General features: G+C 38.1%; 4 protein-coding genes across 8 annotated transcripts; 2 read left to right on the forward strand and 2 right to left on the reverse strand.

The window, feature by feature from the left end:
* Positions 1-5,210: 5,210 nt before the first annotated feature.
* dnpep (aspartyl aminopeptidase) lies at positions 5,211-16,293 on the forward strand. Of its 2 annotated transcripts, none has more exons than XM_065240099.2 (15): positions 5,211-5,303; positions 5,606-5,696; positions 6,375-6,463; positions 7,620-7,733; positions 7,910-8,035; positions 8,127-8,251; positions 8,410-8,494; positions 8,783-8,890; positions 9,230-9,307; positions 9,419-9,499; positions 9,589-9,749; positions 12,266-12,305; positions 12,412-12,513; positions 15,699-15,866; positions 15,998-16,293. In XM_065240099.2, exons 1-15 carry the CDS (start codon positions 5,298-5,300, stop codon positions 16,046-16,048), a joined length of 1,425 nt encoding a protein of 474 aa, XP_065096171.1. In that variant the 5' UTR covers positions 5,211-5,297; the 3' UTR covers positions 16,049-16,293. The 2 variants fall into 2 exon arrangements, with proteins under 2 accessions (XP_065096171.1, XP_065096172.1); XM_065240100.2 differs by having other exon boundaries at positions 5,230-5,366.
* Positions 16,294-16,473: 180 nt separating this feature from the next.
* Positions 16,474-40,822, forward strand: ptprnb (protein tyrosine phosphatase receptor type Nb). 2 transcript variants are annotated; one of them, XM_065240096.2, is made up of 23 exons: positions 16,474-16,732; positions 21,580-21,630; positions 22,206-22,316; positions 22,564-22,669; positions 22,753-22,879; positions 22,973-23,318; positions 23,398-23,535; positions 23,681-23,715; positions 24,856-25,145; positions 25,350-25,436; positions 30,025-30,104; positions 30,614-30,678; positions 32,515-32,724; positions 32,926-33,174; positions 33,398-33,545; positions 33,690-33,763; positions 34,207-34,284; positions 34,426-34,545; positions 34,643-34,809; positions 36,511-36,564; positions 37,600-37,664; positions 37,751-37,824; positions 38,058-40,822. In XM_065240096.2, exons 1-23 carry the CDS (start codon positions 16,657-16,659, stop codon positions 38,127-38,129), a joined length of 2,823 nt encoding a protein of 940 aa, XP_065096168.1. In that variant the 5' UTR covers positions 16,474-16,656; the 3' UTR covers positions 38,130-40,822. The 2 variants fall into 2 exon arrangements, with proteins under 2 accessions (XP_065096168.1, XP_065096169.1); XM_065240097.2 differs by lacking the exon at positions 25,350-25,436.
* Positions 40,823-42,577: 1,755 nt separating this feature from the next.
* gca (grancalcin) lies at positions 42,578-45,495 on the reverse strand. Its single transcript, XM_065240098.1, has 8 exons — positions 45,339-45,495; positions 44,510-44,686; positions 44,345-44,414; positions 44,074-44,117; positions 43,756-43,903; positions 43,428-43,541; positions 43,083-43,141; positions 42,578-42,885 (listed from the first exon to the last, which is right to left on the reverse strand). The coding sequence occupies exons 1-8, from the start codon at positions 45,360-45,362 to the stop codon at positions 42,859-42,861; spliced, it is 663 nt and encodes a 220-aa protein (XP_065096170.1). The 5' UTR covers positions 45,363-45,495; the 3' UTR covers positions 42,578-42,858.
* A 2,289-nt stretch (positions 45,496-47,784) lies between these two features.
* On the reverse strand, positions 47,785-53,969 carry etv5b (ETS variant transcription factor 5b). 3 transcript variants are annotated; one of them, XM_065240095.1, is made up of 12 exons: positions 53,838-53,969; positions 52,538-52,685; positions 52,269-52,356; positions 52,123-52,170; positions 51,854-51,904; positions 51,025-51,148; positions 50,662-50,940; positions 50,062-50,351; positions 49,764-49,826; positions 49,434-49,615; positions 49,246-49,353; positions 47,785-49,043 (listed from the first exon to the last, which is right to left on the reverse strand). In XM_065240095.1, the coding sequence occupies exons 2-12, from the start codon at positions 52,583-52,585 to the stop codon at positions 48,807-48,809; spliced, it is 1,518 nt and encodes a 505-aa protein (XP_065096167.1). In that variant the 5' UTR covers positions 52,586-52,685; positions 53,838-53,969; the 3' UTR covers positions 47,785-48,806. The 3 variants fall into 3 exon arrangements, with proteins under 3 accessions (XP_065096167.1, XP_065096166.1, XP_065096164.1); XM_065240094.1 differs by having other exon boundaries at positions 49,252-49,353; positions 49,434-49,672; XM_065240092.1 differs by having other exon boundaries at positions 49,434-49,672.
* Between the last annotated feature and the right edge of the window lie 12,171 nt (positions 53,970-66,140).

The following is a 66,140-nucleotide window of genomic DNA, read 5'->3' on the forward strand; positions in this document are numbered from 1 at the left end:
CACACACTATAGATGTTTGTGCTCGCAAGGCACACGCACCGGCAGTCACACCTGCCCCGCTCGGCTGCCCCACCGCGGGTACTTCGGTAGTGCCGTTAATTCTCCTCGTACGGTCCCTGGGTGCTTGGCTTCAGTTCGCCTCGGTTACGAAATACAATTTACCGGCACACCCCCAAATTCTCAGGCATTCGTTTCACTACAGTGAAGCGTCTGATGCACATGTACTGCGTGCAGAAGTCGATGTTCTGTTGGCGAAGGACGTATCGAGCCGGTCCCTCTTACCGAGATGAAGATAGGATTTTCCAGCCTTTATCTCATAGTACTCAAAACACGCGGCGGATTTCGACCTGTCTTGGATTTACACGCCCGGCTCTCCAAATGAGATCCTTCAGGATGATAACGCTGAAGCACGTATTTCAATGTTCAGATCGGTTTGCAGCCTTAGACCTGTAGACTTGTACTTCGTGTGTCCATCTCCCCTCGCCACAGGCCGTTTCTTCGCTTTGCGTTCGTGGGTAGGGCATATCGGTACTAAGTACCACCATTCGAGCTGTCTCTCTCACCCTGTGTCTCCACGAAAGTGTTAGAGACGGCATTAAAACCCCCGAGAGAGAGCGGTGCTCGCATTCTGCTTATATCCACGTCGGCTTATAATAGCTCGTCCTCGGCAGACACTGCGCGAACACAGAGACTTAATGCTTCGGCATCTCGCTCGTTTTAAGTCTTCAGGTCAACTGGGAAAAGAACAACTTTGCCCCGTGCAGAGGATCTCTTTTCTCGATGGGGAACTAGACTCGATCGATTTTTCGGCGTGTTTAACAGAAGCACGCACCCAGTCAATCCTGTCTTGCCTCGATTCATTTCAAGGGAAGAACGCGGTGGAATGGAACCTTTTTCGTCACCTGGTGCTCTTCGCAACGCGAGGACCCCCGAGAATGCCCCATTAATATCTTGCTCTCATAACTTCAACACCGTTTGGAGCGTAGGCTGTCACCCTCCACCATTAAAGTTGATATCGCCGCTATATCTGCTCATCATTCTCTTATTAACGGCAGATCGCTCGGCCAGCACGACTTAGTTATTAGGTTTTTATGAGGAGCTCGAAGGCTGAACCCTTCGCGCCCTCCCTCTATTCCTCCCTGGGACCTGTCCATGGTGCTGAAAGCCCTGCAGGAACCCCCGTTCGAGCCTTTGCAGTCTGTGAGTCTTACGTTTTTGTTTATGAAAACTCTGACCCTGCTAGAATTGGCCTCCGTGAAGAGAGTAGGGGACCTACATGCATTCTCCGTTGACGATTCGTGCCTTCAGTTTGGTCTTGCTGTCTCGAGCGTAACACTCAGACCCAGACCAGGCAACGTGCCCAAAGTTCCCACCACTCCCTTCAGAGATCAGGTGGTGAGCTTGCAAGCGCTGCCCCCGGAGGAGGCAGACCCAACCATGGCTTTGTTGTGCCCCGTACGCGCACTGCGACTCTATGTGGATCGCACGCAAAGCCTCAGGACCTCAGACCAGCTCTTTGTCTGTTATGGTGTTCAGCAGAAAGGGAAGGCTGTCACTAAGCAGAGGATGTCTCATTGGATAGTTGATACTATCTTCCTGGCTTATAATCTGCAGGGTATTCCTTGCCCATTTAATTTGAGAGCGCACTCCACACGGAGTGTTGCCTCATCTTGGGCTCTTGCTCGTGGTTCCTCGCTAACAGACATCTGCAGAGCTGCTGGTTGGGTGACACCTAATACGTTCATTAGAGTTTACAGTGTTTGTATCAATCCTGTATCCTCTCGTGTTCTTTCCTCATCAGGGGGAGCACGGAGGGCAGACTCGCAAGTCGGCTTGCAGCCTCCGACTGACGCTCCATAGCAGTGTCAGTATGGAAGGCCATCAGAACAAAAATGCGTAATGGTTTGAATTGTTCTTCCTCCGCTGCCTTGGCAGCCTATGTTGCGGAGCATTGGCTGTTAGCCTTTCACTAGCTGTATCCTCGCGAACCTACGTGTCTGGCTCGGGCTCCACATTTGTGTCCCCTTATTTTTTCTGTGGGGTTAATCCTACCAGCCCACGTTTCCCTTAGCAGACACTGGAAGAGGTCAGCCCTCAGTGGCGTTTTTGTAGGGATTCCCAATTTGTCGGTCACGACGTGACGTCGTAGTGACCGACTGAAAGGGAACGTCTCGGTTACGAATGTAACCCTCGTTCCCTGAAGGAAGGGAACGGAGACGTCACGTCCCGTCGCCACAGGGCTGCTCCCTGCTGTTTACGACCGGTCACACTTTCCGGCTTTCTCAGCGAAATGAAGCTAATTTCCATATTTGCACCTGCTGCCTATATACGCATCTGGCGGGGCGGCGCCAGCATTATGCAAATATCTCAATGCCAAGTTCATTGGCGTTTTAGTAGTTATCGAAGCAGATTGGTCTCTCTAAGCGAGTTCCCAATTCGTTGGTCACGACGTGACGTCTCCGTTCCCTTACTTCAGGGAACGAGGGTTACATCCATAACCGAGACGTTTCCAATCTCAGAGTAAGTTCAAGTTTTAACTCAGAGTTGGTTGAACCACCTTTCTGAAATGGCCCCAGTTGTGTTAAAAACAACACAATAGAAAGGATTTACACATCTTTGTGCATTAAGCTTTTAACACATTAGCCTATGTGTAATTTTAAAACATTACAGTATGTGTCATTTGGTGTTGATTTTGTGTTAAACTATAACACAAGTTATGTTAAAAGTAACACAAAATGTGTTGTTTCAATAATAACACAGAGATGGGTGCATTCTGGGACAACACATTAGTGTGTTGTCCCAGAATCAACACCAATGTGTTGTTTTTAACACATTTGTTCTAAGAGTGTATCTTATAGTATGGGTTCTTCTACCCAGCAAAATTGCTGTTTAAAAATTGTGCAACACATACTAAAGCCACTGACCACTGTCTCTACAGGAAATGCGTGACTGGATGCCTTTGCGAAAGCTGCTGCAGAAAGATATGCCGTGCAAGCTTATGAGCTTGCCTGCATACAAAAGTGTTGTATAGTTGCTCTGGTGCAACTTCACAGACTCAACAAGGTCGGTGTATCTACTATTTGAACAGTACCCACAACACTTGTGAAGTGGAGAGATTGGATATTCAAATTGGTAAGCTCGAAAAGCCAAGTCCAGTCTGTATGACCTGAAACCAGGTGATTTTGTGGTCATGAGGGACTTTAGAAAGAAGCACTGGAAAGCAAAAATGGAAACAACAGCACCAGGTGTTGTTTACTACCCACACTGCTGTTTAGGTCGCTGAGGCTGCCTTAACATTGATAGATGATGAAATTATACATATAAGAAAAGCTGTTATCCCAAATACATTGACATGGGAACTTTGAAGAAAGGGGGTGTGAATAAAATGTTGGGTACACTGTAAGACTGTTGACCTTTCTTGCAAGAAATATAAATGTTCAAAAAGGCCTTCTGTCTCTTACTTGGAAACACAATGAAGATGTAACCAATGGGTTTAAACTAAAATAATGTATGGTACAGGGCAGAATGGGGAAAGTTTTTTGTTAAGGGCAAGTTGTTTGAATCCAAAATATCTTGTTTATTTATTTCAAATTTACACATACTTACTATTGTAGGTATACATGGACATGCAGTCCCAGACATCTTTACTTTATTTTTTATGAGCACACTTTAATGTTTAAAAAACCCCCGCCTCAAATACACAGTTAACTGTATTTTCACACAATATACATACAGTAGCAGGACTTGACTTGACTCTTATGGTCATCAGCTAAATCAAATCAAAATCGAATTATTTTATTGTCACATCACCAGCATGCAGTGGTGATTGAACACAGTGTTGCCAAATGTGAAAAATCCAGCTAAGACCAGCATAAGCTGGTGAGCTGGTTTTAGCTGCTCTCCCAGCTTGGTTTTAGCTGGTTGTCTGTAGTAGCAAGCTGCTCTAGCTTTGTTTTGGTCACTTTATAAGCTGGTCTAGCTGTGTTTTAGTCACGTTTTAAATGGATAGTTCACCTAAAAATGAAAATAATGTCATAACCCTGCTGAAAAAACAGCATACCAGCAAGACCAGCATACGTTGTGTTTTGGTGCTGATTTTCTGGTGACCACCAGCTAAACCAGCAACAAACAAGCACCTGCACCAGCTAAACCAGCACTGAACCAGCACCAAACCAGCAGCAGCACCCCATACTGGTCATACCAGCAAGACCAGCATATGTTGTATTTTGGTGATGGTATGCTGGTGACCACCAGCTAAACCAGCAACAAACCAGCATGGCCATCAGTTTAAGATGTTTTTGATTTAGTCCAAGAGCTTTCTGATCCTCCATAGAAAATGTATGTATTGTATACTGTCCGTGTCCAGAAATGTAATAAAAACATCATCAAAGTAGTGCATGTGTCATCAGTGGGTCAGTTAAAATTTGTTGACGCATTGAAAATACATTTTGGTCAAAAATAACAAAAATTACAACTTATCTTTCTCGACATGGACAGTATACCGTACATAGCTTTTCAATAAAGGGTCAGAAAGCTCTCAGACTATATCTGAAACATCTTAAACTGTGTTCTATAGATGAACGGAGGTCTTACAGGTTTGGAACAACATGAGGGTGAGTCATTAATGATATTATTTTCATTTTTGGGTGAACTATCCTTTTAAGCTTGTCTTATGGTAATCTTAGCTGGATTTTTTTTGTAGGGACAACGGGGATAGCACCAAATGTTAGAACCATATGGGTTCTGTTTTTGATGTTGAGGCTGCATGGTTCTTTCTATTCCCCTGCCATTGTATATTTGGCAACACTGTGTATTATGTATTGTGTACAATGTGTATTGTATAATGAATGTATTGCATAATTTGTATCTGGAGCATGCACTCTTTCAGAAGATTTTCACTCACCAGGGCATACTAATAATTAAGCAGTGCCCTCACAACACCACATCTCACCAAACAGCAGGAGTGCTTTTTTCACTTTTATTCATTTTTGGTTTTGTATTTTCACCAAATCAGAGGGTCCAAAGGAAACAGTATTGACATAGCAACATATTAATATAATATTAACCTTACCTTCATATATACTTTGAATCAAGCAATCCAAAAAACATAGACTGCTAGTGCTAAATTTAATTTCCTGTTGCCCTCCATGTCCAAAGCCCCCAATATTATGTTGACTTTAACTGCACCTCCGACCACTAGAGGGTGTTAACCTTCTTCTGCTTCCGAAGTAAAGTCAATTCTACAATAACTTCCTGCTTTCATAAACTGCATGTGAAAGTCCAGTTTATTATCATTTATGCAGGTAAGAAGGATTGACGAGCCACTTTAACAGTGCTGTGTGTGCAGACATTTCCATTCACCTCCAGTGAGTTTGGCATTGGCTTGTGTTTAATAGTTTAATCCTATATTGTACAGAGTTGTATTATTCGTCTGTGTTTTCTGCATACAGTAGCGTTCTGTGATTTGTCATTTCTCAGGCGTCAGCAGTATTAAACTCAAGCATGACAATATACGCCTATGTAAATCCTAAGTAATGTGAATATAACTCTTGTTTCTTTTTTTTTTGTTATGTATAACGTTACACTGTCTCCTTGTTTATCGCAGTCTTTCATCATGAAAAGCTCCAAAGAAGCCGTGCAGGCAGCTGCCAAAGAGTTTCTTCATTTTGTTAATAAAGGAGTTTCACCATATCATGGTAAATATGACGTGTATAACAATCGTTTCATGTTTATTAAACTTTGTGCATTTCCAGTTTCCCACATTACGAAATACTCTAGCATACTTCAGCATAGTAAACTGTAGCAAATTGTTGTTATACTGAAGTATATAAATTAAATTACACTATAGTATTTTTGATAATAACTATAGTGAAGTGATAAACTGTGGTAAACACTGATTGTAGTGTTCTTTAATACAATGGTATGGTTCAGAAACACTTAAATGCAAACTGTTTTTCTAAAGAATACTACATATTTTTTTATGTGGATTGACAATAAATGGATTTGGAAATAAATAAAGGCATAATTGTAGTCTTATAGTGTGAGATCCATTATATAATTAATAAATAGTTGTTCCATTATGTTAGGTGTGCTTACTTCCTTTAAAAAAAGTATACACTTTGTCAGTAATATGAGCCAACTTTACACGTGTCAGACAAGATATAAGTGTCTTGGACAATGGACATTGTTCCTTATTTAATGACCGTCTTCCAGATACAGTGAACAGATCTTGATATAGACGCTGAAACTCCAAAGCAGCTTTCACTATTGCCCTGGCTGGATCAAAGGCTCTGTAAACATTGCTTTTTATAAGAGTAAAGATTACATGTTTATATCTCACATTTCTGCTCTTTCTGTATGCGTTTCCTCTGCAGTGGTGGAAGAATGTAAATCTCGCCTGCTGAAAGCTGGTTTTAAGGAGCTTAAAGAGGCTGAACACTGGGATATTAAACCTGCCAATAAGGTGTGTAGTTTAGGTCTGTTTGATACCACCGACATGATAAAATCATGTAGCTGGGGGTTTCTAAAGACAATAAAGTTAATTCAAGATCACTGCATAGAGCAGTTTTTTTAGAGACGAAGCACCCACATATGATGAACCCTATTCCTAAAATATATATTTTTTTATAAAGTAACATGTAAACTGTGTTAGATAAATAGAAAGTTGTAAGCAAACTTAAATAATTGGCTACCCATAGACTTTTCACAATTTTTGCGTTGTCTTTTTCTTAAAAACATTTCTAGGGAGCCCTTTAAAACTTCTGGGGCTCCCCAGACCCCATTTTAAAAACTCCTGGCATACTTTTAATTTGATAATTAAATGATTAAATTGTTTCAAAATAGTCAAAATTGTAAATAATCTTTTAGAATAATAAAAATAAACTTAAGTATCTTTGAATACACAATGTGTTGCACACAATGCATGACAGTAAGTTAATAACATGCAACACATTAGATCGTGCAGGTATCATGTTTGTGACGATCTTATTAGGGACATAATAATATAATATATAATATAACTTTTTAAGTAAAATACTTGTTTTATTCAGTACTTGAATCAGTTACCATTTTCTGCATAATATAAGGCATAGAATTGCATAATGCATACTAGGGCTACACAATATTGAAGAAAAATGTAATATGCAATAACTTGCTTAATAATATGATATGCGCTGTGATAAGCGCTTGTTAAGTCAATTAAAACTATAATAAAATATATTTAATAACTCAAATTATTTGACCAATTATTTACCTACAACCTAAGTATGCATAATTTTTGTAACTATTAAAATAATTTTATATTGCAAATCACTGTGATATTCTTATTTGCAATATATGGATACCTTTATATATCTTGCTGCCCTAATCCATACAATATTATACCAAAAAGATTTATCCCTGCGTTTTGAATTTTTATTTGTAGCATTTTTGCTCCGAGCCTTCAAATATTTGTAAACACACAAAGTTTAGCCTTGTTGTGATAAACAACACTCTAAGCAAACATATTGTTAAAACAATTCCTGTTTGTCAAAATCATACACACAAATAAGAAATAAATATTTTGGTGTGTAGAACAGGTGTGTGGACATTCATTATAATATTTTCCTTTTTTTACGCAGTATTTTGTGACCAGGAATTACTCCACTATTATTGCCTTTGCTGTAGGCGGTCTTTACAAGCCTGGAAATGGTTTTTCCATAATTGGAGCTCATACGGATAGTCCGTGTTTGAGGGTAAGAGTTGCCGGTTCCTTTACACCTTATGTAGGGCTTTGACATAAAAAGTTACTATTTCTCACAGTAAAATAGCATGCCATTCAGACTGTACTCGTTTCATACATTTAAAAGTACTGTAAATTCTGAATTACTAGTATAATTGTGTAATAATAGCTTTAAATGTGTGTGTTCAGGTGAAGCCACGCTCTAAGAAGACAAAGTTAGGCTTCCTGCAGGTAGGAGTTGAGTGTTACGGAGGTGGCATCTGGAACACGTGGTTTGATCGTGACCTGACTATTGCAGGACGTGTTATGGTTAAGGTAAACCTCTGTTATGTATTTAACTTTGTGATTCATTTCAGTGATCTGTTGTTGATGGTCTGTAGCTTTACTGATTTTTTCCTTTGTGCAGAGTGAAGGCAAGCTGGTGCAGCGTCTGGTTCACGTTCCTCGTCCCATCCTCAGGATCCCTCACCTGGCCATTCACCTGCAGAGAGATATTAATGACTCATTTGGACCCAACAAGGAAAACCACCTGTAAGCAGAAAAAGGAATAATTTATAGCAGTGGTCTTCTGGTTTGATTTCAAGCTATTTTTTTTTCAAGCAGGATGGTTAAAGGAAAGAGGAAGTAGGTAAAAGGGACACTATAATGCTAAAATTCTGACTGTGTCTATACTTGTGTGTTTGTTGTAGAACACCTTTGTTGGCCTCTGCCGTACAGGAAGAGCTGGAAACGGGCAGTCCTCCCTCAGGAGATGCCTGTAACGCAACATCCACAGTAAGATGACACACATACAGCCTTATTAAATCTAAAACACCAGGACTTCACAAGGTGTAGTATCTTAGACCTTTGAAACTAGTGGCACGAAATGATAATAATCAGATGCACTCATTAGCATATAAAGAGCTCAGATGCAAAACCCTCCAAGTGGGTTGTTCATTTTCTGACATGTTTGTCTGACCAATAGCAGCTGGGAGTATTTAGTAAAAACTGTTAGAAAAAAGTACTTTGCAATTACTTTAATTAATAACCCTTACATATCTCTTTGTGTGCATGTTTTTTTAGGCAGAGAAGCATCAGCCTGCTCTGATCCAGATGCTGTGTGGGCAGCTTGGGGTCGAGCCTGAGTCCTTGCTGGACTTTGAGCTCTGTCTGGCAGACACGCAACCAGCTGTACGTCTTTTGTGTTCATATTGAACAAATACCTTGTGTTTTGTTTTTTGATTCATGCTGACAAAAAGAGCGTTAGTATGCACTGTACGTTTGTGCACAGTGAAGAGGATTGCATTATTTTTACCCAAGTAAAAAAAGGCCACCTATGAATATAATTGTGAGACTAGGGCCTTAGCAAAATAAAACATTTTTATAGAATCTCAAAGAAACAAGGCTAAGAGCTCTTATGGCCTCATTTCCATATAATTTACACATAAAACATTTTTCAGATGTGTTTGCACCAGTTTGTGCCTAATATTTATGAGGTTGTCAGTTTTAATATGTCCTCATGTTGTGCAGGCACTGGGAGGCGTCTTTGAGGAGTTTATCTTCTCCCCTCGTCTGGACAACCTGCACAGTTGTTTTTGTGCCCTCACGGTATGATGGAACACAGAGAGCAACATCTTATTAAATATTAAACCATTCACGCAAATATCATCTGAGGAGTGATTATGAATAATAAATGAAAAATTGTGTCTTCTCCGCCAGGCCCTAATGGATTCCAGCACACCTGATTCACTAGCTAAAGACACAAACATACGTATGGTTACTCTTTATGACAATGAAGAGGTGTGAAAAAGATTATAATCAAGATAATAACCTTAAATATGTCTTTTATCAGCCTCTTCACTTAAATATTTCTACTTCTGGTTTGATAGGTGGGGTCGGAGAGCGCTCAGGGAGCCTGTTCAAACCTTACGGAATTGATTCTGCGACGCTTGGCTTCGACGCCTGACAACCTGACTGCCTTTCAGGAGGCCGTGCCACTGTCCTACATGATCAGTGCGGACATGGCCCACGCTGCACACCCTAATTACCAGTCAGTCTGTCTCTATGGCAACTTTTTGTTTCCGCGATAACCTTTTAAGCTAACCATCCCATTACCATCTTATCTATTACAATACACAGTCACTTTGGTGATGCCTGTATGCTTTGGTGCTCCTGTATAGCTCAGTGGTAGGCCATTGTGTTAGCAGCACAAAAGATTATGGGTTTGAACCAAGGGAACCCACATACTAATAAAAATGTTACCTTGTAATGCACTGGAAGTCGCTTTAGATAAAATTATTATTAATAATGACATAAATGTAATGTAATGCCGTAGTTAATATCATCATAATTTACAGCAGGGAAAATATTTGACACATCAGAATTTTCTTCTGTAAGGGAATTTTTAAGGGGGCTATTGACACAAAATTTCCACCAGATGAACATTTAAAGGGGCCATTGCATGAAAATGTTAGCATTGCCACTTTGTAGTTGTGAGCAAAAATAGGTCATTGAAATTTGGCTTTCATTATGATGTCATAAGGATATCTTATTAGAATAATACAGCCCCCTTAATCTGCACTATCCAACCACTGCGCTGCCATTTAGTGCAGAGAGAAAGAGAGAGAAAAGAAGGACTTGACAGCACAATTGAGTTTGAATTACAACAAACCACCATCATTGTGATCAGTGTTTGCACTTCATCCGCTCATTTGCATTTTAAAAAACACACCCAAAACGACACATTTTTGCTCAAACCTACAAAGTGGCAATGCTAACATTTTCATGCTATGACCCCTTTAAGTACACAACTTGAGTCATAATAAATAAAGTGAAATGACACAGGGAATAAGTACTGAACACACTTCATTTAATACTTTGTAGAAAAGCCTTTGTTGGTGATTACAGCTTCTAGACGCCTCTTGTATGGAGAGACCAGTCGTCTGCATTGCTCAAGAGTGATTCTGAGGTTCCTTGGGCCTCTTTTTTGAACTTTGATCTTCAGTTCTCTCCATAGATTTTCTATGGGATTTAGGTCAGGTGATTGACTGGGCCATTCAAGCAACTTGATTTTCTTTCTTTTTAAACCACTTCATTGTTTCCTTGGCCTTGTGTTTGGGATCATTGTCTTACTGAATTTGTCCACCCTCTTTTCATTTTTAGCTTTTCGGTAGATGGCAGTCTGCCAGTACCCCTTTCTGAAAAGCATCCCCAAACTTAACTGTTGGTATGGTGTTCTTGGGGTGGTGCCTTATCTTCTCCAAACATGATGTGTAGAATGACTGCCAAAAAGTTAAATTTTGCTTTCTACTTACTGTAGTCTCCCAATAATCCATAGGCTTCTCCAAATGCTCTTTTGCAAACTTTAACCGAGCCTCAACATGCTTTTTGTTCAGCAATGGAGTCTTGTGTGGTGAGCGAGCATGGATGCCATGGCGGTTCAGTGCATTGCTTATAGTTTTCTATGAAACAACAGTACCTGCTGATGCAAGCTCTTGGAGAACTCTCCTGATTATTCTTTGGATTTCTCGAACAGGGACTTACGTGGAGTACCTGATCGTGACCGGCTTATGGTGAAGTGATGCTTTTTTTATTTTCAGATAATGGCCCCCACAGTGCTCACTGGAACATTCAGCATTCTGGAAATGCACCTATAGCCATTCCCATCAAAATGCTTTTCAACAATAAGATTATGAAGATCTTGAGAGAATTCATTGCTTTTACCACTCATGAAGTCTTTCCTATGTGCCTCCTGGGTAATGAGAAGCCTTTATAGGCCATCAATTAGGACTAAAGCAGCTGATATCAATTGGTACTGATAGGGGCCAGGGTTTCTCTCTCAATACTGACAGATTTCAGGTGATCATCTGGCTTTCTATGCCATTTTGCACTTTGTTCTCTTCATGCGTTTAATACTTATGTCCTGTGTCATTTCACTTTATTTATTATGCCTCAACTTGTATACTTAAATGTTCTGATTTCTTTGTAAGAATTCAATATTTGGCTTGATGGCTGCATCGGGTAAAAATATTGTTTCAATAGTCCACTTAGAAATCCCCTTAATGATAAAAAATGCTTATGTGTCAAATACTTAATTTCCCTGCTGTATAGTGCATAGTGCTGCAAAATCATCTTGATTGTAGGGTTCTTCATAAATGTGACCCTGGACCACAAAACCAGTCTTAAGTTGCATGGATATATTTGTAGCAATTACCAATAATACAATGGATGGGTCAAAATTATCGATTTATGCCAAAAATCATTAGGATATTATGTTAAGATCGTGTTCCATGATGATATTTTGTAAATTTCCAACAGTAAATATATCTATTGTTTTATCTCTGCCAAATAATGTCCTATCCCAACAAACCATAAATCAAAGAAAGCTTTTTTATTATTCTTTGTGATTGTATAAATCTCAATTTCCCAAAAATGTACCCTTTTGTAGCTTGTGACTAGTTTTGTGGTCCAGGGACACAAATATCTTGGAAATAATTTTTGTTTACAGTTTCTTTACTGCCTCTTTCTGTTAGTCTGTGATGAATGATGTGGTTATTCCTTTTACAGAGAGAAACATGAGGAGAACCACAGACCTGCTTTTCATAAGGTACCAATCACAAACACACACACAAGCCTCAACTTGCATACATATTTATGGAGACCCAAGTAAAGTCCAATCGGCTGAATCTCTCACACTTTGTGTCCTGTATCAGGGTCCCGTCATAAAATTTAATAGTAACCAACGCTACGCAACCACTGCTGTGACTGCTGCTGTGTTACGAGAGATCGCTGGAAAAGTGGCTGTACCTCTACAGGTGAGTAAAAACTGTTCATCTTTATTATCTATCTTAATTGTAAAGCATTGGATTAGCAGCCTAAATGTCATGGGTTTGAGTGCCAAGGAGAAAGTATACGTAGTATTAAAGAGTACTGTTAGTCACTTTAGATGAAAGCATCTGGTAAATGTCTAAATGTTAAATGTCATTATATGCTTCCCAGAATTTTTCTGCCATATGAATCATCAGTTAAAGCTCTCCGCTTAAATTATAATATTGTTTTGTGTGTGAACGAACAGTTCTATCCACATAGGTTTGAACAATAGGTGCTTGACTCCACCTTATTTACTCGCCGTTTGGTATTACTTGTTAGGCTTTTAGTTTTTAGGTTAGTTTTATCAGACATGGGTTTTCACCGAAGTGATTTAAACTGCAATTCATCGACTGACAGCTAGAGACTGGCTCCAAAATGGAGTCAATTCCCATAGACCCCCATGTTGAAATGCCCAATTTTACAGTAGAAAATAATATGTTTACAGCCTGGTACAAAAATAATTTTTGGTCTGTATAGCTAATTTGTCCTTCATGACAACTGTGAGGGGGTGAATTATTTGTATAACTCATTCGTTTAAATTATATTAAGCCTTGAAGATTTCTGCCTAATTAAGGGTGTGGCCACTTGAGTGACGGGTGAACTGCCAATGCTGTCACTAGAGTCACTGGTTTCAGCAACCAGTCACCTCAGCTTCACCCACATCCCGCCTTTTTACCTATTTTCGGATATCTGTGAGTGATGCACAGTGACGCGTGGCCAAGATGGCGGCTGCAGGCACTGCCTACTTTAAGCTTCAAAATCGATCTTCAGAAACCAATGGGTGATGTCACGGACACTACATCCATCTTTCTTTACAGTCTATGGGAACACAGCACAGTAGCACTGTTAAAGGACCAGTGTGTAGTTTTTAGTTGCATCTAGCGGTGAGACACTGAATTGCAACCAACGACTCAGTCCACAGCTCACCCCTCCCTTTCAGAACGCATAGTGAAGCTACAGTAGCTACCACTGGACGAACACGTCATCGTCTGAGACAAAGTAGTGACAAAACGTCCTCTATAGAACAGTTTGTCCATTTAGGGCTACTGTAACATGGTGCCGTGAAATTCCATGTAAGGGGACCCACGGGATATGTAGATAAAAATGGCTCATTCTAAGGTAATAAAAACATAACATTTCATTTTGTAAGGTCTTTATACACCAATGATAATATAGTTGTGTATTTCTGACTGTCATGAGATCCTTCTAAAACTTACACAATGCACCTTTAAACTATAACATCTTGTCATTTACCATGTTTTAAAAGTAAAAAATTATGTTATATGGTTTAAAACAGTAATTCTCAAAGTGTGGTCCGCCAAACCCCCCCCAGTGGTCCGCCAAAAGATAACCTAAACTAGGCAAGTGTTTATACAATCGTCACTTATTTATGTAGATTTTTAATGCACTTGCGAAACTGTGATATCAGTTCTTGCCATTCTGTTTTAATAACGTAAAAATGGAATAAATGGCTAAACAACAGAGGAGTCAAAATAAAAGATCAAGGGTCAACTGAAAGCAGCTAAAATGCACAGATCTATTAGTTTTGAAATGTAATAGTTTTTGTTCATGTGTAAAATCCCTGTAATTTCAGTGATTTTGGACTTTAAGGGGAACATTTTTTTTTTAGTATTTTATTGTTACCATAGTTACAACCATAGACTTCATATACCCACCATCTCAGTTTTAAACTAATGGCTCTTTGGAATCCCATTAAGTGGGACCTAGGCTGTTACAGTATGTTTAATTGCATTTTTTTTCCACACGTGCAGTTTGTTCATATTAAGCTGCAACTCATTTCACATTTACTTTTTCAGATGAAATAAAATTCATATCATAATTTCTGAACGTAGCATTGCATTTGTTTTTAAAAAATTAGTTTTTGACTTGAAACAGTTGCATATTAAACTTAAACTTAGCTTATCCTTCCTATTTTGTTGTTTTTTGGGGGAGTGTTAGAGTGGGATTCTGTTAGGTGGTCCTCAGAAAAAAATTGGAAGATAAAGTGGTCCTTGGGCTGAAAAAGTTTGAGAAACACTGGTTTAAAACATCTTATAATATAATGATTGGGAAAATATTGGACATCAGGGATACAAATAGGTGGAAATTTTGCAACTCATTCTTTAACAGTGACAAATAATGATTGTTTGTAGTGCAACCCCTGCACAGAAATAAGCGCATTCATGCAGCACAGCATGCAATAAAAATCTCTGTGCTAAGCTCTTCACTGAAAAAAATGATTCATTGAATTTAATCAATTTTTTTAAGGTAAGTGGTTGCAATCAATTTATTTAAGCTACATTTAAACAAAAAAGATTAGTAAAGTAAAATAAAATATAAAACTTTTGTTTAAATGTAGCTTAAATAAATTGATTGCAACCACTTACATTATAAAAATTTATTAAATTCAATGAATCATTTTTTTCAGTGTTTTAGTTAATGTAATTTAATGTATTCAAATAATACAGGGTCAATATATTGCATGTTTGTTGGTAGACATTGAGCGTGTTTATTGATGTTTGTGTAAATTAAGAGTGTGATATCTCTACATACCATTCAAATGTGTGAACAGTGTGCATAGCAACAGGCTGCTCACAAAACCATGTGGGATTTGTAAAGAAAGATATTGATGGATCCAAAAATCCATTTTTCGATCCATTCATCAGTATGCTGATCCATCTTGGTCAACAGCATGCTGTCATTAAGATGGTGCCTGTTTTAAAGGAGCTTATATGTGACCCTATCTGAAAACAAAGTATTTTTTTTTCTGATTGACTGTTTTCTGCATAAAATAATCCTACATAATGTAAAGAACATTCTGTAAATAATATAACCTTGCTGTCTTTAATATTAAACGAGGAAGACCATGTCAACGATTGGAATTAAAGTAAAATCAATGAATAAAATCAATCTTTAGCCTGGATTTCCAGGCAGGGTCACATGTGAAGCATTTAGGTACAGATATACAATGATGTACTTTGTACCTTTGTTTTTAACATAATGACAACATACATTCTTTATGTATGCACAATTAATATATACAATTGTCAGTGACCTCTCTTCTGTCTTTGTGGAATGGTCAGTGATATTAGACACATCATAAAGTAATTGATTGATTGTGTTTTCCCAGGATGTGATGGTTAGGAATGACAGTCCGTGTGGAACAACAATTGGGCCAATTTTGGCTGCTCGGTTAGGAATGGCAGTTCTGGATCTCGGGGCACCACAGCTTGCCATGCACTCCATTCGAGAGATGTGCTGCACATCTGGAGTTCTCCAGACCACCACTCTCTTTAAGGTAAACATTACCCCAATGGTGGTTTTAAATGATTACTGAATAATTTCAACAGGATGAATTGAACATGAACATTCTAATAATAATTATTATTGTCTATTAAATGTTTCTCTGTTTTGGGTTGTGAATTACAGGGCTTCTTTGAACACTTCCCCTCTGTACGAAGCACAGTAGCCGTAGACTAGACTGTCAGTTTCACTTGCCAGAACTGCATGGATGGATTAATGGACGTCATTAATAGGGAAATCAATATCACTCTATCCTTTATCATTCATTTTCTCAGCATTATCATCTGTCCATTTATCACTGTTTGCAACATAGTGGAACAGGAGTTCGCTCTCTTGTAAACTGTAGCACTTGAACAGTATGACCATACTGTATACTGTACTTTGTTAACTTGTTAATAAAGTCAACAAATCTCTGAATTTCACCTGGGCTGTTTAATGTCTGTCTGTTTTTATCTTAATATGTTAAGTGCCTTACATTTTGTAAGCATACACTGCATCACAAAGCCCAAATCCCTTAAGTACTGACTATTATTTGTGCATTTCTCAAAATAACTGCATTACGGTATCTGATTGTCGTGCCCACTTTCCGGGTTTTCTTTCTGTCCGGTTCTCTCACTCCTCCCTCCTGTCGTGTGCTGGCGCTGCTTCTCTCACTCATCTTCTAAGCTCTCTTACCTAAGTCTGGTGTTTCTGGAGTTTGGCAAAGGCATAATATCAGACTGATCGCTGTGTCAGCTAAATATGTTGCTGTAAACGGGACTGTGGGTGCGAGAGGTCGAGGGAAGATGAAATCTGCGCGTCTGTGGATGCTTATCTGTTTGACGACTGCGTCTTGTCAGCTTGGTACCGCTGATAAATACGGTATGTCAAAGAGCCACAGGTTAACTTCACACGACTGAATCATGCGCCACTCGGATGCAAATAAACAAATGTAATGAACGCACATGTTTTTCTTCATCATCACATCTACATTATGCATAGATGAATGACTAATGTAAATGTAGCCATGGGATATTTTTACAATATGTTTAAACTGCATTGGGACTTATGTTTGGCTTTCTATCGTCTAAAATAATCTGTCCATGCTATTAGCATTAAAAAAAGTATAAACACGATTAAAGTGTTATCAATACTCTTATGTATTTGTTATTACATACGTATGTTAAATGTAAAATGCAAGAGAAGGACTTGCTTGCTTGCTGTTAATGTTGACGTTGATAACGCGCGTGTCTTGACTGAAATGAATGGCAGCGCTTGGCGACCTGGCAACATCAGATTGTGACATTATTTATAGAGACCGCAATAACACTATCTTCCTACTAGACCCGAGTTACTGTTGAACTAGGAACAGTTGTATTGTTTATGCAGCGATCTTTTACATTTACATGCATTTTTAGACTTCCTCGTATGGGAAAACTCTTTATGGCGTACTAATAAGTTGGGATATTTTATATTTTATTATTTTTTTCAACGGGATAAGATATTATATTCAGCACCATGGACAGGGAGAGTTGTAATAAGATTGGCACGGTTGTTTTTGAGGCACATGCCTCATTGTATGTTCGCTTGTGCATTGCATCTGGCTGTTTTCTGCAGGCTGACTCACCGCTGACGACCCTTCCCACGTCATTCTTATATCTGTCGTCACTGTGGGGGCACGAGTCACTCACTCAGAAGAATGCAAAGTGTGAGAATGTTCATGTGGGCATGAGCTAGTGTGAATATAGCAGAAGAAATGGGAGCTGTGCAAATAATATTTCTAAATTAGAATGGATATCTTGTATTCACGTGGAAAACAAGTAGGCTAGGCTACAATGAGTTCTTCAAAAACACATGCGCAGTGTTTTCCCAGACACGAGTGAAATTTGTTTGTGCCAATGGTGACTTCTTTAATTTAACCCTAATTTATTTTATTTATATTTACATGGAACAGCAACAAAGAAAATACAGATAAATCAAGAATCGACGAAAGTATGGGCATGTTTGAATAGTTTAACCCCCTATTGAGTGTGGGGTGAAAAGTTGATGTGCACTTTCAAATTAATATAATTCATGACATTTTTTTTGCTCTAAAAGCCTAATCTTGGTCTTTTAAAGTTTTTTACTAAAGTGTCTGGAGGTCAAAATATTAAACATAAAAGTTAAAGCATCTTAAATAAAAAATTAGGGCTGGGCATAGATTAATCTAGATTAATCTAGATTAATCTCATACAAAATAAAAGTATTTTTTGCATAACATGAGTTCGTGCTGTGTGTAATAATTATGTATAAATAAATACACACACATTCATGTATGTATTTAAGAAACATTTACATTTGTATATATATTTATTTATATTTTATATATTCTATATTATATATAAATAAAAAAAGATATCTAAATAAAACATTTCTTAAATGTGTATATATATATATATATATATATATATAATGTATGTGTGTGGTTAAATATACATAATATTTACACACAGCACAAACTCATATATTATGCAAAAAATTACTTTTATTTTGTATGAGATTAATCTATGCCCAGCCCTATTAAAAATAATAATAATTAATAAATAAATAAAGTATGTATTTTATATAAAAAAAAAACATAAAAATGAAAATGTTTTATGCCCAAAATGCTAAAAACATAGTCACAAGCCTCAACTAGTTCGGATCCAAATTTCAAGTTAAAGGTGATCTCTGATAGCCAATGTTGATATTTGAAATCATCTAAACATACACGCCCCTACCCCAATAGAATCTGGACCTTTTTTTGATAGACCCGCCCCACACATACGCAACCCAGGCAAAGATGTTGGTTAGTACACACACCCCTTACTGCTGATTGGCTACAAGTGTGTTTTGGTACTCAGCCCGACTCCCTTTTCCAAAGTGTTTATCAAAAATCATGCACCCCGCTTTTAAATTAGGTTTCAGTGTCAACTTAGTGGTTTTACCAACAAAGGCCACTAGGTGTCAACGGTTTGCTGCATACTATTGTCACAAATTAATAAATTACGGTCACTGCATTACCTACTGCTAAAATGTGAAATATGAATACTTCATTCCTAGAGTTCTCCAACGATATAGAGTTTGTCAAGATTGTTTAGAATAGGGTAGAAGTAATGCTATAAATATGTAAAAACAATGTTGGCCCACACATTGTAAAAAAAAATGATGATGAAAAATAAAAAACTAGAGCTTTCCAATGATATTTAGTTTGTCATGATTAGATAAGAATTCACATGCAAAACACTAAAGTAAAAATAGGCATCTCACTGTCGGGACAGTGACATTTAGCAGGATTATCAATATTTTAAAGCACATGCATTTCATAAATGAATCGCTTACTCTCCCCTACATAATTTCTTTTATAAAACTCTGTTGAAATATAAGAGGCTTAGACCTTTCCAACGATATATGGTTTATCATGACTGGATTAAAATAAAAAATACTGTATACGGGATCATGACAGACAGTGATAGTTAAACCGTTAAACTTTAATAACTTTTAGACAAAACTATATTTTTGAATTATTCTAATTCAGTAACAATAATTCAAGTGTCTTCTTTCAAAGAGCAATTCCAAAGCATTCATGAATTACAGCTATTTAAGTATAGTGCATTTTCATGAAAAGGGGGTGACAGTTAAGGGGTTAAAATTTTTTTGATGGATCTCATGTCCAGCTGGTGCCAAGCGACTTATTATTTTCTTCCTGTGCATGAGTATGTTGGATGTCAAACTGCATTAGTCATACTTTAATATAACCATTTTTTTTCACCTACGTCTCTCACCCTCGTTCCCTTCCCAAGAGCCCAGGAAGCCTTTGAATTTATTTTGAGAGAAGATTCTTAGAGCAGACCCAAGCAGGAACTTTTAACTTTTCAACTTATCATTTTATTAAATATGATGAGTATGTCTGCTCTGCTCTCTAGGGGTCTGGGGGACATGAAAAGGCTCCCTCCTAAATATAAATGTGCAAAACAATGCCACAGAAGAACCAATTATGGCTGTATGGTTCCATAAAACCACTACTGTTTCCCAAAAGGTTCTTTGCACTGGAAAACAGTTCTTTAGATTACAAGAAAGAAATGGTTCTCTTAAAGGTCACGTTCTTCCTGATCCCATTTTTCACAATTTAGTTAGTGTGTAATATTGCTGTTATACCTGCAAAATGGTAAAGCTCAAAGTTCGATATATTTTCTTTAACAGAATTCCCATTTCAAAGCCTACAGCGAATGGCCGGTTTGGACTGCAGCCCTCTACTTCCCGATTGAATAATTCAATAAAACAGGATACGTCGCCAGCTTTGGCTATGCTAAGCTAAGCTGCTGTCAAATCACAACACACTAAACAAACTACACAATCAAAACTTGTTACATATTTCTGAAGGAGGGATTTCACAGAACAAGAAAGACATCAGCCTGTTTTTAGGACACTGAACACAGCGCAATAGAGATAAGTAAATTCTGTGAAAAATACTTTTTTTTTTTACACGTGAAACATGAGCACATGTTATATTGCGCACTGTAAACAAAATGAAAGCTTCAAAAACACAGAAAGAATGGGACCTTTAAGAACCTTTGACTGAAAGGTTCTTCAAGAAACCAAAATGTTTTTAGGCCATTGCTGTGAAGAACCCTTTGTAGTACTTTTTTTATTTAAAAGTGTAATGGAAAAGGTTCTTTAGACCAGTGGTTCTCAAACTGGGGGCCACAAGATAGTGGCACTATTTTTATGACATTTTAAAAAATACATTTATTTATCATAAATTCTCAAAAAAAAAGCTTAAAAAACTAATGATACAGCAACAGCGTACATTGTATCATTTAACCTGTTTTGTTTAATTAAAATTCTAAGTTTGAGATAAGTTTTGTTTTGTCATAATTTTTTTTGGAGGTAGGGTCTGAAAGGATACACCCTACACAGGGGGGACCACGGCTTTAGACTATCAAAATGTAAGAAATAAAGTACTATTAGGAACGTTTGGCTTTAAAGGTTCCTTGTAGTACTAAAAATGCTGCTTCTGTGGCTTCGCAGGAAGAACCCCTTTTAAAAGTCTGCAGTATTCTCATGTTTTTAAACGAACACAACAACTGGCTTGTACCATGACCTTGTACTGCATGAATGCTCTCTTGTTTTATTTATTTTTAATTGTTGTTGTGTTAAAGATATTTTGTCTTATGAGAACGTAGAACGCAGCTGGAGCTACCGTTGCGTATTTCTCACAGCGTTCTGGCAAATGTTAATTAAAGCTGTTTATGGTGGATGGATGATTCAAAACCATTACCTGTCTGTTGCTATGGTGTTAACAGATTGACAGTGTCTGATAAGCAATTAAATGTACTGGTGCTGAAATTGCCAGAGGTCCTAAGCTAGTCTACTGTATCTAACCCTTCAATTAAATATTAAAGAACCTATAACTGTATCTCTCGGGTGCTTGTGGTGGTGTGGGCCAGTACAAGTCTTCAAGGAACATGCTCACATATACCGGCATGTATAAGTAGATTTAACCTGTGTGTGTGTAATACGCTCTTAAAAAAATCAAGGTGTTAAAGGGGGTTCTTTACATTGAAGAACCATTTTTGAATATTTTTAAAAGAACCATTTTTTACTTGCACTGTAGTGGACCTTTATCCTTTATGTAGTGTTCCCCAAATCCCCTCCCTTACCTGCTGCTGATCATTCTCACTCTTCTTTCTTCATCTTTCTCCGGTAAGGTTGTCTGTTTGATGAAGGCTTATGCTCCAGTGACCAGCTTTGCTGGGATGGTGAGTGCTGCCATAGTTTGTGTTTCTGACCTTTGTACAATGGTCATGCCTGGAACTGTTATGTAATTATACTACTTCATAACACCAGCCTCATTTGTTCTCCTTCATATCAGTCTGTATATTTAATGTATATATATCAGTCTTGGTCTTATGTTTATGCATGTGCAATTTGTTGTCATGCTTTCAAATTTTACAGATTATATGAGCAATTATGTCGGTTGTATCTCTATTTTATAGCCCTTTTGTTTAGTCACTTGAAAAATATCAAGCTGATTTGTGTGGTAGTGCTCATTTTTAAATGTTTGTAAGATAGATAAAAAAAAGAAATCATTGACTGCACAGTAATCACTCTTGCACCATCAGCTGGTGTTACCCAGTAGGTGGTGTTCAACTATTTCCATGGCAACTATGACATCACACAGTTTCAAGTCTCTGTTTATGTGAAAAGCACAGGGGTGAAAAAGTAAATCGTAAAAGAGAGGAAACACATTTGTACATCACACAAGCAGACTTGATCACTAAAGTCCATATGTCTACCAGTGACGCAGCATAAGATGTTTATGTGTGTGTTCCAGATGAGTTGTTTGGTCAGTGCCTTACACAAAGGCAGGAAAGGTTTCGATACAGGGTGACGGCAGTCCTACTAGACAGGCTGCAGTCATTATTGCAAATGCTTATGAAGCAAGGTAAGTTGTACATGCATCTTCTTGTCCTTGAGTTGCTTTAAACTGTGCAGCACTTTTTTCTACATGCAAAACTTATTGGTTGCCATAGAAACAGCACAATGTGTACAATAGGGGACGTATTAATTCACCCACCAGCATGTGACTGAATATGTTGCTAAAGTAACCAAGGTCAACTAAATATATGTGTGTACATAATATATAAGCCACATTTTTAAATGATTTAAGAAGATTTTCCACTATTTTGCAGGATTAACCTGGCAGGATGATGTTACCCAATCAGTGATTAAAAAAGAGCTGAACAAAGTTACAAAGATCTCAGTAACTCCTGAAATGAAAAATGGCCCATCATCTGAGTAAATTTGACTTTTTTGTCACATTACGTTTTTTTTATTTCCATTTTCCACTGCATTAATCTGTATTCTCATTATTAATAAAGATCTCAGGTTGGCCCTAAAAACCAGCTTAAACCCAAACTGATGAAGCCCTACGTGGACTACATGATTGTTGATCCCCCTCAAACATCTCTCCATATGCAAAGTTTGGACCCTTACACCTACCCCAGAGTGAGAGAACCCACACGATCATTGTAGATTTTAGCTGATAAGGTCTACAACTTTACTGTTAGTGTTAATTACAGCTTTATGTGTACTTCGCAGTACGGCTACCAAGATGAAGAAGAGCGCTCTTTGAACTTAGTGGACAGGGACCGGTCCCCACCTGCTTCCTCTCGCATTAGAGGCAATTCACCACTTTCTTCATCTGTGGATAAAGACGATCAACTTCTGCAGGACCTGATGACCCTACTTTTATCCTCACCCGCACAGCCAACTTCACGCCATCGAGTGGCAGCACCTCATCACGTCTCATCTTTTTTCCAGGATCTGGACTTTCCCCTTGACTACAAAGAGTATAACAAGGACTTTTTATCCCAAAATGAAAAAATCAACAGCCAGCAAAAAAAGGAGGGCTCCCAGAAATATGAAGCGTTTGTTGGGCAGAGTGGTGAGTGGTGTGTCTGTAAATGTAACAGTTTTGCTACTTTAAAAAAAAATCTGAAAATGAACCCATTATTTGACTCTAGGGCCCAATCAGCAGAGTCTAAATGAGCTCCTTCTGCAGCATGGGTTTGATCTGAACCATCTCAACCCTGAGGAGATGGAACGTCTCTTTACTGTCCTTCAGCTCCTACAAAATGAACCCACAACCACGCAGAGAAAACGTGAGCATACATTTTACTGGAACTTTGTGGACAGAATATCAGCAACTTACTCTATTTGTCATACATAAAGGGTTGATAGCAATACTGGGTACTGCTGCCATTGGCATTCATTATAAACTTCATCTGCTTGTTTTTATTCTTTCAGCTGAACAAATGGATTCCTCTGTGCCTCAAAAAGTGGTGAGTGATCAAAACATTTCTGCCATCTAGTGCTTAATTTGCAAGGTTGGGTTGTTGTCAGTTGTATTGAAAGATTGTACCTGCAGGGGGCAGCGTGTGTTTGATTTTGCAGCTTACCATAGTGCTGGGCAAAGATTAATCGTGATTAATCGCATACAAAATTAAAGTAATTTTTAAAAAAATATATGTTGTGTGCTGTGTGTAATTATTATGTATATATAAATACACACACATTCATGTATGTATTTCAGAAACATTTACATGTGTATATTTATTTATATTTTTATATATTCTATATTATATATAAACAATAAAAAATTATATATAAATACAAATGTCTGAAATGTGTGTGTATATATATGTGTGTGTGTGTGTGTGTGTGTTTAAATAAACATAATAATTACACACAGTACACACACATATATTAGGCAAAAATTCACTTTTATTTTGTATGCGATTAATCACGATTAATCTTTGCCCAGCACTACAAAGAAAATAAATAATAACATTTTGTCAATGTTAACAATTTCATGTACACTCTAAAAAACAAACGGTGCTATATAGCACCAAAACAGTTGCTTTGGATCGTAACGATAGAAGAACCATTTTTAGTGCCATATAGCACCGGTGAAGAACCAGTGAAGCACCAGTGAAGCACCAGTGAAGCACCTGTGTAGAACCATATAGTGCTATGTAGAACCATATGTGGTGCTATATGGCCCCTATATGGTTCTACACTGGTGCTTCACTGGTGCTTCACTGGTTCTTCACCGGTGCTATATGGCACTAAAATGGTTCTTCTATCGTTACGATCCAAAGCAATTGTTTTGGTGCTATATAGCACCGTTTGTTTTTTTAGAGTGTAGTTTGTCATTCATGTCTATTATATTTCAGTCCATTTACCCAACATTAGTGCATCTCCATACACCGCATTTTACTGTAGATGTTCGGACTGCTGCAACATGATACCCTTGCCAACCCTATTACGTCAACAATCACGGCTGGCTAGAATATAAACAGCAACTGCCCAATAACCAGTGAGCTCAATAGCATGTGAATGAGAAAGAGAGCTACACACAGATCATTTTCTCGAGACCGTTTACCTGACACTGCAAGTCTTTTGTGCTGTCTCCACATTAGATGAAGATTACAGAGGGGGAGATGACCCATGTTTTGAAGCAAGCATCTGTCCCAGCTACAAATTCTTCTTTACCTCCTTCAAACATCCTTGGCTCACAAGTTTCTCCAAAAAGGCCCAGCTCCCCAGGGACCCCCCGAGATAACTATGTCCCTGTGGGTACCAGTAAACTAAGTCCTGCGGCTCTCAAAAATGAGAATGGAAACCTTGCAAAGGGAGCCCTGAGTCTAAAATCTGGAAAGAATGGAACCATGTCAAAGGAAGAGTTTGGTTATATTGTCACCAATCAGAGGTACAATCAACAAATTAGAGTATTACTGCATGTGGATTTCTTTTGTTCAGAAGTAGAATGGTCATACGGTACTTGTTTTCAAAACACATGAAAGGCACATGCTCGCTGGTCAATGGGAGACTGTCCACGTGTGTTGTTTCGTGAGTTTTGTATTGTTGTGCTTGTGAAATTTGTGTGTGTATGAATGTGTATGTCTCTCTACAGTCCCCTCAGTCTGTCCGATGGGGTTCATCTACTGAAGATTCTTGCAGATAGGATCCATCTCACCACTGGCTCTTTCATCAATATCAGGTAGGCCTATAGACCTTTTGCGAGTAGACGTCACAGTTACGTCACTGCAAGCTGCGTGCGCAATGTGGTGGCAGAAAAACAGTGGAAATGAATATATGCGCAAGTGAAACGAGCAAGATAACTCACTATAGTCTTGTTGTGCTGTTGAGTGTAAAAATAGGAATAAAAATATTTTTATAGAATACCATTGTCGAAGACACCATTTGAAGATAAACCTAGGTGTTTATGGTTGCGAAAAACCCTTAAACGGACAACTGGAGTGATGAAATTATCTGGAAATCTATTAATAATTAGAATTGAAAACAATAAGAGATCCGGTGTCCGGTGTTCTGTTGAAGTCTGTGTTTATCATAGCATTTTCATCACATTACATTTATAATTTATTTAGAAAGATTAAAGATTTGATTGGATTATACAAAAATCAAGAATATCACCATTTATTTAATATTTCATTTTTTTTCAGTTTTCTATTATTATTTTTTATTATTTATATCTTAGCCTATGTCTTCTTCCTTTTTGTTCTAAAATTATTATGTTTACATACTTAATAAATATATAAATATAGCACACACTATATTTGTAAAGTGTTATTAATATATAATAAAAGTTTTAGAACAATCACATAGGATATAAATATAAGAAAGAAATAGTAGGAAACAGGAAAATGAAGAAATGTTTAATAAATGTTATTATATAGAATACATGGAAGTATTGCTTTTAAAATGTACTTTAGCGATTCATACTGTGAAAATAATTGATTTACCAATAAAGAACAATACATATACATTACATACATCATGCACATACACTCAACTAAAGGATTATTAGGAACAATTTCAATTTCTCATTAATGCAATTATCTAATCAACCAATCACATAGCAGTTGCTTAAATGCATTTAGGTGTGTGGTACTGGTCAAGACAATCTCCTGAACTCCAAACTGAATGTCAGAATGGGAAAGAAAGGTGATTTAAGCAATTTTGAGCGTGGCATGGTTGTTGGTGCCAGACAGGCCGGTCTGAGTATTTCACAATCTGCTCAGTTACTGGGATTTTCATGCATAACCATTTCTAGGGTTTACAAAGAATGCTGTGAAAGGGGAAAAACATCCAGTATGCTTTAGTCCTGTGGGCGAAAATGCCTTGTTGATGCTAGAGGTCAGAGGAGAATGGGCCGACTGATTCAAGCTGATAGAAGAGCAAATTTGACTGAAATATCCACTTGTTATAACCGAGGTATGCAGCAAAGCATTTGTGAAGCCACAACACGCACAACCTTGAGGCAGATGGGCTACAACAGCAGAAGACCCCACCGGGTACCACTTATCTCCACTACAAATAGGAAAAAAGAAGCTACTCCAATTTGGACAGCTGAAGACTGGAAAAATGTTACCTGATCTGATGAGTCCCCTAAGTGCCAATTGGGCATCGTTTCAATGCCACGGCCTACCAGACCATTGTTTCTGACCATGTCAATCCCTTTATGACCTCCATACCCATCATCTGATGGCTACTTCAAGCAGGATAATGCACCATGTCACAAAGCTCGAATCATTTCAAATTGGTTTCTTGAACATGACAATGAGTTCACTGTACTAAAATGGCCCCCACAGTCACCAGATCTCAGCCCAATAGAGCATCTTTGGGATGTGGTGGAACCGGAGCTTCGTGCCCTGGATGTGCATCCCACAAATCTCCATCAATTGCAAGACGCTTTCCTGTTATTATAGGCCACCATATCTAAAGAATGCTTTCAGCACCTTGTTGAATCAATGCCACGTAAATTAAGGCAGTTTTGAAGGCGGAAATTGGTCAAACACAGTATTAGTATAGTGTTCCTAATAATCCTTTAGGTGAGTGTATATCCGTAGCCAACAGTGACACGGCTGGTGACTTCTTTTTTTGAAGCGCACGATGCGAAGTTCGTCACAACATATATGTAGCTTGTCATGTGTGTGGTTCGTCATTATTTTTAAAATATGTGTTCTGCGCTTTAAGAGATCGTGTGTGCATCACGTGGTGTCATGCCAAAATAAGTGCCTGCTGTCTTGAACTTGAACTTGAAAAGAGATGCTCGCGTTTGCCAGATACTCGCATATTCTCATGCGTAATCAGAGTTTACTGTTAAGGGAGTGTCTTGCGTGTATTTAGGGAACGTGAGCGTCTCTATTATCATAAACGGTTTTGACGCGTCTGCAGCAGGCACTTATTTTGACAAAACACGTGATGCACACAGGATCTCTCCACACGCAGGACACATATTTTGGAAAAGGGAACCACACACGTGACAATCTGAACACTTATTTTGAATTAGCACATCCTCGTAAGAGCAGTCACGAGCCGCCACTGGTAGCCAAGTCATTTAAACTTTTAATTTTTCTAAAAAATAAACTTAACATGATTATATAACATTACACTAAAGGAAACATAGGGGAAACAGACTTCGACAGAATAGCTAATCCATAACAAGCACAGTTGAGAGCACTAGAGAGCTGTCACTTTCTGCCACCAGTTGGGCTCCGCCCACAAAAAAACGTCATCTCTGTTTGCAAACACGCAAATGGTCTATTGCAGGCCAGAGAGGCTCAATTTACAGAGATGAGTCCCAGATTTGATTTGGTGGTGCAACCTCCTCTTTAAAGTGTTTTCTAAGCATAAATTTATCAAACCTTGAAAAAGGTTTGAAAACTCAAACCTTTGAAGACGTGTTTTAAAGTTGAAGTTTTTTGATAACGACACCTTGTAGTCTCTGTGTAAACTGCACAAACGCGAATCTGTGATATTGGTGATGTGATAAATCACTCTATAACAATGGAGGCCTGAATGTGTTCATGCTGCTTAAGTTTATTTGTGCTTCGGCAACAAAGTTTACACATTTTTGTAAAATTTTTCATAAACCCAAAGAAAATACTTTCCATTTTTTAAGACATCCCTGTTGCGCAAGTATAGCCTTAAGTTAAAGAGTAGTTTAACTTTACAGAGTGTCTATTTACACTATTTGCCCTTACTGGCAAACGCATTTACAGTAGCTCCGCCCACCAAAGACGGTTGGAGAACTAAAGTTTAAAAAAGACACACCAAAATCAACAGCTTCTGTGGTTCAAGCTGTAGAGCATATGGCTTGTAGATCTGACGCTTCAAATTAACATTTTGGCACTTAGTATAAATTGCATCTATCACATTTACACATGGGCTGTGTCAGAAATCTCTAAAGTACTACCTTCGGAGGCAACATTCCAAAGCAGGAAGTCATCATAGCATGTTCGAATCTAATGTTTGCTTTACTTCATATCTCCCCAAGAGACCATATGGTGTGTGTTAGGGCTGCACGATTCCAGGAAAAATGATGATCACGATTGTTTTGTTCAAACTTTTGATCACGATTAGAAATCACGAACATTCTCTAAGTGAAGAACTTCTATTCACGTCAGTATTTTTATTACACTTTACAGCCATGTATATAATATTAGGCTATATATATGTTATATATTATAAAATACACTAGTCAACATTCGAAGTGGATCAAAAAAAGTTTATCAAAGGTGTCCTAAGACAAGAACGCATATTGTCCAATATTTTAAGACAACTTTTATGAAAGGTTTTGATCCACTTGAAATGTTGACTAGTATATTTTATTTTTTTGTAATATTCACAGCTCCCATTCTCTTTTTAAAACATTTAAAATCATTCCGCAAAATTCTGCATAGATTTTGCAAAAGAAATCAGCAGAAATAGCAAAAATAACTCCTTATACTCCTTATCCACTCCATATACTCTGACTCCACCCATATCAAGCAAACACATTGCTTGATTCTAAACCGCCTGCTTTGTGCTTGGTCTTTACTGATTAATCGCGACGATTGTCTTTAACTAATCGTGGGGCGCACATATAGTTATCATGATAAAAATACGATTAATCGTGCAGCCCTTGTGCAGGGAATGTTATTGGTCAAGCCTTTTCGAGTTCGATAAAATAAAATGGCGGCCAGGAAAGCGTATGGAGCACAAATTTAGTGTAAATAAGGTTATATTTCACTTTTTATACCTTTTGATTGCATTTTTAGAAAGAAATTATTGCAGTTTTGAAATATGGAATTAGTTATAACAAAGGCACTTTCTGTTTATATTTCAAACAGAATTCCATTACTCTTCATATGAAGGCTGTCTGAATGTGTTTCCCGGAGCTGCCTTCATGCCACCGAAGTCTTGCCTCATGAAGCCTTGCCTTGGTTTCAGACGCAGCCTATCACGCTATTTGTACTTGGTGTAAATAGCCGCGGCTTTAACATTATGCAAGCTAATTAACACCCGTGTTATTGTCGTTTGTTGCTTTGGTTAGCAAGCAAATGCCAATCTCACTAACCCTTTGACCAAATCAAATTGTGGTGAGCTGGAACCTTAATCCATTACCCCAAGAGGACAGAGGGGGTTGGCTTAGAGAGAAGTGAATGGAACAAACCAACCACACAAATGTTACTCCATTACTTGTACAATAGGCTGACCCTCACAGTGTGGGTCCCTATACCTAACACATCGGTGTGTGTGTCGGTTGCTTGTATGTAGGCCTAATAAAAACCTTTATTTCACAGTGTGGTTGGTCCAGCAGTCACTTTCCGTGTCCTCCCAAATAGCCAGAATTTTACAGCCAGTGAGGTGTCAGAAAAGGCCGGTGAGTATGCCTAATAAAAATTATGTTTTTTGTTATTAGGAGTATTTCGTAGATAAGTATTTATGGCTTTAAGGTCATGCGAGGTAATAAAAAATTGACTGATTATTTTGTAAATGATAAAATGTATTTAATTACATTATTATTATAATATTAAAAATATTATAAAATTATTTCACTCAAATAATCAGGATTAGCTTTGCACTTCAATTTCATTCTCTATTAATGCATTAGATTAAATATTTTTAAGCGTTCAGTGCAGTTTTTTATTAAACATGCTTTTAGTCACATTGTTGTTGCCGCTGCTTTATTAAAGCAATACGTTACTCGCGGCCATTAACTGCTTATAGTAATTTGATTTAACAGTTGTTTTCTACGTATGATTTATGGCTAAAATTACTTTAAATCTCTTGCATGTATCATCTTAGAAGAGATAAACGCTAATACGATTATATTATGAAAGCATAAAAACACCATTCGGTCTATTTAACGTCTTATTTTATTTTATTCAGTGGCTCAAAAAAACTCTCTAGAATCCGAGACTGGTCTAAAGGTGCTTCAGGCAGGTGTCGGGGAGGTAAGGATGTCCATTATAAACGCTATAACTTTAGTGCCCACTGTTTAGTCCTTCACCATTTCATTTTGTCTCTGTCACTGCTTGAGAAGGGAGCATCTCACAAGACCCCCGAGACACCCACCCCCGTCTCTTTTGCTTTGTTGCTATGACAACGACATCATACGTGTCAAACTGTCAGGCGCGTTCACGCTTCTGAGCTCGCTGCCGATCGGCATCCCAAACGCTTCTACATTTAAAACGCATTATTTCCACAAAAGATTAAGATGCCTGACCTGTGCTGGAGTTCTCCGCTTTCTGTTCATTTCCCGCGAACCCGAAGTTACCGATTAGAGTCGTTAAACGATCAAAATTCAAACCGGTGGAGACGGTTGCAGCACGTACAGAATTCTGCTCGTGTTTGTCGGACACCGGGCGGGAGCGGTTGCGGTTTCTACAAAACTGTGTAGGCTATTAATTTGATATATTTTCTGGTGAGTTACATCTTAATTCTTTACACCCTAATAAATATTACATTAATTTAATGTTACATTGCACTAAACCTCCAAATTAATTCAGATTTTCACCAAAATATGCTTTTTGTCCGCTGTTTGGTCAACCTACCTCAGGTTGTCATTTTAGTTATCGAATTTCCTCATCTGACAACGTTACTTATTTGCGTGATGAAATCTCATAGAAACCACCGCTTGTGGGAAAATATGAAACACGAACACTGAATTTTCCTGCTTAACTTAAAAGTATGTGGATTAAAATAGCATATTGTCCATTTGAGACGGATTAAACTGCTTTTATATAAATCTAGGTGCCTGTGTGTGAAAGTGTTTTCTTTGAAGTGCTCAGTGATTTGTTAAAATGAAGCACAAATGACCAATCAGAATGATTTGCACTCGGAATCACCGCGCAGACGGTGATGTCAGGTAAAGATGGTTGCTGTGGCGACAAGGTCAGTGTGGTTATGAATGATGATGATGATGATGTAATAAGTCTGACTGGCTCCTGTGTGGTCTGCATCATTCCAGCAGATACAAGCACTGGGGCATACAGTGTGATCCTTCATATAGTGTCTCGAACTGAGGTCTAATAACAAATTCCCTGCATCTGAAATCTAATAGGCCCTTACTATATATTAAGGGGAAATCGGTATCCATAATCAATATGAATAATCAATGAATAGTATGTGCAAAACTTAAATGTGCAAAAAAGTAGGCAAGAAATCTTCTGCTGAGATTTCTTAGAATACATCAGATGGAATTTTTTTGCTATCTCGTGAGGCCACAGTAGATCTTCAAAAAGTTAATATATTACAAATACTGGGAAACTGTAAGCCGGGCAGCTATTTTCAATTGTAAGTGCCACCAAGAAATGTATTCGATCGGTGAGTGGGTACTTCATCTTACCCAGTAGTACATACTGTACTGAATATGTTTCGAAGGCAGGAATATCTTGCATCTTCCTCCCTTTTGTCAAATCAGTTTATTCATTGCATACATTTTCCTATAATGTCATTTTTACATCTATAGTTCATCAAGCGTTGTAATGTTGCCATGGAAACCCGTGAGCCCACTGAGATCATAGCTTTACATCACAGGGTGGGATGTGCAGTACTCTTTCAAACACTCATTCTGTCCTGATTGGGATTGTGCCTAATCAACTTTTCCCCTTTAATTTTACTTCAAAATCCGAAGAAAAGCACTGTATTTTATATGTTTTGGAAATATACTTGCTCAAAATAAGATTCCATAAGACACAATATTAAATGGGGGTTTATGAGTTAAAAAGAATCTTGATTGTACCATGACTTTGTTTTCATATGTCTTTTTGTACTATGCATTTTTGCAGAAGAACGATGGCCATGCGTTGCCAGTGGCAACACGTGTGCATGACAACACCCAATGGGTGTTCATCATGTTTGTGGGTGTGGCTTGTGTGGGTGGACTCCTGGTTGGGGCGCTGACCATCTCCTGCCTCCGCACACATGCCCGTCAGTTGGCCTCAGGGAAACTGGGATTGGGACCTGAAGCTGGAAACGTGACACATTATGAGTACCAGGTAGGCAGAAGTAATCTGCAAACAAACTGACTCCAATTTATGACCATAATGGCTAGTTATAGAAATCAGATGCACAGGAAATTAGATTTATTTGCATTTAACACAAGCAATCTTGTTAGTCAACCAAATCAATTCATTTTTGTCTTATTATGAATGACTCCACCACCTGACTAGCTTGTTTCTTTCTATTTTTTCGCTCAGGATCTTTGTCGGCAGCACATGGCTGCTAAGACCTCTCTGGGCAGGCAGGACTGTGGGGTCGGAGCTCCAGGTGGCGCCGGTCCGGCAGGCGGGGGTGGCGGAGGAACGGATACATCACGGGTTAGCAGCGTTTCATCACAGTTCAGTGATGCTCCCCAGCCAAGCCCTAGTTCACACAGCAGCACCCCCTCCTGGTGTGAGGAGCCAGCGCAGTCTAACATGGATATCTCTACAGGACACATGATACTGGTAAACACACACTATTCGCCCCTTTAGCTTACACTTTGGATAATAAATGCCCTCCAACCATTTCCTTCTCACATTGTCAAATGTATGATATGTTCATACAAAGAATTTTTTGTTGTTGTTTTTTCTTGATTTTAGTAATTTATTAGCATACTTCATTTCTGAAGGATCATGTGAAAGAATAACATTTCTGAGAAACACCACACGTGTCTCTTTTGCCTCATAGGCATATATGGAGGATCATCTGAAGAATAAGGACCGATTGCTTAAAGAGTGGGAGGCTCTGTGCTCTTACCAGGCAGAACCAAGCACCATCTCAGCAGCCCATAGCGAAAATAACGTCAAGAAGAATCGCTGCTCTGATGCCGTGCCTTGTAAGTAAAGCCTGTTGCTCCACCACACCTCAAAATATCTAAATTTTCTCCCTCTCTGTTTTTGACCATCTAAACTATATTACAAATACTGTGCAGATTTACTTTTTGATAGTTTAAGGTGTAAATGTTCATTGTTTTATGCAGATGACCATTCCAGAGTAAGACTGAAGGCTGAGATTAACCCGTCCAGGACAGACTACATCAACGCCAGCACCATTGTAAGATTGAATCAGATCACTAATCTGATTTCTGAACTATTCAAATCAATCCAACTTGGACTTCATTAACTTTCCGATAAATTTTTTAGCATTAGAGACAGTTTGAAAGGTTTACTTTATGGTCTGTTTCCCTCATTGTGTAGCTGAAACCTAAGCTAGAAATCCCTTCTTTGCTCGCATCCCTCTCAGTTACCAAGGTGATAATCCATTTATTCTTCATAGATGTGTTCCGGAATCCCCTCTTAGCGTTGCCATGGTTACATTGTATTGATCTCATTCAGGATGTGTAGGTCTGGAATCCCCCGCTGCTCTGTTGTACGAGCAAGGGATCATCAATTAAGCCTTCATGCTCGCGGATCACATTAATGGCCTGTTGTCGAGGTGATGGGCAGTCCGAGGATGAAGCACTGACCCATGACCTTTGTCTCCTGTTGACCCTTTAGATCGAGCATGACCCCCGGATGCCAGCGTATATCGCCACTCAAGGACCTCTTTCACATACCATCTCTGATTTCTGGCAGGTCAGTCATGATGATGGTATTGAGTCCAGTTAAATCATTTATTTATATCAAATAAAAAGTTAGCACAGAAATGAAAAGTCTATGTAGTAATAAATATAGCATACATTATGTAATCTGCGTGTTTTTGTGTGTCATGTCTAGATGGTTTGGGAAAGCGGCTGTACGGTTATAGTGATGATGACGGCACTCGTTGAAGATGGAGAAAAGCAGTGTGGTCGATACTGGCCCGATGAGGGCTCCTCTCTTTACCACATCTATGAGGTATGCTTTGATTTAACGATTGTCTATTTTGGTGTCTGTCCTCTTATGATGCTTATTTACATGGAATGTGATGATAACTTTTAGCTATCTTACTCAGGTCAACCTGGTGTCTGAACATATCTGGTGTAATGACTTCCTGGTGCGTAGTTTCTACCTGAAGAACGTCCAAACCCAGGAAACTCGTACCCTCACTCAGTTCCACTTTTTGAGCTGGCCCGCACAAGGAATACCCACCTCCACACGCCCTCTGCTGGACTTCCGCAGGTACAGCACATGCACGCAGACGAGTGCTGCGTACATGTATACGCAGAATATACTACAACATTTAAACCCGTGTCACATACTCGTTGGCTATGTCCAAAATAGCTCCCTATACCCTTAAACAGCTTGCTATTTTATGGGACAGCCATTTGTAGTGGTGTCCGAAATTATAGTGGACATTATCGAGAGCACTTATTCAATCCCATAATGCACCTTAATAATGAGTGTAGCCTCGCCTCAACACTTGACAATTCCTCCGCTTAGTGACTATATTAGCAAACTAATGTTGGGAATAGCGGGCTATTTTTAGCCATTCACTCTTCTTTCAGCTTCCGTCACGTCATTCCATCATGGCTTCACTAGTGTTGTTATTTTCTGTCTCTCTCTTAACCTATCGCGCTCTCTCTTTGTGAGCGATGGAGCGCAGTGGCGAGGTATTGCACAGCTGTCTGTGTCATTTTTGTGGTTTGCAGCTAGTAATCTGGTTCCAGTTGCATAGTCACAAAAATGAGCACAGACAGGTGTGGCTGCAGCAACGCTGATGAAACGCTCCATCGCCGCCCCAACTCTCTCTTTCTGTACCTTCACACGTACTCTCTATGTGCTTGTCTATCCATCTCTCCATCATATTGCCTTATTCACAGTTTTTTGTGTCAATCTCCCTCCCTCTAACTACAAATGATGAAATGTTACTTGGTTGTTGAATTTATGTTGCTTGTTTCTTACCACTACTCTCTTGTGTTGGATCTTTCTGATTCTCTACTATGCAGTGGTCCTGATGTTTTCTTCTGATCTCTGTGGGTCTCTGTTTTACATTAGTGTAAATACTTACAGTGCTTGCAAGGCAACTGCTTTTTTATGCCGTAAATTAAGCCAGAACTGATTAACGCACAGATAGCATTTAAACCAGAGTCTTCTTAAAGTGACTCTCCACTTTTTTTTTAAATATGAAAACATTTTCATTCTGGCATAACTAATAATCAAGGACTTTGCTGTTGTAACATGGCTGCAGGAGGTGCAATGATATTATGCAGCGCCTGAAAATAGTCCCCTTGGTAACTTACAATAGCAGAGGACTGTTTTCGGGCACTGCATAATATCATTTGTCTCCTGCTACCATGTTGCCAAGTCGTTGATTATCACACCAGAATGAGAGTTCCTAGCCATATCGGACTAGAAAATCGCAACTTTTAATTTTATGTCTGTCTTAGTAAACGAAGTAACTATAGAAGAGTCAAGTTTTACATAGAAAAAATATTGAAACTCTTTGGTTATTTTTGAGCACGATGCTAATGGTCTAATCAGATTCAATGGATTATGCTAAGCTATGCTAAAAGTGGTACCGCCAGACTTTGAGATCGGCTGAATGGATTCCAAAACTGTAAAAATCAAATGTTTAACTCTAGGGGAGCTGAAAAATGAGGTGCAAATGCCCAAATTTTAGCCGCATCTAGTGTTGAGGATGCGAATGGCAACCAATGACTCAGTCCACCGCACACCTCTTTCTGTCAATAGATCCTCCTAAGTTGTACACATTGCATCTTTGTAAGTTTAAGATTAAAGTTTAAAAGTGGTCTATTTGCATATAGAGACTTACATTGTTTGACATTCAGAATCATTGCAAACTAAATGTTTTGCAAGCACTGCTTTTATCTGCAGAAAGAGTCAATCCGGTAATCTCTGATATCTCTTTCTTGTCCTTAGGAAAGTCAACAAATGCTACCGTGGACGCTCATGTCCCATCATTGTGCACTGCAGGTAAATCAGTACACTATGTAAGTACGGAGGATTTCTGATTTGATTTGATTTATTATTAGAAATAAACAAAAATTATTATTGTTCACATTTAAAGGATTAGTCAGATAATTTTCTCACCACCATGTCATCCAAAATGTTGATGTCTTTCTTTGTTCAATCAAGAAGTAATTATGTTTTTTGATGAAAACATTCCAGGATTTTTCTCATTTTAATGGACTTTAATGGACCACAACACTTAACAGTTTTAATGCAGTTTAAAATTGCAGTTTCAAAGGACTCTAAACAATCCCAAACGAGGCATAAGGGTCTTATCTAACGAAACGATTGTAATTTTTGGCAAGAAAAAAAATGCACTTTTAAAACGCAACTTGTCTTCTTCCTCCGGCTGTGTGACCAGCCAGCGTGTCCTCACGTAATTGCATAATGAAGTTGGAAGGTCACGTGTTACATATATGAAACGCACATTTGCGGACCATTTTAAAAAGACATTAATTAATATCATTCGACATACAACAACGTCGGAACGGTCCTCTTTCTCCACACTTGCAAACACTGGGGCATAGTTTCGCATACGTCATCGGTGACCTCTTGATGTGATGACGTATTACGTGAGGTCGCGCTGGTGTGTCACATGACTGGAGGAAGACGAGAATATTTTTTATTTTTAAAATGACAATCGTTTCACTAGATAAGACCCTAACGATGTTTGGGATCGTTTAGAGTCCTTTGAAACTGCAATTTTAACCTGCATTAAAACTGTTAAGTGTTGGGGTCCATTAAAATCCATTAAAATGAGAAAAATCCTGGAATGTTTTCCTTAAAAAACATAATTTCTTCTCGATTGAACAAAGAAAGACATCAACAATCTGGATGACGTGGTGAGTAAATTATATGGATTTCTTTTTTAAGAAAATGGACTAATCCTTTAAAATCATGTCACTACGGTAAGCCTATAAATGCTGATTATACAAAATCGTTCCCAAATTGGACTTCGGTTGCATTCAGTGTGTAAGCATTGCTTTTCTGACTTTGCAGTGATGGTACAGGCCGAACCGGAACGTACATCCTGATTGATATGGTTCTGAACCGCATGGCTAAAGGTCCGCATGTGACAAACTAGTAAAGTTTACTTGTAAAAAGCTAAAATTGCATAGCTTGTTTTAAAAAAGCTTGTTGTTTAATTTAGGAGTTAAGGAAATCGATATAGCCGCAACCCTGGAACACATCCGAGACCAGAGACCGGGAATGGTGCGCACCAAGGTAATGAATGCTATGCTCAGTAACACCACAGAGACACTCCATATCAGAAATTAAAGCACTAGTGTACTCATAAAACATCATAGTATTAACGATCTCTCCTATTCCCTTCAGCTACGGTAACTGTTTAATATAATTTTCACTATCGCTGTTGGTATTATTAAATGAAAGCTGCACAGATGAAGTGGTGGATTGTAAAATAGAAATGCTGACCTATGCTTTGTCTGCTTCCTTAGGATCAGTTTGAATTTGCACTGACTGCTGTGGCTGAAGAGGTTAATGCTATTCTCAAAGCTCTACCCCAGTGAGACAAACGCCCACAACTCAGAAACACTCACATAAAAACTCACACTCACAGATTTCCTATCAAACAGCTGCATGTGTGCATACATGCTTTATGTGGCCACAAAGGTTCAGATTAGGGATGTGCAGAAGTAATCGACTAGTCGGGTACTTGTTCTGACTACTAAAACTACACTACTGGATTACAAACCTAAATGTGCCTGTTAAAACTGCATGTGTTGGATGTGCTTTGTGGAATATGGTGAAAATAAAAGGTGTCCACATTTCGTCAAAGCAGGCTCTGTTGTTAACAGGCAAAAAATTCAACTCGCACCACTTGTTTTTTTCTAATTTTTATACATGAAACATACTTTGAAATATTATATACACAAAAATATTATAACCTACATATCAATACAGTGTTTTTATATATGCATTACTCTATTGGTTTATTTTTAAAAAAGGGTTTTATGTAGGGGTCGACAGATTTTCAGCCTAGCTGATTATCTGCACCGATATTAAGCATTTTTATGGTTATTACTGTAGTATCGGTCATTTTCAGAACAGTTTTGCCGATAAAAGTTCCTACTGATTTGTTGGGAGTCAAGAATACCTATTTGGTTATTTTTATTATTAATGTTATTATTTAAAGTTCCCAGAATTAAAGATATGTTTAAAAGCATTTAAAGAAAGTTTTTATCAGAGCCCTTGTTATTCTTAAAGGTGGTGTGTGTAAATTTTAGCTGCATCTAGTGGTGAGATTGCGAATTGCAACCAACAGCTCACCTCCTCAATTCCGAACACATATGGTAGCTGCCACAGGACAAACATGTTGTCGTCTGAGACAATAAAAACTGAAATAAAATCCATAAAAAACTGTAAAATAGCGTAAAATAACAGGCACAATAAATTACAGAAATTTTCCGTGATAAAAAAAAATCTGTAATTTTACATTGAGGATAAAAAATGCTATCTAGAACAGTTTGTCCGTTTAGGGCTACTGTAGAAACATGATGGTGACTTCCATGTAAGGAGACCCGTGGCGTATGTAGATTAAAAAAAAACTGCTCATTCTAAAGAAATAAAAACAATACAGTTCATTATGTAAGGTCTTTATACACCACTCATAATATAGTTGTGTATTTTATATTGCATTTCTGTCAAGAGATCCTCCTAAAAGTTACACAATGCACCTTTAATTTATGCCATTAATTTTCATTTTTACACCATATATCATAATTTTTTTATATACATATATCGATCCAAAATATCATTTATCGGCCAACTTGATCTGTAATAATCAGTATAGGCAAAAACACATATCGGTCGACCTCTACTAAGTAGGAACCAGTTGAGTTTACATATTAAAAAATGCACAGGTTGTTGAAGTTTGATTATTTTTAAACGATTGTAAAGGTGATGTGGCCAAATGGCTCCTAAAAAACACATATATTAACATACACATACATATAGTTTCTCATATTTGAACCTAGCTTTTCATTTTCAAATAATGTCGTTTCAATTTAAGCATTTCAGTACTCGACTACAAAATTACTCAAAACGGCCATCTCTAAGGGGCGGTTTCCCGGACAGGGATTAGCTTAATCCAGGACTAGGCCTTGGTTTAATTAGGAAAAATAACTAGTTTTAACAAACATGCTTTACTAAAAACATTACCTGTGTGCATTTTGAGGCAAAACAAAGGGCACTGGTGTATTTTAAGATATGTCAGTTCAAGTTGTTTTCAGTTTGGACAGCTCTTAAAAATGTTTTAGTCTAGGACTACTCTAATCCCTGTCCGGGAAACCGCCCCTAAATGTATCGCTCCTATTCTGAACCTTTCCAAAACACACTCAAAACCAGTCACCTTAACCCCAGTGCTGCTTAATATTGCCTTTCCAGAGCATGTTCAATGAAGTCTGTCTTAAACTCGAACACAAACATACTACTAGGAGGTCTATTCCAACTGCTAACTCTTCCTTGCCTTTTAACAAAAACATTAGCTGAAAGAAAAGTCTGTTTCTATGTGCTCTCTTGGATGCTGCCCTTAATTTCACCATGGTGATGGCATCCCTACTATGTGCATTTAATCAGTGTTATGTGTGTGTTTCCTTCACAATACTGTAGTTTGGTGAGGTGGTAAAAGAAGAGAGGGAAAACCGAAAAGTTAGTTCTCGTATTCAACACGTTCATGTATAGACCTGAATGGAATGTGCAGCCAGAGGGTTCTGCAGAATTCTCATGGCCGTCATTCATAATACTACAAATCCACCCACGTGTTCCTTTGAATACGTTTGGCTAATGGATTATGCTTTTTGTTGTATTGAAAGGTCATTTTATTCACACGCATTTTACCAGTGTTTTCTGGGAAAAACAGCTATTGTTTAAAAGATTATCAGTCCTTTCTTAATTTCCCTAAGACATCCAACTTATGAAGTGGTCAAAGTCTTGCTTTAGTGACAGCGAGAATATAATGTCAAAGAAATGTTAGAGTTTCAGGCCAGATTTTGAGGACAAAAATTAAGCGTGGTATACTAAATGCAGTTTGAATTCCCTCTCTTTCCTGGTCAAAGTCTTTCTGTACTTTGTGGTCACTTGTTCTATTCCTTCTAGCAAATGAAAAAATTTAACAAAAAAGTTATTAAAATATTTAAATTATTTTGTATCTTGTGATGATTAATAAAACGCTTGTGAAGTGATGCAGCAGCATCACTGTGTATATGTGTCTTTATTTGCATTCATTCTGCATTCAAGTACAATTATCGACTGTCAATTTATATTTTTGTTATTCTAGCATTATATTGTTTAATCAAGATGATAGTGAAGGTGTGGATGCCTTCCGCCTGACCTTAGCTCTCTTGTGAACACGTGTACTTATAAAGTTTGAAATATTTTTCTTACAAAAGCCTATAGCTTCACCTCAGAAAACATTGAACTGTATGGATTTGTTTTTGATGGGTGCGCTTTTTGGAGCTTTAAAAATAGGGCACTTTGGAATACCATTATAAAGCTGAAAAGAGAAATTATTTCGAAATTAGATATTATTTAAAGAGCACCTATTTTATTGCTAATAAACAACGTTATTTTGTGTATTTGGTATGATACAATGTGTTTGCTTGGTTTATGGTTAAAAAACACATTATTGGTTCCAGATTTCCCTCTCTTCCTCAAAGCACAGATTTGAAAAGCCCTGTGTCCCTGATTGGCCAGCTAATATGTACGTTGTGATTGGCCTGAATACCTCTGATGTCAGCTGGTGTCATGAGCAATTCGGTCGAGCAATTCAGTCTCCCCTAGGACCCCCGCGTGATTCCATTGGCTGGAAAAACTCCTCATGGGTAGTTTTCTTAGCGCCTTATTACAATTCCTACAAAATCGCGTTATGATTTGTGTAGTTAGAACGTTGTTAAAATTACAATTGATGTCTTTTAAATGATGTTTCATATAGTAGTAAATAAATGAGGCTATAGGTGGGAGATCTACACATTGCTTGTGTCATTATTTAGATATTATATTTTGTACCATTTCCACTTTTTACTGTTTACTTATACAATTACTTACTCATTAATTACTTATACAAAACATGATTACTTACTACATAGTTGAATCACACATTTAAATTATAATTTATAAGCTTTGATTACTACACTTTTACTATTAAAAAAATATATTCCGTAAGGTATGTAAATTTTTAATTTGTAAAAATAAAAGTATGTTTTTTGTAAAGCAGATGATGACACAAAAGTACTGACGTGTCTGCAACATGATGAATATTAGTTTATTAAATTATTTTTTGGTTGACTTTTATTTAAAAATAATGTTATGCTTCTATTTTGTACAACGTAATTAGCTTGCTAGACCGCTTACGCAGATGAGATATCGCAATCACACATTTTTGAACAGGCATTAGTGCTAGGTACCAATCGGGGTCCTAGGGGAGACCGAATTGCCCGGGGGGACCGAATTGCTCATGACACCGGAAATGTGACACTCCTTACAATGTTTAAAAGATTTGGTTGCTGACAGGAGTTAACTTGCAGGCTGCGAGTCCAAAGTGGGAGGAATTATGATAATATCGGTCTTGTCTACATCACCAATCCCAGGAAGTTAACTGTTCCCTACCTTTTGCATATCGTTACGATGTACTTACACACACTTAGGACACCCAAGGAAATGTAAAAACGTGAATCGGACAATAGGTGCTCTTTAATAAAACTCCCAACTGTGTTTGGCTAAAAGGAGAAAGCCATATACACCTAAGACGGCTTGAGGATGTATAAAATATGTGCCTTTTTCACTTTTGGGTGAACTATACGTTTAAAATGAAAGATAAAAATACAATTTTCTGTATTAACAACAAAGAGCTACATTTCTGGCTTGAAATTTCACATCGGTGCATTCCTAAAAATCACAGCTAGTAAAAAAGGACACAACCATAACCAAATAAATCCAGAACACAACACTTTCCAGTATATAGCGTATTTGGCAACTGGTTATATTCAGTTTTACATTGTATACAGAGTTTAAACATCACAAAGAATGAATATGAAATGTTATTTAAATGCTAATAAATTGAATTGGCACAAAAATGTATATGTTTTTTGAGCAATATACAGTTTGCTCCTATTTTCACATATAATGCACTAGCAAATACAGTATTTTAATGCCCATACAATAATGTATAAATATCTGTATATATCTTGCTGGGCCCAGTTATTCGGTACTCTTGGCAGGCATGCCTGTGATGAAACATCCTCAGATAGACATGGTGCACATGATGAACTGAAAGAGTAAATTGAAGAAGTTGTTACAACATGTAACAAAACAATTTCCCATGCTATTACAATAGTCTTACTTCCTAAAACTAACTTGAAATAATCAATGCAAGCCAACTGATTCTGTGAAAACCATCTTTGATTTATAATCGAGAAGTTTGGTAACACAAATTAGGCAGAGATGAAAATGGGTTTCATTCTTACATCATCATATTGGAAGTTCACCATGCCCTGCTGCATGGTGTCTCTCCTCCTGAAGAGGTCTACAAAAAAAAGACACACACCTTGCATTGTTAAATATGTATGGATTACAAGTATGTATGACATTGACCTATGGCCTTACTCAGTCAATATTAAAGATATCAAGGTTATATTTTATGTAGCAAACAGCCAATCTAAAAAATTATAGCTGGGTTTTAGCAGGAAGGGTTACATATTTGCTATTATGATCGGAATAATTACAGTCTGGATAAAATATAATGTCAAGGTCTATCAGTATACGCATTCTTAGTATTTAAACATTTTAATATTTAAATAACCAGTACAAACCCGTTAGTGATCTTAGCTTCACACAACACGCCACATAGTCATCAAAGTAAATCTTTCCTGACCGGCTGTAACGTTTGACGATGCAGTTCAATGCCTGTGGACTAACTCTGTACCCTGAGGAGCAGAAAAACCATCATTTCAATTACATCTTAGTCTGTTTACCCACCTTTCCTAGTGCAACTTTAGAATAACCAAAACGTTATTTAGATCTTATAGTTAATGTGTCTTATTATACTTTCAAAATAAATTTTGCCCTTAGCACTAGGTACTGTTTGAGCACAGTCAACAGAAACTGACTTCCACATCTGGGAAAAATGCGAACACTCACCCATGTTGGTAAAACACTGGGACAACTCATGAGGTTCCACGGTTCCACTGCCGTCCCTATCCACCATCACAAAGTTCTGCTTCCAGCCATTAAGCACTTGAAACAGTTCTTTAAACTCATTGAAGCCCATCTTTCCTGTGTGATCTCTCTGCAGATATGCGGTTAAAGAAACAAGCCCACAACAAAGGATTTTTTTTATAAATCAGACAGGGCTCTGCGGCCAACTTAGAGGAAACAGCCCAGTATTTCGGCTCAAGGTAAAATTTTTGAGAAATATAAAAGCTGCAACATAAAGAGGTTTGTTTCAAAGAAGGATACATCCAGCATGGCAATCATAATCCTGCATGATTCCAAACTGAAAGCTGCAATAAAAAGCGTAATAATAATGAGATTATATACTCTGTATAAAACTAACTACAATTGATTTATTACATATTTTAATTGACACCAAAGTTTCTCCAAATCTATTAACCACACAAAAAGGATGTTATTATAACTTAAATGTTTTAAAACTGTTAAACTGCACACCTTCTACCCCACTAGCTACAACTCTGCATACAAACACGCACGAGTCTTCGTGTGTACTTACGATTGTAGGAACCGCTGATTCCAGTTTGGGTCAGGCACCTTTGCAGTTCTTCAGCATCAACCTCACCATCCTAAAAAAGGAAAGAGTACACACATCACTCATATGACCATTTTATGCTAGATATACAGTAGCTTTACCAGACTTGTGTGTGTGTGTTTTTCTCACCTGACCAGCTATGGCTGTGAAATATCCCAACATTGGGTCTTGAGCAGGGGGGGCAGGAAAGGTCCCTGGGTACCCCCCATAGGGTTGAGATGGGTATCCACCTGCCTGAGGAATTCCTGCCGGGGCCCCTGGCATTGCCATACCCTGACCTGGAACTCCTGGCATTGGACCACCATACTGCAGGGAAGAGAGTAAAATGTATATTTAAAGGCGTGTTACAACTTGTGTAAAAAGTGCACATGTAATGAACCTTTGGACTCCGTTCAAGGACTCTGGTTGTAAAATGAAAGTGAATATACAATATGTTTATTAATATCTAATACTTATGAATAATGCTTAATACAATTAGTATTATGTTTGTTAGTCTCCTTGGATTTTTCAAAAGAACACCTATTCTAGTAAAACTGATAACATAAGTCGGTTTTCTGATAGTGGAGATATGGTAACTAATATCTGACCTAAATAATGCTCCAGCCCACAACCTGTTTACAGTCAAAAGGGTGATGCTACGTGTGGTTTCTGTAGTTATCTGTAGTAGACTCTATAATGTTCACATACTTTTATACTCCTAAATGTACTGTATTTAACGCATGTGTTAAATCATACAGGATATTAGATATACTATATACAACACTTAAGTAACACAAGTTACTACTTTTATCTATGCAGCTAACGCAAAACTCCCCCCTAATGCATTTACTGTTACGGTTTAGGACGCTGCATCTAATAGAAAACACGTCCTGATTTATCCGTCTTCTCTTTAGAAAATATTCAAATCCTTTAACTTACACCAAACTGAGTTTAACGGAAAAACATTAAGTATACTCACAGTGTTATACCCCGGGTACGCCATATTTTCTGATTATGAGTATAAGCAATAAAAACCGAATTGAAGCGAGCAAAGTTTTCGGGCAGCAGTGGTAAGACTTCCGCACTTTTCCTGTGACGGGAAGTGATTAGATGACGTCATTCTAGAGAAAGCGCGTAACCGACGGCGATTGGGTGACACCTTTTTACAGTCTATGGGTGACACATAGCGTTCGATCATTGATCAGTTTCAATGACACTTTTCATTACGAAAATAAGCTCTGAAGCTGATTTTGGATCAGTTCCAAAATGTGCCTAGGTTATTAGTTGAGAGTAACACGGAAGTCGGATGGCCAGTTGACAGATACCCTTGGTGGCCACTGGCCAAATACGCCCTGCATCCGGGATTCATTAATATAGTATGCAAAAAAACAGTATGCAAAACGAGTACTATGCCTGTATAAAAACATCAGTATAAAAACAGTACCTGAGCAAAACCCTTTATACCCTTAAAAAAAGAGCTCACTACTTATACTTCTAAGTATGCATCGGATAGATGCTTTTCCTATGATCGGGCGCAGATGAGCTGATAACAGTATTTGTATTTACTAAGTCGGTATTACTTTAATTAATAAATACATTACATTAATTGTATGACCTTTTTTTCTCTCTCTCTTTTTTATTGCAATCAACAATAGTACAATGAGAAATATGCAATTAAACATTACCTTTTTCTCTCAAAGCTAACTGATACGTTTCACGTGACGTCACGCACTTACTTAAGGGAACGCCCGAAGCGATGGAGGGCAAGAGTGCGTTATCTGTCCGCAGAAGTTAGTGATTTTTTGTTTAGCCTAAATACTCAATATTTGTTGGGCAATAAAATGCAGCTCTTTCCGACGAGGGGACACGCCTGGGCTTCTACGGAATGCCGTTGGAGAAGAAAAGCCACCCACTCGTATTTACAGTGACCACTTCATCAAAGCCAAAGGTTAAACCTCCTTTAAACACCGATGTAACTTGCATTGTATTCTTAACCATTATTCGTTTATTTGCGTATTTTATAACCTGGATAGTTACAAACAACTACAGTTACATTACTGCTAAGTTCGGTAAAGAGTTACGTGAAAGGCAAAAGTTATGTGAAAATTGTGAAAATGCAATGTTTGCAAAGCCTTGCACCTTAGATCATTTGTTGTACAAAGAAACGTGTGTTTCGACTGAAATGTATTGTTTTTTATTAAAATGGTTTATATTAGAATACAATACAACATGATATAAAACTTATATAACATTGGTGGAAGTAAGGCGAGGAATCTTCAAAGTGGAAGTCTGGCAGGAATCTGTCAGAAAACTTGTAGTTTGTGTTTACATCTTAATTTTTCTTCTGTTGAGAGGTGATTTAAATATGTGTTGCTTGAAACAGACGGTAAATTGACAGTTGTGCTGCCTCTCTATGGAGGAGAGAGCCCAATGTAATCCGCCACTGTCTTGCCCGCCAACAATGTGTCACGTGACTGAAAACTAGCCGTTTATGTAATGTCATCCTGTCATTACACATAAAACCACCAGTAGGCGCTATTACCCTAAAAGTACGGTCAAATAAAGTCCTCTGGACTGTTATTCAGTCATATCAGTCCATTTTATTCTTGAGGAAAGAATTTGGGCAGTGCTGGGACACTTCCTCACCCAAACAGGATGTTATGGGCGTTTTTGACGTCACAGCACTAATTTAAATGAAATATGACACCTTTTACTTTTTAAATAGTGATAATACAACTGCACACAAATCCATTAAAATATATTCATTTGATAGTCAATCTCGAGAAGAAGAGTTAAATAAAGTACACGACTTTTATATATCCCTACTGAAAAATCCAGCTAAGACCAACATAAGCTGCTAGCTGGTTTAAGGTGGCAGTAGCTAGCTTAAACTGGTCCTCCAAACCTGCATCAGCTACTGGGACACTTTATTCCATTCATCTCACTGATAAAAGGGTCCCAACTTAATCTAAATCACCCTAACCCCTAAATTTGTCAAGATTAATTAAATGAGACGGAACAAACATTAAAATAGGCAAAAACTAAAAATCTAAATAATATTTCTTAGTGTTTGTGTTTTTATTACAAATATACATATTAATAGTTATACTAAACAATATTTTCTTGGACAGAAATTGTGAGTTGGGGTTTTGGAGTCAAATAGGTTAAGAACCACTGCACTGGATTGTTATGTAATATGCTGTTACGTCACATGACCTTGTTATACTGACCTAGGTGGGTTACAGTTTAGCAGTTAAACTGAAAAGCTTCTGAAAACAAGATCACAAACATGAAAATGTCAGTGGTCTTTGGTTCAAGTGTGAATTAATTAACGGTTCTTCTTTTCATCTATCCAAAATACATATTTTTAATCAGTATGCAAGACCATTGGTTTAATCATCAAGTTAGACAAAAACAAAGCAAAAGAGTTTCTGGAGATTTTATTCATCCTGTACCATGTTATAGCTTAGAAAATACAGATCTGTACACCAAAACTGTACTTGAAAACGTATAACCAAAGCAATTGTCTTCAAAAGACAACGTGACAACCGTTTTATCCACAGTGAAACAGAACTAGGGGTCTGTTGTACCCAGCACAGACAAGTAAGGTTGACAGTAAAGGTGGAAAGAGCTACTGAGGTTGCTTGCCATGCTTTCAATTTACTACTGAACAGAGATCAGATTGCGTTGCCATAATCCTTTGGTAAACAACTGGCTTGACTGATCCGTAATCAGTAAACTTGATTTTCCTCTATATCAAGAGCTGGTTGCAATTTTGCATGCAGCACTGTACAAAAAGAACAGATTTAAACAAACATCTGTTCGTTGTGGAGCTTATACAATGCAATTCAGTGTAGCATTTGCAAAAATATACTTAGAATATACACAGATTCTTCTATAACCCATGCCACCCTCTCACAAATCCATAAAAATCACATTACAAAAGCAGAAGTCAAAATAATCATTATAAAGCATTTTTACTTGGCCAGCTATAGAGAAGAAAATGTGCAATTTTTCGATTATAACCAAAGCCTTGTACCTTGATAACGGCAACAATGTCCGAGTTGCATCCCTATGCATTGTCAGAGGTGTTCAACAAAACTCACTTGAAGCATAACGTTGACAGACACCAGGCCCAATACACAATAAGAGAGCAGTGCACAAAAGCCATTTTTAAAAATATACATGCATTTACACATATATAAAATCTGAGATTATACTGAAAAATACTGTTGTGTCCCTTTCAGTGTACTAAAAAACAGCCACCATGTGTTTTCAACATGGATCCTTAGTAAAACAGTTTAAAAATAAAGTCTAAAGACTCGTCGACAGGCGCTACAGATTCCTCAGTGATTACAATATGACATGAGCTGCTTTTGGAGTGCGAGTATGCATGTTAGAGTTCTTCTGGTCCGCTCGGCGGTAGTTTCAGGGGTCGTGAAAGAGTTCAGAAAGCATAGTTTTCTGGAAAAGACGGCACTGCTAAGCATTGGTCCCTGGCATCTCCCGGATATGCGACACTGTTAGTCTCATCAAAGTGAGAAAGCGGAACGGTGTCGTCCTCTGGAACCTGCAGTGCTTCGGGATCTGCCTTCAGACTGGGCCGTTGGTTGTCAGGGAACGCCATTGAGAAGAGAGCATCTGGATCACACACAAACTTGTACACGTATCGCTCTCCAGCAACCTGCACGTGAAAAAGGAAAAATGTTATTGTCTCACATTTTCTAGTCTTATATTGGAAATTTGATGGGGTTAGTTTGACTAACTTAAAACAATAAGCTAACTACGATCTAACCCAGGCTTGTCCAGTCCAAGAGGATCGGACAGCTTGGATTTAATGGTCATGGGATGGAAAGAAAGAAAATAACATTGGAACGGGAACGTGCCTTTACCTTCTGCATGATGCCCTTCTCATAATAGTAACGCAGGGAGCGACTCAGCTTGTCGTAGTTCATGGCAGGCCTGTTCTTCTGGATACCCCATCGCCGAGCAACCTGTAGCAAAAGTATAAGTTTATTCAGCTTGTCGGCTAAAATAAAATGGGTACTGATCCTAGTTTACAAAACAAACTAACCTCCTCAGGTTCTATGAGTTTGAACTCAAGTCCACGTCCAGTCCAAGCAATGAAGTGGCTGTTGGATGGGTCGTCCAACAGGGTGACCAAGAACTGCCAAAGTTGGAGAGACCCCCTTCTTTGATACGGAGGACCCTCTCGGAATATCCCACCCTCCTGCTTCACCTTTCCTTCCAGCCTGTCTGGAACCACACATGCATCATCGTAATACAAGTGGGACTCTCTGTCATACGCGAAACCTGCCAAAACAGCCAGGATGAATGGATTTATTATGGACGGTCTGAAAAAAGAACTGCAGCAGTGATGAAATGAAAACAATTCAGGTCTCACCTTCATTATTGCCTCCATAGTAGTTTGTCGATTTGCCAAAAGATGACTGGCAATTGTGTACTTCTGTAAGACAAATAAAAAAAATATAAACACGTGGGATATAATACTGATCTGAAAAGGACACACAGACAAAGAGAGGACATTGTGCATCTACACATCTACCTACTTATACTATATGTGAGCTAGTAGGATCTAAAAGGATTTCACCATGACATCACTATCACAGACCTAATTTAAACTGAACCAAAGCTCTTAAGATACAAGCATGTCACATGACTCCCCTCCAATTTTCACTCACCTGAGTCAAAGCCAAAGTCTCTGGGCTCCTGTTTGATTGACAGCTGGTGAAACTGCGGAGCATGAGAAGGTCCCATGTTCTGTTCACCTTGCTCATTGTAGCGGGGATCCACCATCTCTTTCTTGAAGCCCTGGGGAGGCATGGGCACCAAGGGTTCAGACATCTGCCGGTGGTAAGGAGGGCGGTTATTTCGGGGAAAGTGATTGGGGGTCTGCGGGGGGTAAGACGTCTGACAACGGCCATTGGATTGTGGGAAAGGCAGACAGGGCTCGGAAAGCTGCCGATGGAACCTAAAGAAAGCAAAAAAAAAAAAAAAAGGATGACAATGTAATCCAGAACATCAAGGGTAACCAAGGTCATCAGTTTTACATTAAAGGGATAAGCCTGGTTTCAACGTCCTACTTTCCATGAGTTAACCCCAGAGATCTAAATGGCTTAAATATAGCACTGCTTTTCAGTTAAGCATGGCATCTTTAACAAGATAATACCCAATAGCCACAACCTGAGCTGATTACGGCACTTTTAACATGCAGGTCAAGCAGAATCCAAAAGATAGAAATTTGTTTTATTTGAGATAAGAAAGGTGTCACATTTTCATACCTATGCTCTGTGTTGTACGATGCTTCTGGGTGCTTGCCCGGTGGGCAGGGCACAGCAAAGGGTGGGCTTTGACTGTGTAATGGAGTCTGTGCTCTCTGATGGGGAGGGGTGGAGCTGTGGGCGGGGCTGGGCAGTACTTGTGACTGAGTTTGGGCTGGAGGCATCACTCTTCTTTGCAGGGGGTGTGTCGCTGCGCTGGTGGAGGAGCCAAAGGGCGATGCTGGCGTGGAGGGAGGCGTCAGGGGCTTGTTGAAAGAAAATGGCTTCCTGTCAAAGGCACTACAAAAGGGATGACAGAGTGAGATTGATGTTTTGGAGTAAAAGTAATACACAGGGAATCAGAGACAGGACAGGCTAAATTACCTGTAGTTATATAGGCACTTCTCTCCATAAGGAGAGAGTCTCTGCTCTTGTCCACATGGGGAATACTCTCTGCCTGGACTCGGTTCCCTCTTCACTTTTGTTTGAGGGGGTCCATGAAACATCACTACATTAGGATAAAACAAAGAAAAACCATGTTAATAAATAATATAGTGTACTCAAAGTAAAAAACAAAACTTGGAACCTTAACTATTAAAGTTAAATATCCATTACCGAATTTAAGAAAATAAACATTTCCATCTAAAAAAGGAGGCAGCAAGTTCAAACTTGCAGACTACCACGTGATGCTTATGGAAAACAGGCCCCCTTTGCCCAGATGTGTTGAAAGAGGGGCCTGTGAGAGTAACCGGCATGATGCCAGATAAGAGGGATTGTGCCAGACAAACACACACTATTTCTATGCAAACACATTCATGTGCATTCACATTCCACAATAAACACCATTGAGACCATAGAAAACCGACACAATCGGACTTATTCAGACTGATAAATGGGAAGAAAAACTAACAAGGGAAATGGCCACAGTGCAGTTCAACCAGCATATAATAAAAAAAGTGTGTGCGCTGAAGATCCAGCCCCATTAAAATGTCACCGGGCTAGAGGCTGCCATGAGCTACGGCACTGCAGCGGGAACCTGGGCCTTGCTCTTTCACATGCCATGCATGCATCTCTAATCTCTGCCACTAGAATCGCTTGTAAAAGTTTTGAGGTTCTTATTTGCCTGTTGCTCAAAAGGAAACCACATTAAGCCTCTATACTTAATGAAAAATACAAGACTATATGTTACTCTGAATATTGAAAAGGCACTCACAGTTATCCGACTGGAAATCTGGAACAAACTGTTCATCGTCGGGTTCCTGGGCTGCAGATGGAGAAGAAAATAAACTAAATTACACAAACTGAAACAGGCATGAAATAATTCCCGGTCATTTTAAATAAACGTTATACAAATATATCAACCATTGAGATGATGCATTAACCCCATAAAGGCAATGATCAATAACCCTTAGTTGCACTTTAACGGCACTTATGAAATATGTTATATGGTATTCCGTAACCATGATAAATCAGTTAGTTTACCTTCTGCTATCCAGATCTCTTGGAGCTGGCTCAGATCTTGAAAGAGATCTGAAAAAAGATTGATCGTGTTTAAATAGGGCTGCTTTGTTTGGGACTGGGCTAAATGGCCAGATTTGGATAGATTGATTGCATGTTCATTTGTTTACCCTCTGTGTCCTGTGCCAGCTCTGTGTCAACAAACTTCCTCTTTCGGTCACTGAAAGGTCTGCATGGCAATTCCTGCATGTGAGACTTCTGTAAAATAAGATAACAACGACTATTCCAACAACGCAGTGATGATGTGCCCAGAGACGAAACAATAACAATTCTAGAGTCCCAAGCAAGCTAGTGGATGCAGTATTATCTATCAGTGGTGGTCTTGAAATGTGCATTAAAAATGAGGCATGGTGAACTGTAAACTGTAGTAGAGACTTACATTTTGGGGTACCACGAAAGGGACCTGCTGGTCGTAAAACCCGTCCATGTCACTCGCTTCTCACTGCGGCCGAAGAGGCAGCAGCAGGAGGGGAAAATGGAAATAACAGAGGATGGGTCTGCCAAAATCACAAGGATGATATCCTCGCCTGTCGAAAGAAGAGCCGAGAAAAGTGGCACTTAGAGAAAGACGGGTGCTGTGTCAAAATCCAATGCAGCTGTCAATGATTGTCCTGGGCCCTGACAGCAAAGGGCCAACTGTCCCTTTGATCTGTGAAAACTTTTAGCTAGTCAGTTTGTTTGTGTAACACTCACTCTCAACTCTTGCTTGGATGAAGTGTGCTACACTAGCACTCTCTCCATGCTCACACAAATCATTTAAGGCTCACGGTACAGATGGGGGTCCTTGCATAACCATACAGTGCCATCTGTTGCCCAAGGGAGTATCCAAGACTCCATACAAATATCTCAAAGCTGAACATTATGAACAACTTTTCATAAAAAGCACTTCACCTTAAAATGTTGAGTGATGGGATTAAACTACCGAAGCCTTAACCCAAGTCTTCATACTTCGTCACACACGTGTGTTTATTTTCCCTGACGTAAGTGTTCTGGCCATAAAATCGTATTACGGCCTCTTCGGGCCAAAAACAAATTAAACAACCATCACTTTAGATTATTGCTTCCTGCAACCTATCAGATCTTTATAAAAACGGAAGATATACATCCGCAAATTTCGTGCTGAAAAAGCTGAGTTTGTGTTCCTAAAGACTTTTATTGCAGCTAATAAAGGCAGCCAACGGAAGGTTAAGTTGTTGAATAAGTAAATGAAGATTACAGCATTACAACCGAGGTAACAGAGCGAGTTCAGAAAGTTCAATCCCTTCCCCCAGCGCCCATTATCGCCTCGCGATCCCCCCTCCCTGGCTTGCGCCCTCCCTTTCCTCGGCCGCTTGTTTTTCTCAATGAAGTGAAATTTGATCCCTAGTGCGCGCGACCGAATTCTCCGTCCGTTCCATTCATAAAAATACCAAACGTACGAGCAGCGCTTCATCAAACCGCGTATGTATTTTGCGGTGCGCAAACTACCATCCTTAAGTTTATACTATGAGCTTCACAAAGTATTGAGAAAACAAACAAGCTGGAAATGGTTGCCAAATATGCGCACAAAGAAAATGGCGTGTGAGCGAGCAAAAAAGTAAGTGTGGTGTTGCAAGTAAATACAACTTTATAACAACAAAACACGACGGTAAACTTGAAATCCGCGTATAAAACTACAAAAGCGTGCATGACATACTCACCCGCGGTGATTAAATCCCTTCCGTAAATTAGGTGAAAATGTTCAGTAAATCCCCAAGAAAAACAAGCTGCGTTTGCGAGCTCTATGGGTATCGCGCTCTCCTCAAGCTTGACGCGACTGAAATTTTCTCAATGGGATCGCCTGCTTTTCCAAGAGCGTCGGCTTAACGCTGGAACGCACGCTCATTGGCTTGTTCCTTACGCCCTTCGAGAGATCGACCAATGGGTGTTTCCACATTACCTAGGTAATCGTTAGACTTCAGTCAGCCAATCAGTACGCAGCCCTCTCCTGTTTTTATGAATGGCTGGGTTTCATTCAACAACCAGATGTTTCTCCGCGGCGGACTCTATTTAAAGGGCCAGAAACAACTTAAGAGAGTGAGCAAGAGTGAAACATTGCAGACTGCTTGTTTCATTTTAAAAGTGACATTTAAATATCACTTCTGTTACTAGGGTAATAAAACACATTGAGCTTACAAAACACAGACTGCAAATCTGTTTGGGCAAATGCTTTTACTAACATTTACTTAAAAAAATAAATACGTAAAACAAATAAACAAAACGTGTGGAAGATGTTTATCTTGTCTAACTGTCTAAGTTAGTCTGTATATACACTTACTGAGATTTGGAAACCACTGACCTTTAGGTGATAGAAGAGTGGATGTGTCAGTGACCGGAATCTTCTGTTATAATCTCTTTCTTGCCCCCCCCCCCCTAAAAAATACACACGATATCTCTGCCTTTGCTAAAGGACACCTATCATGAAAATCTGCCTTTTTGCATGTTTAATTGCTATAGTTGGGTCCCCAGTGCTTCTATTAACATAGAAAATATGAAAACTTAGTAACTTAGTTTTGATAAACCATTCTCTGCAAGCATGTAAAAAAATAGGTCACTGAAATTTGGCTCCCTTTGTGAGGTCAGAAGGGGATAATACCGCCCCCTAATCTGCACTATCCAACCACGCCACTGCCATTTAGTGCAGAGATCAGCTCATTTGCATTTAAAAGGACACACAAAAATGCCACATTTTGCTTTCACCTACAATTTTGTTATAATAAATTATCTATATGATATTTTGAGATAAATCTTTACATATGTACTCTGGGGACACCAAAGATTTATTTTACATCTTAACAAAGTCTTGTGTCCCCTTTAAGGAGCTGCCGAAGCACTGTTAACATGAATGCAAACAAAGTTTCAAAACAAAAAATGTATTAACAAGAATAACCCAATACCAAGGGAGCTTATAAAATCAGTGTTACCGTCTGCTGGGAAACTCCACTGAGAGAACACTCTGTTGTCTGATCTATTATTCATGACTGTCCCTCAAAGAGATCTGCACATCAGACAGTCATGTCTGATCTTTGATTTCCCCTTGCTACCGTTTAAAAGCAATGTGTACAATACTTTACTTCATTTTTATTCTGCTACTATACAATTCTAAGTTCAGTTTAGTAATGGAACATAGCAGAAAAAACCTAAGGAGAACAGATTGTTTTTTCAGTGCTGTGGAAGATGTATTGTATGGTATTGTATTGTGTGGTTAGGAGTAAATACAATTTGAGAATGAGTTGAAAAAGTTTTCCTACCCCTTTTTAAGTTAGTGCTCAAGATATTGCATTTGTGATAGAAAACAATTCATACTTTAAGCTTATTTAGTGATTGATACATGCATTTATGTGAGAACCAATAAGCATTAATAACCTAAATATAAATAATTTGCTCTTACAAACATTGTTTTGCTGCAGAATACATTAACACGCTGGAGTTGTATGCTTTTGGTGCTTTAAAATCAAGACTCCCATTTAATGTCATTACAAAAGCTAGGAAGAGCCAAGTATAACTCTGATTTTATTCACCTGAAGAATGGAAATCGGACACATAAGAAGAATTTTCATATTTGGGTGAACTATTCGAGTAATTACAGGTACAGTTTGTGTCTAAAGTAATACTTTTTTATTTTTTGCTTTTGTAAGTGTTGCCAGTCATGTGTATGTGAATGTGTGTGTGAAAGAGATGGGGGGCATGTGTTCCTCTGCTTATGACCGCAAGTTCTGTTACTCTGCCTTGATAACAGCGTTTTATGATAACAGAATTGACACCTACTAATTCTGACAGCAGGAAATCATGATTTTCAGACACTTTTACAGAAGATTAGATTCATTACTGTAAATGTAGGTTTGTTAACAAATAACACCTGGACATACAGGTTTGCTAAATGAGTAAATGTAAATAGAAAAGAGCATCATACAATATATGAGATTGTTATTTAACATGGTCACTGATATGAGACAACATACGTATGTTGAATTGAAAGAGCTGGGTGAAGTCCTGCTGTGTTGATGGCAATAATGAAGACCCAAGGTGAGTCATCTTTTAGTAATTTCTTGCTCTCTCTCAAACAAACACATATAGGCTGATACTCCTCTCATTATATGGACTTTCCATTTACATTTTTTACAAGCTAATGAGACTCTTTCCCCTAACCATCACACAAACCTTTATGTGTTTTCCTATTGACATAGTTAATGAATAAAATGTATGGTGATCTCCGTCAGTTTTTTAACATTGTGTGGCCTCAAGTGTTTTAGGCCTGCATATGCCACTGAGTTAAGGGGAAATGTGATATGAATTAGGAATTGATTGTTTAACATTAGTTCGGAGTTGTTTCTGGCGGTCTCTCCCTCTCTCCTCGTGCACGGTCTCGTTCATACAAGACGTGCAAGTGAATTTAGCCAGTCTTTGAATATCTCTAGGAGTTTCATGCGACAGCAATCAAACAGCAATTAAAAATAAAAATAATAATGCAGTCAGCGCCAGACAGCACTCTAAGACAGTGGTTCTCAAACTGGGGGCCGGGGCCGCGAGGTGGTGCCAGGGGGGCCCCAGTTTTATGACATTTTATAAAATAAATTAATTTATCATGAATTCTGTGGAATTAAACCTAAAATAAAAATAAGTCTACTCACCAACAGCACTACTTCAAAATGTTTTGTTTAATTAAAAGTTAAGTTTTAGAAAAGTTTTTTGTCATAAATATAATTTGGGGGGCCGCGAAGGAATGCGCCGTAGACAAGGGGGGCCGCACGCTGAAAAAGTTTGAGAACCACTGCTCTAAGACACAATGGCAAATAAAATAATTAAACAAGTTTTTATTTTTAGAAGAATATAAAGAAAGGAAACTTTTAGCTGTTTTGAAAATGTTAGGTGAAAACTTAAACCAGTGACATAAATTCACCAATGTTATACAAATTTTAGAACACCTCTGTAGAACTCTGAAAAATGGTGTCATATCATTTTACGAACCATTGCTATAGAGCACCTCTGTAGAACCATAAGAGGTGCTAAAGCACACTTATGGTGCAACATAATATGGTTCTACAGGTGCGTTTTAGCACTGAAATGGTTCCCTATGATTCCAAGCCAGTGAACCACTTTTAGTGCTATTTAGCACAATTTTTTAGAGTGTGACATCATTTAATCTTATACAGGACATGGATGTGACAGTCCCATATTCATTCCTGACCCTATCATACATGCTGCTGCAGCAACAAAATACAATACGCTCTAAATAATCTATGAAATATAAGCATTTTTTTAGTGATACAGTTTTTAAACCAATTCTTATAAATTCACGCCTTGTGAAAAGTCGTGCAATACATACGCCAAAGTCTAATTCTGCGTGCATGATACGCCGGTCCTTTCTGTTCACTTAATACTACGCATGTTTTTGTGTCATCTTGGTTTCTCTTTTTATTCTATTTTTAAACCATGCATTGTCGCTTGGGGTTAGGGCAAAATTTTTGTGATTTGGGTTAGGATGTCATTTTATGTATTGATTTCTCCAATTTTTTTTCTATTTTTAAACCATGGTCGCCTGGAGTTGGGGTTAGATTTGGGATTTGGGTTAGGATGTCATTTTATGTATTGGTTTCTCCATTCACCCTAACCCCCCCCCCCCCCCCCCCCTTTAATCCATGGTCGCTTTTGGTTAGAATTAGAATTTGGGTTAGGATGTCATTTTACGTATTGGTTTGTCTTTTCTTTTATTTTTAAACCATTTTCGCTTGGAGTTGGGGTTAGAATTGGGATTTGGGTTAGGATGTCATTTTATGTATTGGTTTCTCCATTTTTTTCTATTTTAAAATCATGGTTGCTTGGAGTTGGGGTTAGAATAAGAATTTGGGTTAGGATGTCATTTTATGTATTGGTTTCTCCATTTTATGTCTATTTTTTTAAGCATGATCGCTTGGAGTTGGGGTTAGAATTTGGATTTAAGATAGGATGTCATTTTATGCATTGGTTTTTCAATAATATATGGAATATAAGCATTTTCTTAGTGATACAGTTTTTCTACCAATTCTTATAAAATCACCCCTTAAAAGTCGTCCAATACATACGCCAAAGTCTAATTTTGCATGCATGATACACCAGTCCTTTCTGTTCACTTAATACAATGCATGTTTTTGTGTCATTTTATGTATTGGTTTCTCTTTCTATTCTATTTTTAAACAATTGTCGCTTGTGGTTGGGGTTAGATTTGTCATTTGGGTTAGAATGTCATTTTATGTATTGGTTTTTCCGATTTTTCCTATTTTTTAACCATGGTTGCTTGGAGTTGGGGATTAGGATTTGGGTTAGAATGTCATTTCATGTAACAGAAAACCCCAACCCCAAGTGACAATGGTAAAAAATAGAAAAAAATGGAGAAACCAATACATAAAATTTCACAAAAAGATGCTTGGTATTAATTGAAGGACTGGCCTATCATATGCACACAAAATTGTTGCATATGCATGACTTTTCACAAAATGAGCTTAAAATAAGAACGAGGTCTGCAAAAGGTGAATTTTAACCAAGGACATTGTGTCAGTAGCCAAGTACAAGTCATGTGCTCTACAGCTTGTGCCACTAAAGCCATTGATTTCTGCCAGTGTAAATAATTTGCCAACAAGAGATGCCCTTAGTGTAAATAGACACTCCAGCACAGGCCACAAACACTGTTGTATGTTTATTTTATTTAGTAAAAGTCAAAGGAGGTGTAAAATTATAGTCAGTTTCTCAGACAATTCCATGCACCTTTATTTTCAAGAAAATGTCAGGATTAAATTCTATCTTGGATTCTCTTATCAAGGCTTTAGTATTTATCATGGCTTTTATATTGCTTGATGTCTGCTTTAAGAGGTGACATCAATGACTATGAAGCCTCTGCACGACTTCATTAGATAGAGCAATAGTGATTCTCATAACCTGAAAATTAAACAGGTTGCTATAGCTTTCATCAGCGCTCCACGCGACTCGCTTTTACTGCGGGCCGCTCTAAATATAGCCTCCAAACGCCTCTATTATATAACAATTCACTCTAAATGCAATGGCACCGTGCTCCAGTATTGAACACATCTTTTGCACACTCTTACCAGAAAATTTAGTTTTCTGTTGAGTCATAGACGTTATATTCGTAAATGTTCCTTCTCTGTGACTCATGCTAAGTTGCAGATTCGTGTCTAAGATCAAGACAGCAGCATGTTATTAATTGATTGTTAATATATTGCAGAGCCGTCTATCTGCCGTGCTGGGCGTGAGTCACAGCGTTTGTTTTCTTCTTCGGGAAGAGCTAAATTCATTGCACGGTCTCTGGTGTGTCATACTGTACAGGATACATCCGAACACAAACCTGTGATTGCCTGGCGCTCCCTATAATTGAGGGAAACGATTCTCTTTCATTCAAGGCTGTAATTTTCTCAATCTTAGTTTGATAGATGATGGATGAGTGTGGTTAAGGACGTGTGTAAAGGAACAGAAAAGGTCTTGATATGAAAGCATTTCTTTAAATGAATTTAAAATATCGTTGCAAATGTCTGACGTTAAAAATGTGATGTTTGATTGTAAGTAATTTAGTAGTTTCTAGCATTTTTATCCAAATAATCAAACCTAGTATTCAAAATCACTTAAACCTGCTGCTGGTTTCATTCTTGTGATAGGAATGTTCAGTTCAAGAAGAGAGGTTGTCTGGATTTATATGAATGAACATAAATGTCATGAAGAGCTCAGAATGGCATACAAGCAAAGTTGGAAGTGTTTTTTGCTGTCAAAGTCAGTCATGCAAAACCTGAAAACACCTTTATATTAAAATATTTTAAACTCTAAAGTCACTTATTTCTACTCAATTGATTCTGTGTATCATACACTGTCAGAAATTAAGGTGCTAAAGCTTTCACAGGGGCGGTACCTTTTCAAAAAGTACACCCATATTATGTCAAAGGTACACATTGGTATACCTTAAAGGTATGAGGACCTTTTCAAACAGTCCCATCCCAGTGTCAGCAGCAAGTGATAACAGAGTTTAAATTTCACTATGTTCACTTTTCTGTGTTCGTTTCAATGCTCCTGTTCAGGCTACAGCTAACACCTACCCACACAGCCTCCTCTGCAACCTGAACCTCCGAGGATCTTGTAGCCATGGAGATACCTTGGTCATGGGAGAGAGAGAAAATGAAAAAGAGTACCAGAGAAACAGCAGGAGAGAGAGAGAGAACAGAGCTGACTCATGGAGATTTTCACAAGGCAGCCCGACTAACAAAGCAAAAATAGCTTTATGTAGAAAATAGAAACAGAAATCTTTTTACGAACTCACAAGAAACCGAAAGTCGGTTTGGCAAGATTGATCCCATTTATTTTCTTAATTGCATGTTGCTGGTTTTATGTGAATGATTCATTCTATTTTTAACCCTTGTAATATTTAATCGAAATGTCATTACTTGCTCTTCACGCTGACGTATGCAAGGCCGAGTTACAGATGCCAATAAGATGCACGCTACTTCATTCTGGTTTTGTGTTCCTGTGATGGTCAGTGGTTCAGCACTGTGTTAGCAATGCTAAGGTCATAGGGAACACACAAACTGGTAAAAATACCTTGTAATAAGTCACTTTGGATAAAAGCGTCTGCCAAATGCAATGCAAATGATCAATTTTCACAATCAAATCAAGAACTGGTAAATGCACTTAAGTTTCACCCTAGTTTTTCCAGTTTCACTTGGAGATACGCTACAGTGTGGAAGTCAATTTGTGCTTCATATCAAACTTAAACACAGTATGGAAGAGAGGACTATAACACTTTCAGTATAAAGTATACAACAGACAATGTCATTGGACGCACACACGTTGTTATGGTGGTTACGCGTCTGAACCAAAGTGAACTGGTCTGTATTTATCAGCCTGACTAGTGGCTAAACTGATCTCCGAAACAAATACCTTGTTGAAAATAAAATGTTTGGGTTTGCTAAAGACGAGGGGAGACGATGAGCATGGATCCCAACTGTGCAGAGAGGTTTGGCAGACAGGCAAATATTCAAGGACCTGTAGCTTACATTGCGTACATTAATTTTACTTAGTAGTAACATTAGTTCAGTGTAATAGTTGATACGGGTTAGATATGTTGTATGAACATCATTTATTGCCCTTATAATAAGAAATAAACTACTGTAAAAGGACTTTTTTTGTTGTTGATTCTATGTTGAAGTCTACTGGAAGTTGCGTTTAGTCCACAAAAGCTGTTTTTTGTTTGTTCGTTTATCTCAGCGCTGTCTCATGGCAATTTGTACATATTTGACGAGGTGGTTAACTTGTACGACTACATTTGTACATTTTAGTTCCATTTGCTTTTGTCCCTGTGACGCTGGGGTAGTAGAGGTAAAGCTTTTTTATATATATTTTGTTTGATAATAACAATTCACTTTGTACGAATTTATACGTATATTAGCCAACTCTTAAAATACGTATGAACTCTTGTGGGATCAGGCTGACTTTCCATGTGCGTTAATGTGACTAAAGCCTGGAGTATAGAGGGTATGCAAGTAACGTCATCTTTGGCAAAAAGTCTGAGCGACAGCATTAGCATAGCGTGAAAACGCGTCTACCATTGGAAAAGTAGTGGTGTAATCCACTTTGCTAACAGATTCAACAAAAATTTGTAGCTTTTCCAGACTGCAAAAACACTCAAAGGAGAAGTAAATCAGTAGCAGTAGCCATATGTCAGCCAAATTTTGGGATAAAAAATCCTATAAAAATACACCAAAGAATACTCTTATTGTAATTGCTAAGTTTTGTCAGTGAGCCTTCATTTAAAAACATCCATTATGATGAGCCTCGTGTTCTACAAAGGTGGGATGGTTTAATAGTGTTAGGCAAGACAAACATATATGTCAGGAAAAGCAATGTCTGGCCATATGCCAATGTCCACAGACTACTGTTTGTTTGGCAAGTTGTTAGGGTCACTGTTAAGCCCAACTAAATTCAATTTAAGCTAATAATAGTCAGTTTTACTAGCTTTTTTGCAGCAGCCGCTATGAAAACCAGCCATTTTGTTGAATGTTTTGCCACTCAGCAGGGTGAGCTCTGGCGTGGTCACGTTGAAAAGTGACGCTGGCTGTTGCATACCCTCTATAGTTTGTTTTTTATGTGTATGCGATCGAGGAATCGAGCACAAAGCCTTACAAAGTATAGTTTATTTGACTCGTATGTTTACACAGACGTTGCGACAAAATGTCTGGGCTACATACTACATGCTATTGTAAGCGCATGCGGCGGTGGACACACAGTATGCGTGCACTCTTTTATTGACGAAAATCGTGACATGCGCACTGTAGATGGACCATTACGAATGCGTAAAAAATACTACGACCTTTAGAGGCCACAAACAATGTACACACACATAGACTGATTTTGTACATATATATTTCATATCCCAAAAACTGTCTAAAAACCGTCCGAACACAGCCTAGACATCTAGGCTAAAATGGTCTGTAAAATGTATTACTGAAAAATCCAGCTAAGACCAGCACAAGCTGGTTTAGCTGGTCTCCAAGCTTGGTTGTAGCTGGTATTGCTGGTGTAGCAAGCTGGTCTTGCTGTGTTTTGTTAACTTTTTCAGATGGTCTAGCTGTGTTTTGGTCACTTTTTAAGCTGGTCTAGCTGGACTTATGCTGGTCTTAGCTGGATTTTTCAGTAGGATCATCTAACGACAGCCCAAAATATATTAATAAAAAATTAAATAAAAACAAACTATCTGTAATCACTGATGACTTTGATAAAATTATTGAATGTTATATCATTTAAGTTTATTTTGACTAGAAGCGGGTTACTAATAGATGGACTCTATCGGGTCTATAGATACTCTAGATGGTGCAGTGATGTCTTTGTATTCCTAAATAACCTACTAAAGATTGTTCATAACTCGTTCTGTACCATTTGTGATATAGACATGAATGATTCCTCAAATGGTGGCTTGAGGAGATTTATTGTGTCTTTTCTAAGCAATTGTATTTTCATCGATCAGACGATACACCGTGTATAACCAATACATATATAAGCAGAGCAGAATATACTAAATATATGGGATTGGACTCTTTTTGGCATCTCTTTGTTTTTTGTTAAAGTAAATGTTTTAATAATGAATGTGACTGTTTCGTGAGTATGACTGATTGTTTGAGCTTTCACTTTCTGTTGAAGTAAACTACTAAAATAAACTCTATGAGGCATGCCCTAGTTGTGTCACCATCTCAAAAAACCTGTGTAGCTCAAAATACTGGCAGATATAAACGTATAATACTAATACGGATGACTGCCGTTTTGAAAAATAAAGTAAACCAGATGGACGTGAATTTATTTTTGATCATTTATTTTTCCTTTTTGTTTCACAGTACTGGTTCAGGTTGTCTGATATTCATTTGTCTGTCTATCACTCCATCTCTGTTTCTCTCCTGGTCTGTTAATTCAGAGGCGGTCTCTTCGCACCCTCCCTATTGTTATTCCTCTATGCGAATCCATTTACACCCTTACCAATGGTCTTGTGTTTAGGGCTGCTGGTTTTCACGCATGCTGATGAAGTTGGGAGGGGCCGTGCTGGCCGGGGCGGGAGACTGTTGGCAGTTTGGGGGAGGAGTATGAGGTAAGTGAAGGAAATGCAAGCAAACAAATTAAGACCACAGGGCTCCAAATGTGTTTAGAGTGAGACCAGAGTTGGGCCAACAGCTACCCGAAAGAGTTAAGCCTCTGTTAGAAACATCAACCCCTTCCCCCAAAACTGTGTCCCAAATGCAGGCAAAAGCTGATTGAGCGTGTGCAGATTCTGCTTTAGCTAATAGGCTGAACCAAAGTAGGGCAGCTGCCGGGCTGATGTGTCTGCCAGCTTTAGAAAGACGAAAAACACAAATACACACACAAACAAAAAGTCAAATTTGTGTTCTTTTTTTAACAAGGTTTAGGTGACTATAGATAATGTTTGTCCAGCCCAAGAGGTCAGATCACGTATTGTGATTTGTGCAACAAAATTTGTGTTAACAAAATTTAGGGAATGCAGTTCAAAAGCTAAATAGTAAAGTTTTACTATTGTCTAGCAATGAAAATTAAATAAACTAAAATATAAATAAGTCTTATAAAACATTCTAATAAATTGTAAAGTAGTTCTGGGAGGGGAACAAATTTTCACCTACACATGTGTCCTTAGTAATAAAGTCAGTAAATCAGTCAGCAGAGGTGTGATTTAACCCCTTAACTGGCCCAGTCCTTTTGAGTGTGGGGTGAAAATGTGATTTACACCTTCAAATTAATAAAAGAAGACACTTTAAAGTTTTTTCATTAACATATCTGCAAGTGAAAATATTAAATAAAATGTTTTAAAGCAGATTAAATTTATTTTAATAAATTAAAAATAATGCAATAAAGTATGTAGCTCTATATATACAAATGAAAATGTTTTATGAAATGCTAGGTTTTAATTTAAATTTCAAGTTAAAATCACAAAATGAATTGGTTTATGTCACACGTTTAGTGGTTTTACCAGCAAAGGCCACTTGGTGTCATTGGTTTGCTGCATACTTTTGTCACAAATTAATAAATTACTGTCACTACATTATTATGACTGCTAAAAGGTTTTGAAATGGAAAAAGTACATTCTTATAGCTTTCCAATGATATATAGCTTGTCAAGATTTGTGTAGATTTATAATAGGATCTTAGCGTTACGATCAATATAAAATAATTAATATGCATTCCTGTGGGGTCAGTGACATGTAACAAAATGACTGTCACTACATAATTTCTTCATTGAAATATAAAAACTACTTTCTTAGAGGTTTCCAACAATATATGTTTTTTAGGATAAAGACTAGGATATTAGTGTTAAAAGTATGTAATAACAAATTGGGCTCTTCTGTGGGCCCGTGACATTTTAGAAAATTACGTCATTCTTTTCCCAAAATGGTGATAAAATAGGAACACTACATTCTAATAGATTCCAAACAATAGGTCGTCAAGATATCTTAGGTTTAGAATAGGGTATTATGGCGCTTTTCCATTGCATAGTACCCCACGGTTTAGTTTAGTTTGGGTCGGGTCAGCTTACTTTTGGGAGCTTTTCCATTGGGTGCAGTACGTAGTACCCGATACTTTTTTTCGTACCACCTCGGTTGGGGTTCCAAGCGACCCGAGCTGATACCAAACGTGACGCGAAAACACTGTAGATCCCTGATTGGTCTGAGAGAAGCGTCATCGCTATAATGTAAATATTAGCTTTAGCTTACTGCTAGCTTGCGCTGTCTCAAGCAAACATGTTGTTATCTGTGTTCTGCTATAAGTTTCCAAACACCCTTTTAGCGATGAAAAACATCCGCAGGTTGAGAATCCGGGACACCATAACAAAGACTTGCAGTTTGTGGCAGCACATTCGCGACGTGCACGTCCGCATTATATATGCTTAAATACAACTTGAATGAGGCTCAGCGGAGCGCCGTCGACTGACGCCACGGGTCGGGTGTTTGAACAGAAACTGTCATGTGAGACAGAGGTAGTTATAAACGCGATGTGCAAACATCTATTTGTGGTGGCCAATTTTAATTTAGTGGCAGAGTGAGAAATAAATGAATGTATGGGAACAACGCTCTCATGTGTATGATGTCACAGCAGTAGGCAGCGTAAATATAACGACACGCCTATAATCCCTCCCACTCCGAAGTGATACTAAACTCGATGGAAAAGCTAACCACGCCAAAGTGAGGTGAGCTGACCCGACCCAAACTAAACTAAACCGTGGGGTACTATGCAATGGAAAAGCGCCATTAGTGTTATAAATATGTAATAACAACTTGGGCCCATCTATGGGCCTGTGACATTTAAAAAAATTCATTTAGTCAAAATGTCATTATTTTCCCTAAATGGTGATAAAATAAAGCTTCATTCTTGGAGCTTTCAAACTATATATAGTTTGTCACGATAAGATAAGAATTCACATCCAAAACATTAAAGTAA

This window comes from Paramisgurnus dabryanus, chromosome 7 (genome assembly GCF_030506205.2).
Source record: "Paramisgurnus dabryanus chromosome 7, PD_genome_1.1, whole genome shotgun sequence".
NCBI classification, from domain to species: domain Eukaryota; kingdom Metazoa; phylum Chordata; class Actinopteri; order Cypriniformes; family Cobitidae; genus Paramisgurnus; species Paramisgurnus dabryanus.

Excerpts from the sequence above, each read along its gene's own strand:
- dnpep (XM_065240099.2), top strand. Across the intron at positions 8,252-8,409 it reads CCCAACAAGGAAAACCACCT|AACACCTTTGTTGGCCTCTG; the intron begins GTAAGCAGAAAA and ends TGTTTGTTGTAG. Across the intron at positions 9,750-12,265 it reads GCTGCACACCCTAATTACCA|AGAGAAACATGAGGAGAACC; the intron begins GTCAGTCTGTCT and ends TTCCTTTTACAG.
- ptprnb (XM_065240096.2), top strand. The coding sequence starts at position 16,657 with ATGAAATCTGCGCGTCTGTGGATGCTTATCTGTTTGACGACTGCGTCT. Across the intron at positions 23,716-24,855 it reads CCTCTGTGCCTCAAAAAGTG|ATGAAGATTACAGAGGGGGA; the intron begins GTGAGTGATCAA and ends TCTCCACATTAG. Across the intron at positions 34,810-36,510 it reads CCTCTGCTGGACTTCCGCAG|GAAAGTCAACAAATGCTACC; the intron begins GTACAGCACATG and ends TCTTGTCCTTAG.
- gca (XM_065240098.1), bottom strand. The coding sequence starts at position 45,362 with ATGGCGTACCCGGGGTATAACACT. Across the intron at positions 43,142-43,427 it reads GAAGCTAAGATCACTAACGG|ACCTCTTCAGGAGGAGAGAC; the intron begins GTTTGTACTGGT and ends TTTTTTTTGTAG. Across the intron at positions 42,886-43,082 it reads TGAACTTCCAATATGATGAT|TTCATCATGTGCACCATGTC; the intron begins GTAAGAATGAAA and ends TTACTCTTTCAG.
- etv5b (XM_065240092.1), bottom strand. The coding sequence starts at position 52,585 with ATGGACGGGTTTTACGACCAGCAGGTCCCTTTCGTGGTACCCCAAAAT. Across the intron at positions 50,352-50,661 it reads TCGTACAACACAGAGCATAG|GTTCCATCGGCAGCTTTCCG; the intron begins GTATGAAAATGT and ends TGCTTTCTTTAG. Across the intron at positions 49,044-49,245 it reads GCATCATGCAGAAGGTAAAG|GTTGCTGGAGAGCGATACGT; the intron begins GCACGTTCCCGT and ends TTTCACGTGCAG.